This window comes from Macrotis lagotis, unplaced genomic scaffold, assembly GCF_037893015.1.
Source record: "Macrotis lagotis isolate mMagLag1 unplaced genomic scaffold, bilby.v1.9.chrom.fasta BILBYCTG006, whole genome shotgun sequence".
NCBI classification, from domain to species: Eukaryota; Metazoa; Chordata; class Mammalia; order Peramelemorphia; family Peramelidae; genus Macrotis; species Macrotis lagotis.
In genome coordinates this window covers 635,940-708,028 of record NW_027421913.1, presented here as the reverse complement: position 1 = coordinate 708,028, position 72,089 = coordinate 635,940, and the positions used below count along the sequence as shown (strand labels likewise).

The window sequence follows — 72,089 nt, the reverse complement described above, 5'->3', positions numbered from 1 at the left end:
CACCTGTAAGCCATATACCGCCAGAGCGTCAGTGACTTCCTTTAGAATCATACTAACAGTGTCACGTTGTGGTGCGGCTATCAAGATGTCATCCATATAATGGATAATAATAGCTCCTGCGTATTTACGTCTAGTAGATTCTAAAATGCTGGCTACATATATCTGGCATACGGTGGGGCTATTGGCCATTCCTTGGGGGAGGACTTTAAACTGATATCGCTGAGAGGGTTCCTGGTAGTTCACAGAAGGAACACTAAATGCAAAGTGTTTCCTATCTACTTGGCATAGGGGAATGCTATAAAAGCAGTCTTTTATATCTATTACAGCTAAAGGCCATGTCTTTGGAATCGGTACTGGGGAAGGCAGTCCTGGCTGAGTAGCTCCCATAGGTTGCAGTGTGGCGTTAACTTTTCTTAAATCTATTAACATTCTCCACTTTCCACTTTTCTTTTTTATTACGAAGACTGGAGAATTCCATGGGCTGGTGGACGGCTCTATGTGTCCAGCTACCAAGAGCCCTTGCACTATTTCCTTAAGGGCCTGCAATTTTTCCAATGTGAGGGGCCACTGATCCACCCAAACCAGAGCGTTGGTCTGCCACGTCAACGGTATAGGTTGCGGCCCTTCAGTGACCCCTAGCGGTTTAAAGCCAATTCAGTAGAGATGGTCACGCCCATGACTTGTAATATGTCTCTTCCCCATAGAGACATAGGAATGGGAAGTACCAGAGGCCGAAAAACCCCTGCGACCTCATCATTTTTCCACTTTAGGAATCTCCGGGACTTTTTTGCTTGGGTTTCCCCTGAAACCCCAGTGATATCTTGGGGACTTTCCGAGAGTTCCCAATGTGGCTGCCAATCCTTCATGGCAATGACGGAGATGTCAGCACCTGGGTCAATCAGCCCTACAATCTCCTTTCCCTCCACTGACAGTCTTAAGGTGGGCCGGCGGGCTGAAACAGCCTGGGTCCAGGCCACGAATGTATCGTGCCTCTCCGGTTCTTTCCAATCTTTATCTATCCAGGGGAGAGAAATAGCAAGCGCAATAGGCTCACCCTTATTTAATTTCACAGGATAATGGTGGGGGTTTGTGACTGATATGGCTGTTTGACCTGGACTTAGAAGTTGAGTATGGACAATAACTTGTGGGGAGTGTGCCGTCCCGATCACTAGGCGGTGGCAATCCCCAGGGAGAACCTTAATTGTAGTCGTTGTCCATGGACCCAGCTCTTCTCCCCCGGGGAGTGATATAGTGGTCGAGGGATTTACTGAGCTGTCCCCAGGGCCGGACCCCCATATTCCCGGCCCCGTTTCCCATTTCCCTGCTGCCTTCCGGTTCCCTGATTCTGGTTCCTGTGTCTTTGTCTGCAGTTTTTGGCGATATGCCCAGGTCTACCACATACGAAGCATTTTAAATTATTCTTCTGAGGGCTATGGCATTCAGACTGAAAATGACCAGATTTGCCGCAACGGTAGCAATTTCCTTTTCCTTTCCCTTTTTGGGCCTTCGTGGAGGCTTGTAAAGCTTCAACAAGGAGGTTAATAGAAGTCTGCAGTGGCTCTTGGGGAGGGGACTCATCTAGAGCCTTATCTATGATCTCTTTCACTGTAGGGTCAGCAGGCAGGGTGGCTAATAAGCCCTTGGAGTGCGTAAACCCTCCCTTTATTAATTGAATAATCAGGGGCTGGGATGCCTGCCCTGTCCCTAACTTTCCTTCCACGGTATTCTGCACTCTGCTAATAAATTCAAAAGCTGACTCCCTGGGCCTTTGCTTCAACTGCTGTAGTGGTGTAGCTGCTGCCTTGGCCAGCTTTTGTAAGGCGTTCAGGGCAGACAATTGGACTGCCTTGATGACCTGCTCGGCCAATTGTAATTGTGCATCTACCGCGGAGTAGTCACCATACCCGGTAATTTGGTTGGTAATAACATCAGAGTTGTTGGCATCAATGAGGTCTGCCTGCTGCCTAGCCTCTCTCCGCCAGTACGCGGACCAAGCAGTGTAATGAGCTGGTTCTAGCACTGCTTGCATAGTCTCATCCCAATCTGAAGGGAGCCAAGCAGCGATTTGAACGGAGGAGCTCAAGAGTCTTTTTACATAAGCCGATCCGGGCCCATAGTTTCTAACTGCCTCTCTCACATCTTTAACAAACTTATAAGGCACCGGACGACGGACCCTGACCTGTTGGCCATTTTCTACTTGCACAAACACTGGGAAGGCGGCAGACGAGGAGGCAAGATAATCTAAGTCCTCCTCGTCCACATCTTCGCCCTCCTCTAAAGCCTTGTGGATGGCCTGCTGAAGTCGAGTCCGGCAGGGACCCTGACCGGGAGTGGTCGGCCCTGGGCTTTCTTTCCCTGTTGCTGATGTCTGTCTCTGCTTCTGTTCGCTGCAACCACAAGCTGCCTGATACCCTATCTGTGTACCCCACGGCTTCCCGCCGTTACTTTCGATTTCTGCCGAGGAAAGCGGCCGATTTGTGGCAGCATCTTCAAGCCTCAACCAGGAAAGTTCTTCCCAAGGATACTTGGGAGCTGGCCCTACGGGGCTCAAAGTCTCATCTGTCCTGGTCTTCTCATATAGGGGTGGTGGCCACTCAGACTCCCCTACTAACGAGGCGCTTGTCTGAGTTTCCTCAGGGACGGCTCCCGGTGGCAGCTGGGGATCAAGGGCCGCCGCCACCACAGAATAAATCACAAAGTCGGTGTCCTTAAGGACACCGGGTCTCTCCTTGTTATAGGAGGCCATCTGAGTACCCACCACCCTCCATCTTTGCGGGTCAATCCCTGTATGGGAAACCCAAGGGGAAACTTCCAAGATCTTTCCTACCCACTCTCGGCAATCCTTAACATGAACCCTAATACCATGGGTCCTCACTAGTGCATGTACTTGACATGCTAATACTCCTGTATCCTCCGGCTGCAAATGTTTTGACATTCCTTTGCCCATGTTTCCTACCTCTAGGTGCCCCGTAAACCTAGGGTGTCCGTCTCTTCCGCCCTTAGCTGGGCGGGCTTACCTCACTTGGCGGGGTCTCCAGTGTCCCTGTTCGGGCGCCAGCTGTCCGGATCTCTTCTGTCCGGACCCCAAGTGAGCTTCTCAGCAGGCAGCTGCTTCGGGCGTCCCCGGATTCTCCCTCCCGGGGGATCAGCGAGGAGGGACTCAGACGGACACTGCTTCAGGAGGCATATGCTTTATTAGGTGCGGAGGAATCCCCCAAACAGCTCAGGGCGTTGGTTTATATAGGGAGTCAGTTCCGGGCTGTCATCCTAACCCGCCCCGAGGGCGAGACCTGCCACCCGATAGGAGCAGGTGTCATAGCCCAATCCCGGAAGGCCACAGTTCCTTCAAGAGGACCGTGTCGCTCTAGGATTGGGCCAATCTCACTCCCGGGGAGGTCCCTATCCGCCCAGGTGCCTAGGACCGACCCCCGACAGTTGTCCTCACTTCTACCAATCACAACTACTCACTACCTCATACCCATCAACCAGATCCCAAGAGCCCTTTAGGAGCACCACATGCATCCTACCCATCCAAGCTTGTGATCCATCAATGACAGTCCCCTTGATAAGAAATAGCTCTTGTGATGGCCTGGACATCTTTGCTAGCTGTCAGTCAACTGACAGGACAGACCAGTCAGTCCAGAGCAAGCAGCAAGTGATGCTGGGGAGAACAATAGGATAGACTTGATACTTCTTCCATCATCTTCCCAAGAACATGATATGGAGTGCACAGAACACTTACCCCATATACCTTGAGAAGAAGAATACATTCCTTCTGGTGCTCCCAACATTCATTTTGGTACAGAACCCTTGTGGGATGCAGCCTCCAATTCTTCAGAAATCCAGAGGGACACAGACAGCTTGGAAGGACACACAGACACAGATCCAGAAGCATGCATGGAAAGACCCAGAGGGATGCACAGTCAAGGAGAGACACTCTGACAGGCCTAGACTGACACAGTGACAGATGAGGAGGGACACACAGCCAAGTATGGATATACAAAGAGACCTGGAGGGACACACAGAAAAATTTACAGACACACAGACAGACCCAGAGGGCCACACAGATACAGAGGGACACACAGACAGACCTGTAGGGACACACAGACTCAGAGAGGCACAAGAGGATCCACAGAAGCGTGTTCTTATCCCACCAATTTTTGTCTCTTTCCCATGGGTCAACCACATTTCTAAATATAGTTTTATTTTTAGCAGAAACATTAAAGTAGAGACTTTGTTGCTCTACCCGAAGGACCATGGGATATCTCCATGAGAAGGACAGCTAAAACCACCTATTGGATTGATCCTGCACCATCCCCTTTGCAATGTAAACTCCATGATGAGAGTGTTAATCTTCCTTTCCTATTTGTTTCCTTAGTGCTGAGCCCAGTGATTTGCTCATGGAAAGGGTAAGGAACAAAGGCTTCCTTCATTGTGTCATTCATCCAATGGTTCACCCAAGTCCTCTGCCCTAGGAAAGCTTGTCATTCTCTCATGAGACCCCACACCACCCTCCACACTGGGATACAGGCTCACATTCTGTGATGGAGGAAATGGCAGCTTCATAGACGACCCTCCCCTACCTGGTCTGCGTCAAGTAATTAGGGGGTTGGCAACTCTAAGGGATCCAATTTCTAACAGCGATATAGCCTATGGCATCTGAGGAAGAGGAAGGACAGAGCCTTAAGCTGGTCAAGGGACATGGTTGTCATCTTACATTCCCAGGATGTGAGTGATAAGGGACCCAAGAGTTGCTGTAACCAAGACAAGCAACTCTGGATAAGGTGATTGGATATGAGATCTGGATACGAACTAGGCTTCTGAATATGTACTGTCACTTCATGCCTAATACCCCAGGATTTGATAGAGAAAGGGGAGTTTGTTCCCACCAGAGCATCTAAATAATAGGCCCTGAACCCCAGGTTTATCGGCTGCTCCAAAGAGTGGACAAAAATGTTTTCCGAAGGTACCCAGGAAGAGGGCTCCAGCAAACAACACTTTGGGGCTGATCTATGCCCAGCACCCCTTCCAATGTAGTCCCTGATGTTGACTGCATGGGTCCTTGTCAAGCAGGTGAGGCAGAGCTGCCACCAAACAGTGAGTGCAAGTGTAAGGGAGATGGAGTGCCCAATCTCCTGGGGTCACATCCTAAGGGAAAGTAAGTGTTCACCCTCTTGGAGATCTGGTCTAAGATCTCCTTTATTCACATTCTAAAATACAGTCATTGCTATGGCTCAGAGATTCTATGTATGATGGGGTCTTTGGGGGTATGTGGACCTCTAACGTTTTGAATCACAATTAGAGGATTGTTGTACCACAGCAGAGGTCTCATGAGATGGGACATAAATTTCCCATCTCCCTTGATGGCTCCTGCACATCTTCATCCCCCTCTTCCTCCTCCTCCTGCACCAGCCTCTCCAGGAACTCAGGGAGGCCCTGCTCACACAAACCAGCAACCACATCAGGTCCACATTTAGAATCCTTCTCTTATTAGCCCCTGGTCCCATCTCTGCATCAGTCCCTGTATCTTTGAGAACAACCAGATGGTATTGGTATCTTAGCCCTAAAGGTAGAACTAGGAATTCATGTCAGGATCCTGAGAAGGCAAGCCCCACCATGCCTCCACCAGCAACTACATACAGTCTGATCAATAGACACCAAAGCTTGGCTGCCCTCCTTTATGAATCCAGCCTCAGTCTCTCTTCTCTCCCATTCCTGCCATCCCTCCACTTTTCAAAGTAGCTCTTCACTCTACATCTGAACAATGAGGCTACACATATGGGGGGGGGACAAGGAAGGCTCCAACCCATGTCTTATCGAGGAGAATGACAATGTCTTCCCACAATTCATGATAGAGCATATTCATGAGGAATATGCAATCCAGAAAATATGATTTCTGGAGGGGTCCTCCTGGACTAAGGGTTGGCTCCAGCAAAATGCGTGTCCATGGGAAAGTGTAAAATTTAGCCCAGGAATCGAATCACATATCTCCTTTTCCAAATACAAATAGACCCACTTACCAGTTATTCCTTAAGGGGTCCTCCATGCCTCACCAATTGTTGGGAACCCAAGGGCCCTGCCTCTGAGAATGCTACAGTGAAAGGCCTTCCCCTTGCTATCTTAGAGTCTGCTGTATGAAGAGAAATAAAATACAGCAGTCTAAAGGCTAGCTTATGACTCCTTAAATGAGATGATCCAAACTGGGGCCATGTTGGACAGGAAGGATAAAGGGGTTCTTGGCCTCCATCAGGGATGGGAGCATCAGGCGCAGCAGGGAGTCTCACTGGTAGGAGATAGATTGTAGGCTCAGACTCCCTGGGGAGAGAGATGGGGGCAGAGTGGAGGGGACAGGATTTGGGGAAGTGATATATCCTGGACAGATGAGCTCAGTTCAACACAACCTTGAGAACCTGAAACATGACTGTCAGGAAGATCAGAGAAAAGACCTGATTTGAAGAAATAGAAAAAGCCTCTTGGTCTCCTCCCTCCCAACAACACATTTTAGAGAAATTCTGAATGAGGAGGGAAATCAGGGCCTTGGAGATGACCGTGATCTCGAAAGAGTGTTTATAGAAAAACTATGATAAAATTGATTCCAACTTCATTTTCTTCCCACTTTGTTTCATTTCTTTGCCTCAAAATCCTTACTCTCCTGGAATTTTCATATAAACCATTGAATATAGACAAGTGGAATGCTTTGCTTTCTATCAGTTTTAGGTTAAAATGTATAAGATGGGAAAACTTTATCGATTAGAAAAGAAAAAAAATAAAGGGTATTTTGTGTCAGGGGTGTGGACAGAGCCTCATCTTCTCCCTGGCATCCATCACAGTCCAGTGACATCAGGAATATTTCAATTGATGTCATCCATTAGGGAACAGGGGGAGGTCACAGTGATTAGGGGATACTGGGAGAGCAGGTCCTAGGGATGGCTTTCCCATTGGACATTGTGGGTTCCAGGATGTTCCAGGTCATATGCCCTGAAGTAAATTCCTCCTTTCCCTGCTTAGGTACAGGGTGATTGCTAGGGATAAGGTTCCTAGTCCCCCCTTTGAGGTTTATTCCCCAAGTGAGAGGAGTGGCTATAGCAATGGAGGGAGGTCCCAGAATGAGAACTGCTTCCTGAAGGCTTTCTCTTAGGTGAAGGTTCTCAGTAGAGCTGTGACTCTCCTTTTCATCAAAGTTTTAGAAAAGTCTAGTGAATTTAAACACTCAAGAGAGTGGAACAAATGAAGGTTATAGTAGAAGATGGGGCAAAGGAAGCAGACAAAAGGTGATGATCTAATATTTGGCAGGTGCAAGGTACAGTGAGCTTCAGGGGGTCCCTGCTGATGATGCAGGGCTGTTACAGGATAAGACCAGGTCGTGTCAGGATCTCCCTGCTCACAAATCTTTACCTCTGAGTCTGAGCAGAAACGAAGGGCAGCTTCAATATCTCCCCAACATTCAGCAATGGACCATTGAAATAACAGTTCTACAAAGGTTATTTGGTCTACAGTGATCACTGCCATCCAGGAGGGGAGAAACCTATTACTGACAGAGGCTTACCTTCCTCACCATTCAGTAGTCAGAATTCCTAAGAAACTGCCTTTCCTCACAACTGGCACTTCTTTCTCATCTCCCAGAATACTTAGGGTTCTTTTCTCAGTTAAAGAAAGATATTCTAGCATCTGGTATATTTTTTTGTTTGTTTTTAAAGAAAGTTTTTATTTATTTTGAGATTTACATTTATTCCTCTATTCTTGCTTCCCTCCCTCTGCACCCCCACAGAAGGCATTCTGGTGGTGTTTACATTGGTTCTTTATTATACATTGATTTCAGTTGAGTATGTTGACAGAAAAATCATATCCTTAAGGAAGAAAAATAAAGTATGAGATAGTAAAATTACATAATACTATAATTCTTTTTTTCCCCTAATTTGATGGTAATAGTCTTTGGTCTTTGTTCAAAGTCCATAATTCTTCCTCTGGATACAAATGGTTTTCTCCACTGCAGACAGCCCCAAATTGTCCCTGATAGTTGCACTGATGGAATGAGCGAGTCCATCAGGGTTGATCACTGCCCCCATGTTGTCGTTAGGGTGTACAAAGGTTTTGTGGTTCTGCTCATCTTGCTCATCATCAGTTCATGCAAATCTTTTCAGGCTTCCCTGAATTCCCATCGCTCCTCCTTTCTAATAGAACAATAGCATTCCATGACGTACATATACCACAGTATGGTAAGCCATTCCCCAATTGAAGGATAGTTACTTAATTTCCAATTTTTTGTCACCACAAACAGGGCTGCTATGAATATTTTTGTAGAAGTGATGTTTTTACCTTTTTTATCATCTCTTCAGGGTATATACCCAGTAGTGGTATTGCTGAGTAAAAGGGTATGGACATTGTTGTTGTCCTTTGGGCATGATCCCAAGTTGCTCTCCAGAAAGGTTGTATGAGTTTACAGCTCGACCAGCAATGTATTAGTGCCCCAGATTTCCCACATCCCTTCCAACATAGATCATTGTCCATTCTGGTCCTATTGGTCAGTCTGAGAGGTGTGAGGTGGTATCTCAGAAATGCTTTAATTTGAATTTCTCTAATAAGTAATGGTTTGGAGCAATTTTTCATATGACTCTGGATTGTTTTGATTTCCTTAGCTGTAAATTGGCTTTGCACACCTTTTGTCATTTGGGGAATGGGTTGCTTTTTTCTTTTTAGAAATGAGTCCTTTCTTAGAAACACTAGTAGCAAAAATTGTTTCCCAAATTACTACATTCCTATTGATCTTGGTTACTTTTGTCTCTGCAAAAGCTTTTTAATTTAATGTAGTTAAAATTAACTAGTTTGTTTTGAATGAGGTTCTCTATCTCTTCCTTTGTCACAAACTGTTTCTCTATTGATAGATCTGATAGGTAATCTACTCCTTGATCTTCTAGTTGGCTTATAATATTGGTTTTTATGTCTAAATCCTGTATCCATTTGGATCTTATCTTGGTATAGTGTGTGAGGGGTTGGTCTAATCTAAGTTTCTTATATACTAACTTCCAATTTTCCCAACAGTTTTTATTGAAGAGAGAGTTTTTATCCCAATAGCTGGACTCTTTATGTTTATCAAACAGTAGTTTACTATAATCATTTCCTGCTATTGCACCTAGTTTGTTTCACTGATCCATGACTCTCTTTCTTAACCAATAACAGACAGTTTTGACAACTGATACTTTATAATATAATTTTAGATCTGGTAAAGCTAAGCCACTTCCTTTTATACTTTTTTCAATGAATTCCCGGACATTCTTCACGTTTTATTTCTCCATCTAAATTTCCTTACAACTTTTTCTAACCCATTTAAGTAATTTTTTGGAATTTTGATTGGTAGGTCGCTAAATAAGTTGTTTCCTTTTGGTAGAATTGTCATTTTAATTATATAAGCTCTACCTATCCATGAGCAGTTTATGTTTATCCAGGTATTTTAAACTGATTTTATTTGCATGAGAGGAGTTTTGTAATTGTTTTCAAAAAGTTTTTGAGTCTGCAGGTAGATGCCCAGGTATTTTATTTTGTCTGAGGTTCCTTTGAATGGAATTTCTCTTTCTAGCTCTTTCTTTTGTATCTTGCTAGTCATATATAGAAATGTTGAGAATTTATGCAGGTTTATTTTATAACTTGTAACTTTGGCAAAATTGCCAATTATTTCTAGTAGTTTTTAAGATGACCTTTTTTGATTCTCTAGGTAGACTATCATGTCATGCTCAAAGAGTGAGAGTTTTGTCTCCTCCTTCCCTATTCTAATTCCTTCAGTTTCTTTTTCTTCTCTTGTTGCTGAGGCTAACATTTCTAATACAATATTGAATAGTAGTGGTGATAATAGGCATCCTTGTTTCACCCTTGATTTTACTGGGAATGCCCCAAGCCTATCCCCATTGGATATAATGCTTGTTGATGGTTTCATATACATACTGCTCATTATTCTAAGAAACAAACCATTTATTCCTTCACTCTCTAGTGTTTTTAGTAGGAATAGGTGCTGTATTTTATTAAAAACTTTTTCATTTCTGATAGGTATGTTATTGACATAATTATGCTAACAGTTCTCCTAATATTGAACCAATCCTGCAATCCTGGGATGAATCCTACTTAGTCAAAATGTATTATCTGAGTGATAACTTGTTGTAATCATTTTCCTAAGGTTTTATTCATGATTTTTGTATCTATATTCATCAGGGAGATAGGTCTAAAATTTTCTTCCTCTATTTTAACTCTTCCTGGGTTAGGTATCATCACCACATTGATGTCATAGAAAGAGTTAGACAGAGTTACATCTTCACTTAGTTTTCCAAAGAGTTTATATAAACTTGGAACCAATTGTTCCTTAAATGTTTGACAGAATTCACTTATGAATACATCTGGCCCTAATGATTCTTTCTTAGGGTGTTCAATAATGGCTTGTTGAATTTCTTTTTTCTGAGATAGGGTTATTTAGGATTTTAATTTTTTCTTCATTTAATCTGGGCAATTAATACTTTTATAAATATTCATCCATTTCACCTAGATTTTCAAATTTATTGGCATAGAGTTGGGCAAAATAATTCTGAATTATTACTTTAAATTCTTCCTCATTAGTGGTGCATTCACCTTTTTCATTTATGATACTAGCAATTTGGTTTTCTTCTTTCTTTTTTTGTAATCCAATTGACCAGAGTTCTATCAATTTTATTGGTTATTTCATAAAACCAGCACTTGATTTTATTTATTAGTTCCATGGTTTTCTTGCTTTAGATATTAATAATTTCTCCTTGAAATTTTAGAATTTCTAATTTGCTATTTAATTGGGAGTTTTTAATTTGTTCTTTCTCTAATTTTTTTAGTTGCATATTTAGTTCCTTGATTTCTTCTTTCTCTAATTTATTCATGTAAGCATTTAAAGATATAATATATCTCATGACAGCACCTTGAGTGTACCCCCATAAGGTTTTGTATGTTGTGTCATTATTGTCATTATCTAGGAAGAAATATTTAATTCTTTCAATAATTTGTTGCTTGATCCACTCATTCTTTAAAATGAGGTTATTTTGTTTCCAATTAGCTCTCGGTCTTTGTTATGAATGAATGAAAAGGAAAACCTGCTAGAGTGACAGAAAAATGTACATTTTATTCAGAAACCTTGTAATATACACCTTACAAGATATGGGGAACTCACTCCTAGGCATGAGGCACACCTTGGTCTCAGGAGTCAGGTAATTTATTGTCCTCAGAAACTCTTTCCCCTCCCTCTTGGATGTTCATAGGTTCTCAGAGTTTGAGTTAATTGGAAGAGGTCCACCCATTCCAGGACATGCCCCTCATATGATCCCCTTCCACATCATAAGATGAGTGATATGCTAATGAACCCCAATCTTCATAGGGGATGTGTGGATTAATATTCAATTACCTAATTGAGCAAACTCAGTAGCATTAGGTCAAGATCTCTAGGTCACTCTTGACCATTGGGGTTTGGTATCCCTGGAATGGGATTAGCAAGACTCTTCCATTCTTTTATTTGGCTGGGCCATTCCCTCCTTTCTAATGGATTCTCTACATCCTGTGACGACCATCACCCTATATTTCTCACAACTTCCCCTTTTGTAATGGATTCCCTAAGGCTGCCCTCCACACCCTGTGAAGACCAACACCCTACATTTCTCACAAATCCCCCTTTTCTTTTTAAAAACAACTTGGTCTTCACACTTCACCAACAGTATCTTCCTCAAATTAATTTATAATCCTCATCCTTGAAAGGACTGACTTTCCCTAACAATATCTTTACCTCTTCCTTAGTAGAACTGTACACCTGTACTAATTTGCTGATGGAATCTTGTACTATGAGTTATTAATGGGATCATACATGGGAGATGCACATGACTAATAGGATTCTCCTTAGGGCCAATAGTAAGATATCCAGTAACTGTTTTCCACCATGAATCAGTAAACCAGAGTTACTAAATGGACTTGTCCAGGTTTGGAATAGAACATGTGCCTACTTTTTAAAATCCCTGGTTATCTTCTTTACCACCTGCCCATTGTCATAGCTCTTTACGCAGCAGCTTGACAAGTTCATTTTATCACAGGCTACTCCTTCCTTGGCCAACAGGTAGTCTAAGTCTCAATCTATGTTGAATACTCGCCTCTCTTGTTTGCGTGACTTCAGTAGCCAGCAGGTCCAAGACCCTACTGTTTGATTGGAAATTATTTCAACTATAGCTTGGAGTCTTATTAAACTATTCAGGATATAAATTTGGGTTCCATAGCCCCAACTCCCATCCTGTGCCCTGGTAGTAGGCCCTTAAGTCTAGATAACTCCCTGACCAACTCTTTGGACAACTGGGTCTAGGCAGTAGTCCTACAAATCCTATAATGTCCCTCTAGTTGGTCTTCCAGGAAGTTTCCAACAAATGAATAATACTGTTCCTCCTCCTTACTTACAAGGGATCCCCTTAAATAGGCCATATAATCATGATGATAATAGGTATATTTCCAAAGTTGCTGTACCTCCTTCCACTGCAAGTTTTTATACCAATGTCTTTAGAAAGGTATTCCTGGCTCCAAAATCCAAACTAAATTCCTGATTTTGTGCCATTGGATCAACCCTAAGAATTGGTAATATACCTATTGATGTACCTTAAAACTATCTTTCTTGCAAATGGCCATTTCAGCACTTTCCTTGCAAGTCCATACTAACTCATAATCAGTTTCTCTTAACAAATGCCCCATTTTGCACATCTTTAGAAGGGATGCAGTTACCATCATTAATCTCACATGAGTCTGAGGCCCCATATCTTGTTAAGTCCTGAATATATGTGCCTTACTACTGGACATGTCCAGATATTTGCTACTCCCCAGGCAATTATCCTGTCCAGGAACTTATAAACAATAGTCACCCTGAACTGACTCAGTCACATGCCACTGGTATCTCTCTCCTCTGGATCAGAGTTCTGCACTGCAGTGCATCTCTGACCAGGAACTTAGAATCTAGGCCAGACTCAGGTGTACCCAAGGCCAATTCTCAAACTGTTGTGCACTATGGCAAGTTTAATAGTCACACTAAAAGACTGGGCATTGACTTCTGCCAGCTAGACTCTCCTCCCACCTTTACTAACACCCTGTTGTCTACATCAGAGATAGGACTCATTCCCTATGCAGACTCACATAGCTATAATAATGCCACCCAATAATCTCTCTCTTGCTTTCTCAATGGAGAAAATGTTTACCCTGCCTCCCCTCTTCCTTTCCTCTAAGGAGAAGGGCATAAGTAGGGGTGCCACACTTACAGAGTCAAGGGGAAGTTACAGATAAACAATGTACACATAGGTGAGAGATGGTGGAGATAACTGGTCCATTGTATCATCTCTCTTCTCTTCTCCCTTGGAGGCATCTAATGTCCTTCAGCAGGTTCTGAATCTCTTCCAAAAATGTCCTCTCCAGCTCTGATTCCTTGAGACCTTGTCTTCTGGTAGAGAAACTGCTTAATATCTTATTCATATCCAAACAAGTTTCCATCACAAAACACTGAGATTCTGGAGCTTATAACAATTTACATTTTGCCTTGTTGACATATTGACATGCACAATTCACTGTTAACACAAACTTCCATTAGTATTTTACCACATGAGCAAACTCACAAGCTTGAGTCAATATGATCATTTTCATTGGTAGTTTGCTCCATACATATACATTCAACAGTCATCTTTGTTCTAAGAGTATCCAACATCTGGCTTAAAATAGAACAATTTTAACCTTTGCTTTCATTACAGTAATGATTCCTTAACAACATCCTTAACCAAAATGATTGTTTTTAAAATGAAACATAGCCAATTTTATTTAAAGTCAAATTCATAATATTTCAGGTTCTTTCTAGAATTATTTTATATATTTTAAGTGGAATCTTTCAATGTGTTCCTCTCCTCTTCAAGAGTATTTTAGTAGAAACCAGAGTCTTGAGTAGCCCAGTTAGGAGCCTCTGACCTACTATTCTGATTAAGTTTTTTCTCAATATTCATAGCCAACATCTGGCTTCAGAAAGAAAGGCTTTTAGTCTTTTCAATCACTTTCTGATAGGGTGAGACTGCATTGTTACCCATAACCACATGGCCCAATTTGGAATCAATCTTAGCATCAAGTCTGGCATTTCTAATCAAATTGACAATCCATCTTTCAGCTTCTTCAGGAGTCATGTTCAATTTATCTGCCAACATGCTAATACTGATACATTGAAGGATGTGACAGAAAGTCTCAAATATGAAGAGTAGAGCATTTTCAATGAAATCATCAAGGCACGCCACCAGGAAAAAGTCATTCACAAGAACTGATTCACATTCTCTTAACTTTTTCTGGGCACCAACAAAATCAAAGTTGACATACAAGCATTCAACAAACTCGGTTATAGGATCTTTATATGTATAGGACTCCTGCTGAATAACTTTGACTACATCTTTTAATGCCTGTCTTTGTTTTCGTACATCTTTGTTTGTTATGACCGCAGTAGTCAAATAGCGGAGAATATGTGGACACATAGTTTGAATTGCATTAAGATATTGTGGCTGGTAAAGAAAGAGATCAATAATGTTGTCTCGAGCTTTTGGGTGGTTGAAGAATACAGAGACCAATGAATCAGCCATGTTCTCTGCTGAAGGGATTGGAGTGGAGAACTGACAGAATTATTATCTATGGTCTCTTTCAATCTTGTGAGGTCTTCCATGGCTGCATCCCAATTTTGCATTAAAATTTCAGCCGCAAGTTTTCCCCACAATGAACTCAAAGTATTTCTATCAGTGGAGGGGACCAACACTCTAAAATCAGAGATATTCTGCTGCTCCTGTATAGTTGCCACATTCATATTCTTGTCTAAAACCATGTTTGTCAGCCAGGTAGTCAAACAGAATGCGACTATCCCTGGTAGATTGCATTTGCCTTGCTGTTTCTTCATCTTCAAACATCTTGACAATTGATTTAGTTTCTGCTTGCAGCTGTTTTAATTGTGCAACAACAGTAGTTCTTTTGTCACGCAAAGCATAAGGAACATCATCAGAATAAAGGTTTTTATATACATCCATTGCGAAGTCCACCATGTTTGTGTCACTAAGAAGGTCCAATTTTCCTTGAAGTAATTCCTTTTCATTATATATCTCTTTGACTGAGAGAAACTCCAGCAGCGGGAAGACCAGATGGCGGTCCAAAAAGTGAGCGATGCGAGTAGTCAGGTCGTACTCTGCCATCTTGCTGGGAAAAAGGAAGGAAGTGTGCAAGCAAATGATTTTTTCCCAAATGTTCCCATATTTTCCTTTTCCTGGTATACTTATCTAATTCACACTCATTTCCTTAAACTAGAATTGATACTGGAATTATCCTAAGAATTTCCCATTCTTCTTACCTAAATATCTCCTCCAATACAAAAACTAAGGAAACATATTTCCTATCTTAGCATGTAGCTTATAGTAGGTGTCAGAGCCAAACACCTAACCCATCTCTGGCTATTAGATCTAATTCACCTGAAACGTTCCAGGACATTAAAGGAAATTTCCTTTATGAGTATTGAATGTCAGTGTCCAGGCAGAGGTCACATGTGCAAGTCAAATGTCTTAGGCCAGATTTATTTTTCCTGGTGAGACTTTATCCACATGTCATTTTGGGGAAATCAATTCAAAGGGGTCCAACTTCAGCCATACTGAGAAGATTTCCCTTCAGCTGTCCATCCCGGCTACCTGACATCCTTGGTCCATTGTCTTCCTTGGCGACAAGAACATGACATTTTCCCACTAGCATTTCTTTTTGTTGACCATGCTGGTATCTGACATAAGAGAAAATTAAAAGTCCCATGATCTAAAATAGTTGTTTTACCTAGTTAGAATATCCAGTGAATACATTTCCATAAGGTGAAATTATAATCTTAATGGAGTCCCAATTAATGAAACCTCTGAGTAAAGCTCGACTTTCCTTCCTGGGTCTTTGCCTAAAACCTGGTATTCTAACTATGACTGGCCGTACAGGCCTGGCTCCTACCTCTTACTAGAGACATCTCTTTGTCTGAAATCATATCTACTATATCACTATATAAAGATGACATACCAGATTCTCCTTGGCTAGAGAAACCTGCTTCAAGCCTGTTGTCTCTTACCTCTGTTGTCCAGGAGACTGCACAGAAAAATATCAAATTATCTTGAGTTTATCTTTCCTATATTACATAGTGCTTTTACTTCAAAGCAAAAAAAACACTGCTTTGGATTACGCATATATAGATCCAAAATATTCCCACTTAACATGCAATTGGGTTAAGTAACTTGTCCAAGGTCACACAGCTAAGCAATCACTAAGTATCTGAAGCCTGACCTGAACCCAGGTCTCCTGACTCTGGGGCTGGTGCTCTATGCACTGAGGCACCAAACTGCCCCCTAACATACAATTTACTTTACAGAATTCTTTAACACCATAAGAACATCTCAGCCTTAAATTTCCAACATGTGTTATGAATTTCATTATAACAGAACAGAAATAAGAGTAACAGAGTAACACACAAATTACTGGATTGTATAAAGCAATCCCTCTATTATTACATTATTCATGAACCCATTATTCTGTCCCAGAAAGGGTCATACTTTTCCACATTTTCCTTATTGCTGTTCAAAGCAATCACACATTAATCCCAGGCTTTTACAATACAGTATTTATATAACATTCACAAGAGGTAACTAAATATTGCAAATGTAATCTCTTTGTAGTTACAAAAGAACTTCACATAACTGTTAAACACATCATATTCATCAATAAGTTACTTTACAATAGGGCCCACTATTGCAATTTGTATTTTTTTTGTTTGTTTTTGTTTTTTAGTATTTTTTGGCAAGGCAAATGGGGTTAAGTGTCTTGCCCAAGGCCACACAGCTAGGGAATTATTAAGTGTCTGAGACCGGATTTGAACCCAGGTACTCCTGACTCCAAGGCCAGTGCTTTATCCTCTATGCCACCTGGTCGCCCCCCAAGATTGCAATTTCTTCAGAGCCCCCCATCAGCTGCCTGCAGTTACCAAGAGGGAAGTCCACAATCTTGACTTGTTTAAAATTAAACAATGTTAATATATATTAAACATTAAGATTCTTATGTAAACTTCTCATGTTTACATAATGTAGAATGTATATGCTATATTCTTTACACTTTTGTCTCTTTGCCCAAATTCTCAGAATCCAATCTCATACATGACACATTTAAAACCCCAATATAATTACAACTCAACTAACTTCCCAACAGCTTAGTTTGATAAAAACTCTACAGTACATTATACAGGGAATCCAGCACTCACATTCCAAATGCTCTATCCAAAATAAAAATACAATTGTTAGCATTATTAAACTCAACATTAAAACCAATTAGAGCTTGTCCCCAAAAGACATCAGTAAACATCCCTGGTAACCCAGGTATTTCTCTTCTTAGTAACCCAGTAGTATTTTTCTTTTACCCAAAAGTGTTACAATAGACTTTAAAATCCCACATAACTCCTTGAAAAAGATAAAATAGTGTTAAAATAGTTTAATCCCAAACTAATTTAACAATCTAGGTTATTTAATTCCTCCCATTCTGTACAAACTTTGTCAGAATATGACAACATGAGTATCCCTCTTTTAAAACCCTCAGAGTGCTTTCCAAAACTGTCCTTCAGAAAATTTAAAAACAATGCCAGTCATCACTCAGGCTACGTGGCCAGCATATATTCATTAAATGTGATTTCCTTTGCATAAAAAAATCTCTTAACCCCTGGATGTTAGATACTTTTTTTTTCTTTTCCATCACATGTCCCACCTTTGGAAGAATCTTTCCCTTTAAGACTTAAGCACTTCAGGTCTCCTGTCTCTCCCCACTTCCATCCTCCGGTGGGGGGGTACTTAAGTAGACTCAGTCTAGGGTTTAAGTCTTAAGCAGATTGTGATGGGATCAAGAACACAATGTGTCCAACCCACCATCCCTTCCTCCAACCCAGGGAGAAAGCATAAGGATAGGAAATATTTCCTCCTCTAACTTCTCACTCTTTTCGTTAAAGGTTCTTTCTTCTCTAAAAACTCTTTCCCCAAAACACAACTTGCTTTTTTTTTTCTTTTTAAGAATCCCCTGTGTGACCTTGGGCAAGCCACTTAACCCCGTTTGCCTTGCAAAACCTAAAAAAAAAAAAAAGAAATCCCCTCCCCTTTCTATAACTCTGCACCCCTAGCAGAGTACCCCAGTAGCACCGGGTGAGGGAATGGCTGATTTCCACGTGGGGGATGCTGCACTACCACTTCCTTCTCCTCTTAGAATGATTTGCAAGCCACTTTACAAAGTTCCTTAAATCCAGGGAGAAAGCATGGGATCCTTCCCAGACACACATAAGGATAAAAAATCTTCCCTCCTAGAACTTCCCCAAACTTCCCTCCTCTTAAACTCTTCTAACCTCTCCCCAAACCACAGCTTTTTCTCTTTACGAATCCCCCTCCCTTCCCTTAACTGTACACACCATGCACAACTACCACCGGCTCAGTGAGGGAAGGGCTGATTTCCACATGGGGGCCACTGCACACTACTTCCTTCTCCTCCACCTTCTGAAACTCCTGGGCCCAACTCCCAGCTTTCCTTCTTCTAAAACTTAAGCTGGATCCTCAGACCCAGAGATGCCTAAAAGAGACATATACACAAGACAGGATAAAACAAATACACACACTCCCGCGGGAACGTTCAAACTCACTCACACACCATTGGATCCAATCGGCTTCCTTAATTTAGAAAGCATTTCTTTCCTCTCTCCAGACTTTCTGTTTCCTCTTGTGCCCCACTGTTAGCCTCCTCTCTAGGAGCAACCAGAGGACCCCACCTATGTTTTTTACCTTTTCCTAACTTAGACATAATTTGGCATCCCCAATTATCCAGCATGCTGCATATTCCACCTCCTCTTTATTTAAAGGTACCTTATGGTTTACTGTTCATCAGACCCAAGCCTTGGCCACCAGACAAACTTGTCTTTGGATGGGCATTCGTGGCCATTCAGAATAGCAGTATCACATGAACTTGCTTTTCTCTTTACCGTGGACAGCATCCTCACTGTTCCAGCTAGCTCATTTCCTACCCAAAGGCCTCTCCTTGGGTAATGGATTGGGGGGTTCCTATTCCTCCCTGCCCTTAGGCATCTTTTCAAACCCTGGCCTCCCATCTAGGACTTCCTTTCCTGGAACTGTCTAGAATCAGCCTCAAAAGATAAAACCCAAAGATTCCCTAACCTTTCTGGGTTTTTTCCCACAATTTTCCATCATTCTCCCCATCAATGACAGGGTTTCAGGTCCAATCAGAGATCCACTAGAGGGAACTCGGGAAAAGAAACAATGATCTGGCTTAAAATAAAGCTATGAGGCTTCCTTGAGGTGTTCTGAAGATTGAGGACACGCCCCCAAATTATTATTGTTATAAATGAATGAAAAGATAAACCACCTAGAGTGAGAGAAAATTGTACATTTTATTCATGAACCTTACAATATACACCTTACAAGATAGGGTACCTCACTCCCAGGCGTGGGCACTCCTTAGTCTCAGGAGTCAGGTAATCTATTGTCCTCAGAAACTCTTTCCCCTCCCTCTTGCATGTTCATAGGCTCTCAGAGTTTGAGTTACAATCTAAAAGGTTTGCCCATTCCATGATATGCCCCTAATATGATCCCCCCACATCATCCAAGGCATGATATGCTAATGAACCCCAATTCTCACAGGGAGTGTGTGTGGGTTAATATACAATTACCTCATTGTGCAAACTCAGTAGCATTAGGTCAAGATCTCTAGGTTTCTCTGGGGTTGGGGTTTGGTATCCCTGGAATCAGATTAGGAAGATTCTCCCAGTCTTGTGATTGGCTGGGCCATTCCCCTTTGTAATGGATTGCCTAAGGCTCCCCTCCACACCCTGTAAAGACCAACACCCTACATTTCTCACAACCCTTGAAAAAGCTCAAAGGAGGCTCCAATAAATCCAACTGGAGATTTTTTTTTGCTGGAAATAGCACAAGGGAGCAAAGTTTTTTTTTTTTTTTCATAAAGATGCCAAAGAACTTCAATAGGCCTCTTATTTCCTGTTCAGGTCTTTTGACACCTAAGTTTTAGATCAAACTTGACATCTCCCAAATAGTGGCGAATCATGAAAGCCAGTACTGGTTCCTGGCATCTGCTTCCATCTTTATAAAAACCCAGGACAAAGTTTTGGGAACTGTGACCACGCGGTCCTGTTTTGCAGTGTGTTGCAAAAGTCTTAGGGGTACTTTTGAACCATTTAACAAAAGGCTTTGTGGGTGGCTAGACTGGCACAGTGGATAGAGCATGGGCCCTGGAGCAAGGAGGACCTGAGTTCAAATATGGCCTCAGACACTGAATAAGTGGCTAGCTCTGTGACCCTGGGAAAGTCACTTCACCTGCTTCTTGCCCAAAAAAGGGTTTACAGCTGCAATTAGACTTTTAGGACATTGGGTATGTATAATATTGCACTGTATGTGGGTGTGCAGACCCCGACAATTGTGTACTGTGTGTAAGTAGCCTGCAGCATATTAACCATGATGACTTTGAGCACCAGATGTGTAAAAGATAACAAGTGATAGATGAATGATGGGGGAAAGGAAACTGGGTCAATTTAGCTTCACAAATGACCCAATTTGACGACTCAGCAGAGCAGCCCCCAGGAAGGATTTTTGGAGGGACTAGAACAGAAACATTGGATTAGGGAAGCTAGAAGAGTTCTATATGAGGACATCCTAGGCTGGGCCTTCCCAAGCTTTGGTGGGTGGACCATAGAGTCACTTGTAGCTGTCAGTTGTCTAAGGAAGACTATAGCCTTGTTTGAAGAGAGGTTCAATCAACAAGGTTGAACTCAGGGTGGGGAAATTTTAAAAGCCAAACTTCTTTTGTGGGAGCTGGGGAATGGGTTTAAGTGAATTGTCCAAGGGCACACAGATAATAAGCATCAAGTGTTTGAAGGCAGATTTGAAATCAGGTCCTCCTGACCCCTGTGCCTGTGATCTATCCACTGAGTCACCTAGCTACTCCCTGGGTTCAGTAATATTCGAAGACCATTTTCTCTACTAAGGGGCTGCAATTTGCCATGGTGGAGGGAGAATCCATGCAAAGAAAATCACAGAAAATAATAGCTAGAGTTTTCCAGAGCACTTTAAAGTTTACAGAGCACTTTACAATACAGTAACTAATTTGATCCCCGCAAGGACCCTATGAAGTAGGTGTTATAATCCCTCATTTTAGAGAGGCAGAAACTAGGCAGAGAGGTTAAGAAATCTGCCCAGGTTCTGTTCCACAACTAGAAAAAGTCTGAGGCAGAATTCATACTCAGGTCTTCCTGCCTGTAAATGTTGTGTTTCACCTGTAGTAGCTTCCTAAATGAAAAGAAAAGAATAATCTTTGTTATTGACAATGATGATATGCAGTGTGTCCCCAAAGTCTTAGTTTTCAGTTTCCATGCCTTCAGTCCTGTCCATAGCTTTACCAATGATTTTGGTAAAGCTATGGAACAATGATTTTCTCCTTCTTTTACCTGCCTTGGTCCTGGGGACTATCCCATGAAGAGGAGGGTTATTATTAGCCTCTCCACTATAGGGGGAAATTTAATGCCTCATTTTATAGGCTCTATTGTTTTTTTGTGTACTTATGAATGCTTTTTCTGCTTCTTGTTCCGCCCCCCCTTTTATTTGTTCCTTTTTACCTGTTCTAGGAAATCTGCTAACTAAAACTGTTAGAATTATGTACAAAGTAAGAGTAAATGGGCTGGGTTTGAGCACATGAGGAACAAGAAAATGTTATATAAGCTTCGGAGACTTCTGACTTCTCTTGACTGATTACAGATATTGGAGGCATTCTTGCTTCTGGGACGTGTTTTCTTGGGAGGTGAAGTTGCCCTATTGGAGAGAGTATTTTTAGGAACAAAAATATCCAGAAATAAACAATAATGTCTATGTCTGTAGGATTTTAAAGTTTTGAAAGCACTTCCTTAATATGGCTCTGTGAGTTTGGTAGTGCATAGCTTTTTATCCCCATTTCACATATGGGGAAACTGAAACTAAGTGGTAAAAAGTGAACTGACCTGAAAAGAAAAAGAAAGGATGATGACGACCCTGCATTGCAGCCTCTGGATAGTTGAAATATTTAAAGATAAAATTTAAATGTTGACCCTACTACTTTGGGGTCTGGATTTTTTTCCAATTTAGACATTTTAAAAAAATTGTCTTTATTTTCAGCATTTACCTAGCAGCTAAGATACACAGTTAAGTGAAAAGCAGTGGGCCACTTTCTCCTCCAAGCTTCACTTCCTCTCCTGGAGGAAGGTGGTGCATCACCTGGGGGGGGGGCGGGGTACTGGACCTTGAATTTGAGATTCAAAGCACTGCTTTTTAGCCTATCAAATTCGGATTATAATCATGGTGTCTTCTCTCTCTCCCCCCCTTCTGTGTCCTTGATTTCTTGAGTTCTTTTCCTGAGTTCCTCCTCTGGGTTCCATGCCCCTCCATTTGCATGGCACCCCCAATCTACAACTTGATTTAAAACAACATCCATATTTTCAGAGACCAAGTTTAACTGAAAGGTTTAAAGAAATAGTTTGGGAAGAAAATCCAAGTTCATTAAGGGAAACTTGGTCTCTCCTGCTCCCAGATCCAGAATTTTAATTAGCATATAATTTAAACCATCAGGGGGTTTTCAGATACTTCTGAAAAGTTAGCAAAAGCTCATGAATTCAAATTGCTTTATTGGATTAAGACTTTTCCTTTTTCCTTGAGTCCAAGTTCCTGAGTGTATGTTTATAGTCTTGCCTGAGGAATGTGGCAATTTTTCGTATTATGAAATTGGAAAACTGAATTTCACCTTTCCACTTCTAAGGAATTGGAACCTGTGGGGCCTCATTTCCCCACTGTCTTTCACTTTAGAAATAGGACTAGAACCCAAGGGTTCCTTATTCGTTGGTATTTAATAAATATTTATGATCAGTAATGTTGTTTACTTTAGCTAACAAATCTTCTCTTTCTAGTCATATTAATTCTAATTTTTCTTTCTTATTGAATAGCGCTCTTCCTCTACACTCACATTCATGTCTCACAATTTTTTGTTGCTGTTTGGTTTTCTGTTGTCTTCGATTCTTGACCCCATTTGGTATTTTCTTGGCAGAGATACTGGAGTGGCTTGCTGTTCTCCTTCTCCAACTCATTTGACAGATGAGGAATCTGAGGCAAGTAGAGTGACTTATTCATGGTCACACACCTAGGAAGTGTCTGCGGCTAAATTTGAACTCAGACTAGGAATCTTCCTGACTACAGATCTTGTGCTTTATCCAATGTAGCTTAGACCTTGATGCCTACAATTTATTTAGCTATTCCTTACTTCAACGTATTTTGATAGATAGTGGAGTACAGAAGGAGGAAATGACTGTACCAGAACTATCATCAGGCACTGATGCACCCCTACTTCTGTTTTTTTCTAGGTCTTTTCTAAGAGAAGAAATGTGGCAATGTGGAAATTCTGTGAGAGCAGAATTTGTCTCTTTGCTATTCTTTGGACCCTCTAGTGCTTAATAACCGTTTATGGCCTGCCTCCTTGCTTAGATGAGGTATTTTTTTTTCGTCTCCTTGACTTCTCTGGTGCATCTGCCCAGCAGTTGTGATCCCAAGGGTAGTCCTCTCCTATGGGTTAGCAATGGGTATAGTGACTCCAATGAGAAAGGTGTTGTACCAGTTGTTAGAGATATAGATTCAAAAAAAAGATGGCTCCTGGCCTCAGCCACTTGTTTGCCAGATTTTGATATCTTCTTGTTGTATTAATACTAACATTTTTACAACTACTAATCAAAACATATATTTACAAAAATTTTAACTGTGATTGTCTAAGATCCTGCCTGATTTACATAAATAGAAATCAGAATTTCTGAATTTTATCATGTTTTTTAACTTTGGACTATTATCAATCACACAGGATATTCTAGATTGTCATAATATACTAAACATTATTCATTTTGAATTAATTAAAATTATGATTTCTGTGATCTAATTTTTTGGAAAGAATGACAAAAAAATTCATTATTAAGGGTGGTAACGCAGTTCCTGCCCTCAAAGAGTATTTTTCCTTGTGGGAGATTCTACTACAAAGGTGTGTGTCTTTCGGCCCCCTGGGCTGGGTCTGGTGCTTTCACTTGGATCATCCCCTTCCTTACCCCATTTGGTGCCCTCTGGGCTAAGATTCCTTCTCCAACTCATTTTATAGATGAAAAAATTGAAGCAAACAGGGTCAAGTGACTTGACCAGGTTCACACAGCTAAGTGATTTTTTTTTAATTTCTGTCTGTTGTTGAAATCAATTTATTTCTATTTTGTGATTCAACTGAGAATACTTCTCTTGGTGTTACTGTTTACATTGTCACCTCCTGATCTTGTTCTTGAAAATTTCAGAAAAACGACTCTCTTTTCCACTGAAACCTCCTACTAAGCCCTGCAGATCTGAAAAGGAAATTGATTCTGAAAAGGAAGAGAAAATGGCAGGGGCTTGTTCCTGACTCTGTCTATGATTCATTTGGTTCATGTTTGTCTTAGTAGTGTAAGGGAGCAGAATAAAAGTGTAAGATGAGAGGAGAACCAAAGAATTTCCCAGGAACACTAAGGTCCCTTGCGGCTCCAAACTTATTTGGTTCTACATTCTTTACCAATGCTGTTCTATCCCCCAAAAAGCAGCTCCTCGGTTTTCTACTTGAGGATAGTAAAATAAAAATTATGCCTTGCTTCCTATGTCTCTTTTCTAAGACCCCATTTAACTTCACACATTGGACCTCACTGTAGTAACATTAAATCATAATAGCTAGGGTTTTCAAGCATTTTCAGACCTCTTTACCTGGGGGATCTCTTCCTGAGCCCCATAGTAATCCTTCAGGGTAGCTGCTATTATTATTAGCACTACTTTAAAGCTGAGGAAACTGAGACATTCCCAGATCACTTTTTGGTGTATTTTTTGTGAATGAATTATATGATTTATATTAAGTTGGAAGAAATATCATGGGCTAGGTGAGTTATGTCCCTAGGGAAAGGTAACTTTCTTTGTTTTCCACATTTCTGAGATTACATTTTGATTTTCATGTATTAGAATCCATTGGGGGAGGGGGACATCAATTTTGACTAGTTTCTCATCTGAAGCTCCCAGGGTTGCTGTGAGGATCAGAGGGCACTTACATTGTAAGGACTTAATAAATGTTAACTATTATTATTATTATTTTCTCTGGGATCATTGAATTTCACCTTTTGGGGGAGAGAGAGGTTGTTAAATAAAAACATTGGTTTGGAAAGTTAGAAGAGTGTTGAAAGAGGTTGACAAAGACAAGAGACACTAAGAGCGTGAAAGAGACTGAGAGACAAATTTAGAAAAAGAGACTGAGAGAGTATAGACCCTGAATGAGACAAGAGAGATTGAAATGTTGATAGATACTGATTGAGAGAGATTTAGAAAAAGGGACTGAGAGAGTAGAGAGATTAAAGGAGACTATAGTGATTGAGAGGTTGTGAAGTACTATATTAATGTTTGTGAAATTCCTGTATAGAAAGGGGTCCCTGACATCCTTCTGGGCCCTAAAAAATTCCTTAGAAATATAACTTTGGCTAGGCACCTTTGAGTCTGAATATAGTCTGATAGGACACAAGGGGTTATGGATATACCATAAAATTATCGAAAGATTTACAAAGCACCCTTGTTAACCTAATTGTCTTGCTCTATCTGTTAAATTACAGGACAGCCACCCTCTTCTCCTGATGTGGCTGGAACCATAAGATAGTAAATTCCTGACTCCCTCCATCTCAGAAAACATGTTCAATCATTACACAAAGACCCTGACCCCTTCTCACCCCTATCTATATGGAACCCTATGTTTACATATATATGTCAACCTAATATATTTAACTGCTGTCTTTGCTTTTTTTTGTATCTTGCTTGCTCTCAGTACCCCCTCAAAACACTATAAAAACCCTATCCCCTGAATACTTAGGGACTGTCTGATTTGGGTACTCAATCCCCAGACAGTCCCCAGGCATAAAGATCTCCAACCTTATCAAATTCTGGTCAGTGTCTCACTCTTTGGGTACAACATTTGGAGGCCCTAGCAAAATCTTGTTATTTTGTGTCACCAGAGGAGACCATGGGAGCCTTGAGTTTAGGTAAACTTGTTCTGGTTCTTGGTCTAGACATTTGTTGGCAGGGGAATTCTTTATCAGACATGATGTACAGGTCCCCTTTTTGAGTGCTCCTTGCAATAGTGGGGACATATTTGGACGGGCTTTGGTAGGGAGAGATTGTTGATTTTGACACTGAAATCTGCCCTCACGGCATTCCTGAGACGTCAGGAATTTACCATTGGCCTGTGTTTGTGGATATGTGTTGAAATTGTCAGTTTGGAAAATTCTGTTGCATTTGTGTGATCTGTGCTTGTGCCTCATCTGTCTTTATGTGTTTAGATTGTCTATTTACATGTTTGGGTTCTTCTATCGATTTTTTAGATGGGGAGAAAAGTTCCCCTAAAATTGACCGTGGATTGCCTCATTTAAATTGTTGCTCTTTGTTCTTTTGGGCACCTAGATTTTTAGGCATCTAATGCCCTCACTGGCTCCCACCTTGAGCCTGCTTTCTGCCTGTTTTACAGTGGGTAATCTGTTCCCACCCTCCTCACCTCTGCTTTGTCTCTTGAGCAATTCCAAGAGGGATTAATTTAATTTTTATTTATAAAAGGAATGGATTTTGGTGTTAAATTGACTGAGGCCAAACTTCTCACCCTGTTATTTTACTATTATGAAAAGTCCTCCACGCAATTCCTTGTTTATGTTCCTTTCTCTTTCCCGTTCTCCTTGATTCTGTGCTGCCAATGTTTCCCCCCTCCCCCTTTCAGGTGAGAAAGCTACTTCAGGAAGAATTAGTAAAGTAAGTGTTCAAAAGGACTTTATTTTGAAGTTAAAGATACAGCAAATATTACCAAATATGTTAAACCAAAAAAATCATAGAAAGCAATGCTATTTTAATTTGAAAATAGGGAAAATCAATTTCAGAAAGACAAGAGAGTCAGGTTAATCCTAAAGTCTATAATGTGGTTACCAAGATGCAAATATAGGGGAAGCTAAATAGTTCATCTTTTTTCAGAGTGATATCAATATATATTCAGATATTGTTAGTTATTACAGAAAATTATGGGACATGTAAGGGTTGAAGAATAGAACACCAATGCCCCCAGAAAGAATCTAGAATAGTCTTTATGAAAGCTGTTCAGTTTACTCTATTTGAAGAAGGGGGGCAGAGAATATTCTAATTAGGGTAAGGAATTTTTGAATGACTTCCTTCTCCAGGATTTTAGCAGTTGTAATCGAAAAATCTTAAATATTAAAACCTTGTAAAGAAAAATGCATTGTGAAAAGTGGAATCACACTGTAGTTTATATAGCTGTATAAACTGTGTGACTCTAGTACAGAATAGTATGAATTAAAGTGAAGAAGAGCTAAGGAGAAGGAATGGTGGAAAATGTGAGTAGTAATGTGAGTAGTATAGTTTGAGTAAGAGATTCTGAAAGTACTGGAAAGAAAATCCAGACATAGGGACAATTGGAGTTTCTTTTGAACCATTTGTTAAGAATGGGAAGTGGTAAAAGTATGTAGACAGAAGGTTTGAGCAGGGCTGACTTGGTACAACCAAGGATGGATTTTGGGAACATTGGAAAATGATTTACAGATCATTGTAAGAAAAGAAGACAGTATAGAACAGTAAGTCTATAGGGAGATATGTGTTTATATGAGGTTGGGGTGATTTAAAATTGCATTAAAATTGGTACTTTTAGAAATGTTGGGAAATGAATTGATTAGAAAAATAATAAAACCCATAAAGTGAAAAGTTTGTTATGAAAGCAATTGCTAGGTAAATGTTAATTTTATTATGTTATTATTGATCCTATAATGTGCTAATCTAAAGATACATGTAAATTGAATTAAGGGGTTTGTACAGAATGTGTTTGAGTTTGTATTCTCATATTTTATGGCCCCTCTAGAATCATGGGAGATAGGACAGCCTTGTGAGTTACGTGTTCTTAAGCTTTAGAATAAATAAACAAGGGGAATTTTATGCTGATTGGGATGCAGTTCATGTCTTTGGGAAAAATATGGAGTGAGTGAGAAATGACAAACAGTAAAGGTAAAGAATTAGTGCATATTGTAACGTGCAACTGAGCACCTACTTCTGCCTTGAGAATGAGCCTAGCCGCGGGCTTACCTCTCTCCGAGGTCTTTGGGTGCACTCCGGCTTCCGACCTGGGGGATGGGAAGGAAGTTCACAGCCACACACGAGCCTGGTTTACAGCAGAACCGTCTTTATCGAAGAACAGCAGCAGAAAATGCCCCCCCCCCCCAGCTTTTGAGCAACACTCTTTTATACAGCATCCCTTTCTTCCCCGGGGTATATGCTCCTCCCAAGTTCCAACCCATGGGCGGAGCCACATCCTGTTAGTGAAGCAGTCCCAGTACCCTATAAGATTACCTTATAAGGCAGGTTCAGACTTCCAGGGGTCTCAAGGCTTAGGTCATATGACCCTCATGGGTGGCCTAGGTCCAGAGCTTCCCCTTACACATATCACTTTGATATCTCAAACTGTGGGGAGTATCTAATTCCCAGAATACAGAATGTTCCAAAATTAAGAAACATTGGTCAGTGAGAATAGAAAGTTCTTAAAAGTGAGAGCATTGAGAAGTTAGAATTGCACTGATGAAGACAAGAACAATTTGCAAACTTTTTAGGCTTTTAGAAAGAAAATGATTTAAAACTAATTTGAATATGACTTTTGGAATTTAAGAGAAGTATGAAGAAAATCTTGTAGTCATAAGAAGGGATTTTTTGGCAACAATTGGTCTTAAGAATTCTTTGAATTTTAAGGTTTTAGGGAGTAAAGAAAACATACGTGTATTTGAAATATGCTGTGTATGATTAGTGAACTTTACATAAGAACAATTTAAGCTATAATTTTTGAGATTTTAAAATTGTTTTATAATAACAAATGAATTGAAGTTTCACCAATCACATTTGTAAAGATTTTGTTATCAAAAAAACAAACTAGAGAATACATTGCCAATGGGATATAATTCTCAAAGTCTTTTTGGCCCAGAAAATTTGTGAAAGGTTTTGTTTTTCACCTCATGTTTAGGAAAGGGAATATTGATATGTGAGATCAGTGTAGTTTATTATCTGTTAAAAAGAGGAAATTATACATATAATTGTAACACTGTCATAGGTAATAAGTTTACATTGGGCTTTTGAAATTATTGTGAAAAACTAACAATGAAAGAGGATCTTATTTTTTAAATCATTTTTTATTAAAGATATTATTTGAGTTTTACAATTTTCCCCCCAATCTTACTTCCCTACCCCACCCCCCACGGAAAGCAATCTGTCAGTCTTTACTTTGTTTCCATGTTGTACCTTGATCCAAATTGGGTGTGATGAGAGAGAAATCATAGAGGATCTTGTTTTCTTTGAAAATAGAAGTGTATATGAAAGAAGAGATAAAATAATTTATAAAGCAAAAATTCAGAAGAGGTTTGTTTGTAAAAGACATATAATCATAAGGTTAACTTTAAGAGAACCAGTTGTTTTCTGTTGCTTAAAAATAATGAGATGTCCGCATATTGTTTCATGCAGGTGAAGAATTTAGTGTTTACATCATATCTTAACTTCCAGATACCCTTTTCAATGATATTGAATGAATGTGAGGGGCTTTGGAAAATGATTAGGAAATTAAAAATTATGTAACCCTAATTAGATGACTTTTCAGTAAGTAAGAAAGAAGGGTATTCTCAAACGTGTCATCTGCTTTTGGAAATATAAACTATTTCACTGTAATGATGTCAAAGCTGGAATTAATGATTGTTAATGAGGGAAATTATCAAAGCATGACCCTCTGAGTTCCCTGAAAATTTTAAATGATGTGTTGAACCTTGCCCTAGATCTGTAGGTCCAGGTATAAATGTAATAATGGAAAGATCATTTTGTGAAATCCAGTTCTTAATGTGTTGCACTCATTACTGTTTTGTTAAATTTACAGACCTCATCCCTTGAATTTCCAAACCCCATCTCCCCACCCCTGTCACCAGATCCTGTCTGTTCCCCCGTGGAAGATTCCTATGCTAGCTCAAAAGTGGGGAACACAAGAGTAGGGAAGGTAATGAACATTCCTAGACCTGGCTCCCCTTCCCACTGCACCAGCCTACTCCTCTCTTGGAAGATTCCTTCGCTGAATAAAAAGGGGAGAAGAGGGTAGCAGGAGGATGTTGGGGAACTGGGAGAAAAAGTCTTATCTCAAAAACAATAGAAAGAGAGACAGGAAAACTCAAGTGCATAAGCCTTAAAGGGAAAGACCCCTCCACAGGTGGGATGTGTGATTGGGAAAGAAAAAAATCTAAGATCCAGGGGTTAAGAGACTCATTTATTGAAAGAAAATCATGTTTAATGATTATCTGCTGGCCATGTGGCCTGAGTGATGACTCTCATTGTTTGTAAAGTTTCTGAACTAGAGTTTAGGGAAGCACACTAAGGGTTTTAAAAGAGGGATACTAGTGTTGTGACATTCTGACAAAGATTTTACAGAATGGGAGGAATTAAATAACCTATATTGTTAAATTAGTTTGGGATTAAACTATTTTAATACTATTGTAACTTTTGCAAGGAGTTATGTGGTTTGGGATTTTAAGCAATTTTAACACCTTTGGTTAAAGAAAAGTGGTATTGGGTTACTAAGAAGAGAAACACCTAGGTTATCAGGGATGTTTACTGATGTCTTTTGGGGAAAAGCTCTAATTGGTTTTAATGTTGAGTTTAATAATGCTAACAATTGTATTTTTATTTTGGATAGAGCTTTTGGAATGTGAGTGCTGGATTCTCTATATAAGGTACTCTAAAGTTTTTTTATGAAACTAAGCTGGTGGGAAGTTAGTTGAATTGTAATTATATTGGGGATTTAAATGTGTCATGTATGAGATTGGATTCTGAGCATTTGGATAGAGACAAAAATATAAAGAACATGGGATATTCATTTTGCTTTTGTTCTAAGGTAAGTGAGATGTTTAAATAAGAATCTTAATGTTTAATGTATATTAATAACGCATGTTTAAAGAAATCAAGAATACGGACTTCACTCTTGCTAACTGCAGACAGCTGATGGGGGCTCTGAAAAAATTACAATTGTGGGCCCTATTGTAAGGTAACTTATTGATGAATAACATGTTTTTATCAGTTATGTGATGTTCTTTTGTAACTGTAAAGAGATAATATTTACAATATTTAGCTATCTCTTGTGAATATGTTTTTTTAAATACTGTATTGTTAAAGCCTGGGATTAATGTTATTGCTTTGAAAAGCATTAAGCAAAATATGAAAAAAGTATGACCCTTTCTGGGATAAATCTGTGGGTTCATGAATAATGTAATAATGGAAGAATTGCTTTGTACAATCTAGTAATTTGCGTGTTACTCTTTTACTCACAGAAATTAATAACGCATGTTGGAAATGTAAGGCTACCTAAGACGTTTTAATGGTTTTAAAGAATTCTGAAAAGTAAATTGTATGTTAGGGGATGGCTAGGTGGCTCAGTGGATAGAGCAATGGCCCCAGAGTCAGGAGACTTGGGTTCAGGTCAGGCTTCAGATACTTAGTGATTGCTTAGCTGTGTGACCTTGGACAAGTCACTTAACCCAATTGCCTTGGGAAAAATAGCCATTTGTATGTTGCAGATGGAATGCAGGTTGACAAGTTTTTATATAGAAGATTCTAGCTATGTATGTGAGTTGGGAATCTTTTGGATCTATATATGCACATTCCAAAGCAGTAGTTGTTTGCTTTGAAGTAAAAACACTATAAAATATAGGAAAGCTAAACACAAGATAATTTGATATTTCTCCGTGCAATCTCCTGGACAGTGGATGTAAGATACAACAGGATAGAATGAGGTTTCTCCAGCCAAGGGGGTTCTGATATAACATCTTTATATACAGATAGAGTAGATATGATTTCAGACAAAGGGATGTCTCTAGTAAGATGTAGGAGATAGCCCTGTAGGGCCAGTCATAGTTAGAATACCAGGTTTTAGGCAAAGACCCAGGAAGGATAATCTGAGCTGTAGGTAGGGGTTTCTTTAATTGGGACTCCATTAAGATTATAACTGAAATTTAATGAATTGTATTCGCTGGAAGTTCTAACTAGGTAAAACAGCCATTTTAGATCACGGGACTTTTATTTGATTTTCTCTTATGTCAGATACCAGGATGGTCAATAAAAAGGAAATGCCACTGAGTAAATGTCATGTTCTTGCAGCCAAGGAAGCCAAGATGTCAGGTGACTGGGACTGGCAGTCAAAGGGGCGATTTCTCTGTATGGCTGAGGTTGGACCCCTTTGACTTGATTTCCCCAAAATGACATTTGGATAATATCTTACCTGGAAGAATAAATCTGGCCTAAGATATTTGACTTACTCATGTGACCTCTGCCTGGACACTGATATGCAATACCTATATCTATAAAGGAATTTTCCTTTAAGGTATGAATGGGAAATTCTTAGGATAATTATAGTTTTAAGTCCTAGCTTAAGGAAAGGAATGTGAGTCACATAAGTATATCAGGAAAAGGAAAATCAATGGGATATTTGAGAATATTTTGGAAAATTTCATTTTGGTTAAGGATGTTTGAGACATTATTGTTATAAGAGCAAAGGCTAAGACTGTTTTATTTTTAAACCATATGCTGGGTAATCTGAACTATGATGATTGTTGAATGTATGTTACAAACTTCTCATTGGGAATTTACCCATATAGTAAAACATGAATGAAAGCTTATTGTGTTAAAATTAAGTATGTGCATCAATATGGCAATGAGGCAAAATGTGAATTGCAATAAGCCCCAAGATCTCATTGTCTTGTGAAGAAAACATGTGTTTTGATCTAAGTAAAATGTTAAGCAGATTCTCTACCAGAAAACAAAGTTTCAACTAGTCACCTGAGCTGAAGAGGACTTTTTGGGATAGATTCAGAAGATGGAGGACATTGGAGGTCTCCAGGAGAGAAGAGAAGAAAGGAGAGACACTGGATCAGTTCATCTCTACCATTTCTCACCAATGTTTACATTGTATAGTCAAGGGATCTGTTTTTGTAACCTCCCCTTAATAATGTAAGTGTGACACTCCTACTTATGCCCTTCTCCCTATGAAAGGGAGGAGAGGCATGGTGCAGATGTTCTCCAGTGTAAGAAAAGAAGGAAGACTATTGGGTGGTATGTTTATATCCTATGTAAGGAGAGTCTTAACTCTAATGCAGCTTGCCTGTACAACTTAAAGAGATATGTGGATTGAAATGTAATGATGATACCTGGATCCTTTGTAAAGATATTTGTAGTTCATGCTTATTCAGGTTATGAAGATGATAACTCAAGGATTTGAGTTATTTGGAAAAACAATGGGGAATGAAGTACAATATCAATGTTTGTGAAATTCCCTTATAGAGAGGGGTCCCTGAAATCCTTCTGGGCCCTGAGAAATTTCATAGAAATATAACTTCGGCTAGGCATCTTTCAGTCTGAAGATAGTCCGATAGTACCCAAGGGGTCATGGATATACCATAAAATTGTCTAAAGATTTACAAAGCACCCTTGTTAGCCTAATAATCTTGCTATATCTGTTAAATTCCAGGACGGCCTCCCCCTTCCCCAGATGTGGCTGGAACCCTAAGATAGTAAATCCTGACTCCCTCCAGGTCAGACAATCATTACAAAAAGACCCTAACCCCTTCTCACCCCTATCTATACTGAGCCTTAGGTTCATATGTTTGTATTAGTGAAACAAGATAATATATCTAACTGCTGACTTTACTTCTGTATCTTGCTTGTTTTCTGTAGGCCCCCCTCCAAACACTATAATATCCTTGTCCCCTGAACATTTAGGTACTGTCTTATTTGAGTACACAATCCCCCAGACAGTCCCCAAGAATATTAAAGATCGCCAACCTTATCAAACTCTGGTCTCTGTCTCACTCTTTGGGTACAAAAAGACCAACCCAGCAGGGGGTCTGCCTAGACCCAGACACACTCCAGACTCAATACAGATTCCTGGAGTGGACTGTTGGGGAAAGAGGGAACCCATGGGTAGGAGACCTGACTGAACTCAGCTCTCCCTTGTAAGCCCTAGAACATTCTGCCCCTATGCAGAAGCCAGATCAGCTTTGGAGAAAAGGGAAGTTGTTCTCAGCCTGGTCCAAGGACTGCATTATTCCTTAAAATATAGGGTGGGTGAGCTTCACACGTTTATGGAAGAAAGCTCTGGATATTAGGGGGATTACAGTCAAAGTCTAGTTAAATTGTTCTGGTTGTTCAATTGTGTCCAGGTCTTTGTGACATGATTTTCGACTTTCTTACAAAGATACTGGAGTAGATTGTCATTTTCTTATTTTATAGTTCATTTCCCAGTTGAGGAAACAGAGGCATACAGGGCTTATATCTATCCCAGGCTCACACAGACAGTAAGTGTGTTAGGCCTTATTGGAACTCAAAATTCTTTCTGAATCTTCCTCTCTCTGTCCACAAGCTGTAGTTGTTGGTTCACCCTTGTGTCCCTACTTAAATAGATTCCAACAATCATATTTTTCTTTGATTTTATTTGGATTGGGCTCCATTTCAGTTTGCATGGTGAACAGTGAGCTACCCCAAGCCGGTGGGCCTGCTGGAATCTTCCTCTCTGGGTTCTCCTGCAAACTCCCTTTGGTACTGGTTGGACCATTCAGAGGATATGGACAACCACCTGTTACTGGGTCCTCTTGGATACCTCACCCTAGGAGAATGATTCCTGGGATTCCTTCTGGGGCTGTGGATGCCCTCCTTATAGGCTGCTGTGACTCCAGTGCTTAGGAGAAGATCTTTCAGAAAAAGACACTGAGTAATGTCTGCAGATCCCAGCTCTCCCATTTCTTCCACGTGCAACGGTGGTTAATGGATCGTAATAATATTCCAGAGTGATTAAAATGGCTTTTATAGAATCTTTTTTCAAAGAAGGGCCCTCTCTCCATATGAAGGAAGGCTGTGAATTATGATAAAATTCAGTTTTCTATGCAATTTGAAAGGTCTCAGCCTCCCCTTTATGAGTATCACCATTCAAGATCACAATCTTTTATTTATTTATTTGTTTGTTTGTTTGTTTGTTGTTTGTTTGTTCATTCATTCATTCATTCATTCATTTATTTATTTATTTATTTTAGATTTTTCAAAGCAGTGGGGTTAAGTGGCTTTCCCAAGTCCACAGGCTAGGTAATTATTAAATGTCTGAGGTCTGATTTGAACCCAGGTACTCCTGATTCCAAGGCCAGTGCACTATCCACTGTGAAACCTAGCCACCCCCAAGATCTCAATGTAACTGATGCGTTCACCCCATGTGCTTCTCCCAACATGGTCATACTAATGAGCACAGAGGGCTGAATAGTAACATACATGAACCTCCTTGGACAGGCACAAAGGACAAGACGCAGGCCCTAGGTCAGCCCCTGACTAGTTGACTAGTTTGTCAACTTCCCCGAGTAAGGAAACTTGGTGTCTTGCTTGGCGACTTCAGAATTGGTCAAAGTTATTTCTTTAATCCCAGTTCCTTTGGTCTGCTTTTGCCCTTCCTGTAAACAGGTTGTCATTGTTTGGCTTAGACAAAGACCAGCCATCTTGGCTTTAGTGAGGTATTATTCTTACAGATGAGATTCTTGCACTATCCTCTCTCATCCTTCTGGAAAACATAGTACTCAGGTCTTTGTCACAAAACTAATTACAGGATCTGCTCCCCAGTCTCTAGAGCAGCAGGGACAGGAGAGAGGCTTTCCTCTCATAACCTCCACTTCCTCCTTCTTCCACCAAGTTGAATATCCATTTCTCATAAGGAGAATGGAAGTGTTGCCACTGATTTGTTTCCTATGTTCACTTCTGCCCTGAGAGGAATCACGACCCAGACTTGGGAATGCAGGTTTTGGAAAGAAAATAGGAATTTCTTAAAGGAAGTTACAGCATATTCAGAAAGGGATAGAGAAGAGAGAGAGTTTTAAAGGATGACCATGTGGAGTGCTAGCTCGCCAGCATTTAGCAGTAGACTGGAAGGTCAAAGAGATCTGTGAGTGACCCAAGTCCCTCACTGGAAATTTTGCCTTTTGAGGAGGGTTCTCTCAGCAATGCACTCCAAGTTTAAGGTCAGACCCTCAGGTGTGGCCTAAATTAGTTGACAAGTGAAGGAAAATTCCCTTTACAATGCAAACAAAAGACTGACAAAGTTTGTCTCCAACTGATCTCATCACGCCCTATGTCCATATTTGTCTGCATCAGAAGGCCAGCCTTGCCCCCTCTCCATTAGGCCTTAAAGGCCACAAACTAGGAAAGAGAGGGGAGATATGGGCAGGTGGTTGTGAAACTTGATGGAGGGAAGCTGAAGAATCATTTCCTGGTTTTTTTTTCCTGTTTCTGTTCAGCTGCCCCTTCAGACTGGCACCTACTTGCCCAAGTGTGGCTGAATGGTAATACCTTCTTCTTGCCTGAGATAGCTGGTCATGCCAGTTAGCCTAGATCTGGTGGGCACCAAGGTATTTCCACCTGCTCCCAGGTCATGCCTGTGCTCTAAGGGCTTGCAGGCCATGACACTGCAAGGTCAAGGAACAACTAAACCCGGGTTTGTGATGATGGGGAGGGGTGGGAGGATGGGTGTTTGAGCAAGGAAGGTTCAGGCTCATTCCTCCACTGGTATCTCCATCTCCTGGGCCATTCTGCTCTTCCTATCTTGCCCCTCCATTGCACCTCCACCTCAAGACACAGGTTCAGAAACAACAACGGTCCCCCGGACATTGCGTTCCTATCCCCCTCCTCCTCCCTAAATATTACTCCCTGGCCACCCCATCTCCTCTCAGAGTTGTTTCCTCCTACTGCCAGGCAGTGGATCTGCCCTGCAGGTGCTCATGGTGAGTCAAGGGGATCCACCCCCTCTGCCATGGGACACAAGGAAGCCTTCCCAGAATTCCTGATGGAATGAATCCAAGAGGAGACAAAAGCTGGATTCTGCTCTCCAATCCATTCTGTCAGGAATTAATTTTGAGAAAAATTTGGGGTTCCTCTGCTGGTGAGACTTGGGGAGACATGCTGGCTCCCCATTTGTGAATCTGCCCCAGAGAGAAGATTTATTTCAGGAGGAGGGGAAGGAAGGGCAGATGTGAGCTAGAGGGGAGGGGTGGACCATGGGTAGGATTACAGGGCAGGGAATCTTAGTTGGGGTCAGTCAGTCTGAAGGGACTAGAGGAGATCCTTGGGGAGATTTTATATTTGGGGGAGGTCAGGAGAGCAGACTAATCAAGAAGAGATGGATGGAGGCAGGAAGTGGGAGAGAGGGAGGCAGTGAGCATGAAGGGAGCAGGATCAAGTTTTTTCCCTGGGCAGCCTCTGCCAGGCTTCTCACCTGTTGCTACAAGTTCAGGTAAGGTCCAGCTTTGACCGTGTGGTGCCCTGCCCAGCAACCAGTGAGACCATCAGCCTGCATTGGGCACATAGATGCCAGGTATACCCAGAGAGAAACAGAGGGACACACATACAAGGAGGAACACAGAGACAGACATATGGAGGAACACGCAGTCAGACCAAGAGGGACATACAGACATACAGAGGGACACAGAGAGACACCCAGAGAGAGGGTGCGCAAAGTCTGACAGTAAACTGCATATCATAGGACAAGATGATTCAAATATTTTCTTTCTTCTAATATCTTCCCTTTTCCCTATAATTTGAGCAATTTCTACAAAAATTATCTTTCTCTGGACTTTTCTTAGCCATGAAAGGAGAAACAAAATCCCTTGGATTCCTCTTGTAAGGGGTTAAAAACTCCTTATCGAACTTGTTCCCCCTTCTTTACCAGAGATGATACAAATGATAAAACTGGGTCAAAACCCAATTTCTGGTTGCATTAAGGACAAATTCTTCAATAAACTTCCCATCTCCTCTCCTTTCAGACTGACACCTCTCTAGTGATTTCATGGATGTGTGTCAAGGGAGGGCTAGTGTTGGGATGGAGGGAGATGTAGGCAGGGGACCTGCAATCAAGGCTGCAGATTTCCACCCTCTGAAAGCATTCCATGATCCCTTGGACTTAGGAAACTGTCCTAGGGATGGCTTCTTTCTTTAAGATCTCCAGGAGGTACCTGTTCAATCTTTTTGGTGAAACACCCCCCCCGCACCTCAAACCATCCTTCATGCTTAGGCCTCTAATGAAGCGAGGGGCTATTTCCAGGGAGGTGTTTGATCAGACTTGTCTGAAATCCCTCCTTCTTCTGCATCCACATCCTCCTCCTCCTCAGACACCACATAGGTGTCTGCTCTCACATAGGGCAGACCAGTGGCCACATCTGGCCTACTCTAGGTATCCTTCCCTGGTTGCAGTCTGAGTTTGGTCCATCCATGAGGACAGTCAGGTGACATTGCCACTATCTCACCCCTAGAGAGAGTGATGTCAGAGGTCAGAGGTCAGAGAAGCCTCTATTTCCTCAAATGCCTAATTTCCAAACTCCCTTTAGGTTCTTTTTTATCTTCAGAAAACCAAGCTTGTAATGACAATTGAGATGAATGTGCTCTCTTAGATCTCACCTACAACTGCGCTTTAGGGGCCTCCGTGATGAGTGGAGGGCAGGCTACGACATTCCTCCAAATCAGACATTTCTGCTGATCTTCCAGCAAGTTCAATCCTCATTTCTCAAATGCAGAAAGTCAAGAGTCCTCTCCCTCATCCCCAAGCCCCAAAATGGGACTTTCCCTGGCTGGGCACAGTGTGTCCTTTGGGCTGCATGTTGATGATGATGGTCCAGAGTCATTCCCTGCCTTCATGGTTCTGCTCAGTCCCCACCTTCCTGAAGCAGAACGCCTGCCTATTTGGCCCTGGGTTGGTAGGGTCTTTTCCTCTGAGAGAAATATTCGTCTCCTCTTTCCAGATCAGTTGTGATTCCATGTATCCTTCCTTCCCTCCCATTAAGTGAAGAGTCACCTTAGGGTAAATGTGATTCTAGGTTTCTGGGTATCTTGGTCTGACTGCTTCCAAGTTAAGGTACCTCCAAGTCAAGGATGGATGGTATAACGGGTTAAGGAGGATAGAAATGAGATGGTGACCTGGAAATATGAGAGGGAAGATGGATTCCTCCTTCCATCTTCTCCACTGCCTCCACCTCCTCCACCCCATAGAGTTCATGCCTCCTGACCCCATGGAACCCATGGACCCCCAGGCCCATATAACACCTGTTGTATCTGCTCGTCCATCACCCTGAACCAAAGTAGTGGTCACCACTTCCTTTGTGAATCCTGTATGTGCCCCACCCATCTCTGCCATCTCTCTACTGCGCTTGGTCCCTCATTTGCTGAAGCATCCATTTAATCTTGTGGACTCCCATGGCTGGGGTGAGAAATACCCAGAATCTTCACTGGGGAGGAGCAAAGGCTTCTCTGAGCTCATGACAGAATGAATTAATCCAGTAAAACCCCAATTCTGAGGGCCACAAACCATTGTCTCTGAAGTTAAACCAGTGGGTAGATTCTGAACAATGAGCATCCATGTGACAGTCAAAGGTAGAGCACCAGGCAGGTGGTCCAGGTCTCTCTTTCCCTCCCTAGCTGTCCTCCTTGATGGTCCCCCCTACACTCCCCAACTGCAGGGACAGTAAACTGAGTGGCCAGAGACCTTTTTCTGCTTCTTTTTAATTTATATTTCTTTTATTTTTTATGAATGCTTTTTTTAATACATTATAAAAATATTCTTGTTTAAGAGTAAACATAATAACCCTCCCCCAAAAAACTAAAGACCCTCATGAGCAATAAAGTAAAGTAAAGAGGAAAAAATTAAAATTAAATAATGATAACAATAATAATAGATGCAGCTAAGTGGCACACCGGACAGAGCACCGATCTGGGAATCAGGAGCACCTGAGCCCAAATCCGGCCACAGAAACGCAACAATCACCCAGTTGTGTGACCCTGGGCAAGCTACCCCAACCCCACTGCCCTGCACAAACCAAAAACAACCCAAGAGCAAATAAAATGATAATAATAATAATAATAATGATGATGATGATGATGATAAAGATAATAGGGGAAGCCAGGTGGCCAGAGACTTCTTAAATCCCAGGCCTTCCCCCAACTCTCCTAGTCGAGACTGTATAAGAAACAAAGAATCCCAGAGGCCGGCTACTCACCAGCCAAAGAAGCAGCAGCAAAATTAGGATCAGGCTGGACAGGTAACATTAAATGTTGGGTGAAAGTGGGGGTAGCATCTTCTCCATCAGAGAAGGGAGCTTTCAAACCGTGGGACAGGAGATGCTGATTGTAAGGTGACAAATCATAGTATCTATGCAGATGTCCCAGGGGCAGGGATAAGGGTAATGTTGTGTTGGGGGGAGGGGGTGAATACATGGAGGACATGTTCAACCCATCTCTGAGACCTCCAGAGCAAATTGCTTTCTCTCACATTAGGAGTGTTTGCTTTGATCCAATGAGAACGCCTTCCCATGCAGACACCCAAAGAGAAATTTGTTAAAATTTAGTGAACAATGTTTTGGGTTGATAATCTCTAGATCATGCTTATTAGAGGAAAACACTGTTAAAATAATTCTCAATTTTTTATATTTTCTTTCCATTTTGTTTCATTTGTTTCCCTAAAAATCCTTGTTCTTCCGGACCTTTTATCTGATACCAGTGAATGTAGGAAAATGAAATGTCTTGAATTCTTCCTACCTTGGGTTCAAAGTAAAAAACAAATATTGGAATTTATTATTTTAGCAAAGAAGTCAAAGAGGTAGTTTTGTTGTAAGGATTTACCCAAGGAGAAAACGAATATCAGGGATGTTTAGGGTGATAGCAGCTTCCACTGCTGGTCAGGGAGCAGGTCACAAGGTCACAAGGACGGAGTGACACCTGGAGAGCAGTTCCTAGGGATGGCTTCCCCGTTGGACTCAAGAATCTAGGATGTCCCTGATGACATGGCCTCAGAGAACAAGGAGCTCCCTCTGCTTTGTTCTGGGGGACTGAAATTTGACAAGGACTCATTTTGAGGCTTGTTCCCCAGTTCAGAGGAGTGACAGTAGGAGTGGAGGAAGACCACAGAATCAGAAGTGCTGTCTGAAAGATTTTTCTATTGGTCAAATATTCACTAGACTCTAGAAATGATGACTCTTATTTTCAGATTTTCTGGAAAATTCACAGAATGGCCAAATAAATGAGAATGTATCAAACAAGATTTCCCACTGTGTGAACAATAGCAGGAGACAGCTTAAAAGCCAAAGGCTACCTGTTTTTCTCTGTGGCCTGGCAGCTGTGTGGGAGAGAGGGATCTAAGGGGTTTCTTGCTGATGGTGTGGGGGACCAGGCCAGGTTCTAATTCCCCCTTTTACCATCATCGTTCCATTCCTCACACCAAGTGATGCTACAGATAGGAGAGGGACTAAGTATTTCTGGTTTTCCTGGCTGTACAAGAGCCTAGCACAGTGACAGGTACAAGCTGGGAAGCCAGTGCAGGCTGATAGTCTCACTGGATACAGGGTGTGGAAACTCATGGTCAAAGATGGACCTTACCTGAAATTGTGGAAGCAGGTGAGGAGACTGGCACAGGAGGCAAGTGGGCAAGATGTATTCCAGTGTACTTTAACCTCACTGCCTCCACCTCCCCACCCCCACAACCCCAAACCTCCCTGACAATTCTGATCTCCCTACCCTGCATGCCCACACCTCCATCATACCTCCCCCAAGCAACTCCTCCAGCACCTTCAGGCTGACCAATACAAAGGAAGGCTTTCCCCAGCTCTAGCATTCTGAATCCTGATGTTCTCAGCCTCTACCTGCCACCTTACCTCTGATCTTGCTCTTCCACATTCCAAAGGAGTCATTCACATGGACCATGAGACCACACTGCAGCTGTAACACAGGGAACAAGTAAGGCCCCCTCCTCACATCTCCCCTCCCAAAGGAACCACAAAGTCTTCCCTAAATTGCTGACAATGAATTCAAGGAAAGAATAGAATCCAGTAACTATTCCCCATTACCTTCACTTGTAAGGGGTCCTTGCAAAAGGGTGTGCATGGGGTAGAGGCATCATTGCCCCTTTTTCAGTATTCATATCAGGGGGTCCATGCTCACCTACCAGCTGTCCTGTAGGCTTCCCCAATTCTCCTGTCCCCTACTGTAGGAACATGACACTGAGGGTCCAGATGCTGAACTGCTTCAACCTCAGCTCTTCCATTTCTTCTCTTAACTTTCTTGTTCAGTTACTCAGCAGTGTCAGACACTTCCTGAACTTGTGGACAATAACTCCTCCTCCTGGAGGCAACCAGCAGCCCCAGAGATTTCTTTTTCCCCTTTTTAGAGGGTCTATAAAAGTTAAAGAATGAATTAAAATATTTTTGTCTCTGGGACCTGCCTGCCATCCCCCAAAGGATTAGTGCCCTAAACAGCCAGGCTGGCAGGACAGATTCAAGGGAGAGCAGTGTCCCCAACAAGGCAGCTCCTTGCTCAGTACAGGGCTTGCTGGACAGCAACAAGCTCCAGGCTCACTCAGAACAGCCATTAGCAGGGAGTTCATGGCTAGCAAAACCAGGGCAGATGACCCATTCAACTTTCTGTAAGAGTTCACGAATGACCTGGTTTAGTTAAAAGAGAAACTGATATTCTCCTAACCAACTACACACTGGTAGAATCCTTATAAGATGAAGTGGAGGGCAGACCTTGGGGATGACAATGGTCCTTAAATCATGGATACCATAGACAAAGTCTGGTAAAATATGCTGTAACTCTGCTGTCTTTCTCTTTACAGTTCTTTCCTTGACGAATTTGCATCTTTTGGCATTTTGTAAAGATAAAATGGAAAGAAGACAAAGACAAGTTCATGGGCTCTTTCTGACTGATTTCTAATTGTCTAAAAATGCTTTAATAGGGTTTAAAAACATTTACAAATTGAATCCCCTATTTTACATAGAAATCTAAGCTAACTTTGGTTTTGTGTGTGTGTTTGTTTTTGTCTCTGTTTTTAAATAATTCATTAAACTGAATTGTGGTGTTGATGTTGCTTCCATCTCTTTGTAATCCCATGGACCACAGTTCAGGGAATTTACTTGAGAAAGATACCGAAATGGTTTTCTATTTCCTTCTCCAGTGAACTGAGGCAGAAGGAAGTTAAATGACAATTTTCATTCAAGGTCAAACAACTAGGAATGGTCTGAGGATGGATTTGGATTCAGGTCTTCCTGACCCCAGGCATAGTGTTTTCTCCACTGAACCGTTCAACTGTCTTTCAACTAATTGGCTCATCCTTTTTGCTCTGGCATCATAAACAATGGATTCCATGGATTTTGAGTTAGTCAGGTGCAATGTCAGATAGAGGTAGGTCCCAATGAGTGAGGATGATCTAGAGAGGAGGCTGGAGGCCATTGTTAGTTGAATTCTGGACACTGCCAAGCCATGAAGTCAGGGCTGCAGGCCTCCAGGCTCTGCAAGCACCTGTAGACCAGTGTCTTCTAGAAGCCTGAGGCCCTTAAGATGGAATCCATATCTTAAAATCATGGCTCCAAGTTATTTCAGGCAAATTACCTTGGATAAAAATGGATAACCGTGTGCTGTGCTGCTCCGGGGTCGATTTAGGGTTGTAGAAACTTGACCGTCCTGGCACCTACTGGCCCCACTTACTGTCCCACCCAGGGATTCGTGCCCTTTCAGCTGGACTGGCTTTTTCCCTGACCTCTACATGACAGTTGGTGGGGACAGCTGGACCCTGCTCTATTTCCTTGAATGAAGAGTGAGGACTGCTAGGAAAGCAGGACTTGTGTTCTGGGGTTGTGGGTCTACTGCCAGTCCCACAGGTTTTTACTCTATGCTTGTTGGCAGGTAGGCAGGATGTGATGATGACGGTGGTGGTGAGGAATGTGGACACCATCTCTCATCATGTCTGTCCTTAATGAAAGCTTTGGTAGGATGACCTGGAAGTTGCATGAGAATATCAATGTCTCTGTCTCTCTCTCTCTCTCTGTCTTTCTGTCTCCCTCTTTCTCTCTTCTCTTCTCCCATCTATTCTTACCAGGGATATACATAGAGAAATTGCTTCATTCATTCAAAGGATCAAGTTAATTTCTCTAGGAACCCTTTCTCTTTTTCAGATAGAACCCACTTTAGGCCTTACCCAGGTCCCTGTCCCAGAACAGAAGCTCACATTTCAGGATGGAGGAAATGGCGGCCTCTTAGGTCATGCTACTAAACTGGTTCCACTATTATTTCTTGTCCTTATTTTAGGCACAAGGGGACTCTAGGGAACCTATTTTATAAAATAATTTGAAGGTTGACCCGCTGATTCTGGAGACCCCTTTCCAAATGTTCCACCTAGATGGCAGAATGTCTTCTGGTTCTGTTGCCAGATCCTGGAACCTGTTGCTGGAGCCGGAGCCAGAGCCGGAGTGTTCCCTGGAGCCTGAGCCTCGGAGTCCAGCTCCAGGATCGCTTTAAATTTGGGGGCATTCTGGAGACAATTGATTAGAGTTCGAGCCAAGCCCAGCTGGCATTTTAGTCGAACCATGGAAGAACCTGTTTGTGATCTCCTCTCAGCCCTAGATGAAAGTTTGCAACAAACCAAAGGAGGATTAGCCAACCCAGGAGATCACTCCCGAAGTATGACTTGCCCACCAAAAAGCCCCACAAGTAAAAGGAAGAGGAGAATATGGTGATCAGATAATGCTCATCCTCCTTGGGAGACAGGCCCCTGTTTAAGTGATGGTTCTGATTCTACTTTAGAGGAATTGGGCAAGGAGTTTGGAGAGAGCCAGAAGAAGAAGATGCAGTGGATGAAGAAGAAGAAGAGGGAAAAGAAAGATCACAGTGACTCTGATGACTACATGTTCATAGAAAAACGGAGATCATCATTCAGGCTAGATAGTATTACAGGTCAACTCTCTGGCATGAATCACAGCTTGCTGTAGATAATTTAGCTAAAAGAGCTCATCATAGAAGAAGAAAGGTAAACTGCATGGAAGTAGATCCACCACTGGAAATATCTAACCCACTGACACTGACTCAACAACCTGAAGATGGAGAACAAGAAATGGGCCTTGACTAGAGATCTTACCTACACCAGGAGTTCAGTAACAACAAACTGAAAAGAAAATTAAATGTCTCTAGACCAAGACTGAAAATCCAAGATGGTACAATTGTTTGCAAAAGGGAAGACTTGGTTCCAGTCAATCAGGATACCATGGAATATGAGGAACAAAAAGGTTAAGATGACATCTTGAGTGACGGTGACCTGAGCAGCCTCAGCAGCACTGATGATGGTTTGTTTACCAGGGTTGAGGGAAGACAAGGTGATGATGAGCAGACTTACTGGTTCTATAAAACCAAGTCAGGTGGGGCATATAGCAACACAGGAGCCATCCCTGGGGGGGGGGCAGTCAGAAGAGTCTATGGAACTAGGAGAAGAATTACTGGATGCTGTCTTTCAAAGTATGTCAAGTGGCTCTTTTGCTCTCATGCCACCTTCAGACAAAAGAGGTTTCCACGATAGACTCAGACATCTCAATGGAATGCCTTCAAAGAGTATCACAAAGTCTGCAGGAATTTCTTCTACAATGGTTGCTATGGCTGGCCCAGTAAGTAACAAGAGAATGGGTCCCTTTTCTCCCCAATCCCCTCACCATGATCATTAGTTTAGCCCTGGGACCAGGACAGAGCCTAGCCAGGTTCTGATCCTGAGCAATAACCAATCAGAATGAGGGAACAAGAATTCTGTGAAAACTGTAAGCAGAAGATAACAGTAGTTTACCAGTCAATAAGCCAAGAATTATTCCTTGGTCCACCTTAAATGGAAGAAAATGAAAGAGATCGTGCTTCCATGTGGAGAGAAAAAAGGCATAAGAGCAGGAGAAAACTTGACTAGAAAAGATATATCCTCTAGAAGTATATATAGTATCTAAGACTGTGTGTGTCTATGTAAGTATGTATATTGGCATATGCTTCTCTGCTTCTGCTTTCTTCACAATAGTGTTTTATTTGAAGCCATATGTGTTTCTATTTCTTCTTTTTACCCTTTTCAATACCATAATAATATGAGGCTGACTTCCTTTTACCATGCAGCAGTCCAGTCATCTGACTGGCATTCACACTTCCTTCTCCTTTCCATCCTTGTTTCTGAATCGATCACATGCATCACTTGAGCCACGACTCTCCTCACCATAAGCCTGGCCCTTGCACTCTTTTATGGCCCTTCATCGATTGTCTACTCCTTAAGGGAAGTAACTGTCTTGTTTCTTGTATTTGTGGCTCTGGCACATAGCCTGCTAGCACATAATAAGTACTCAATAAAGGGTTTTCCACTCAGAACAGATTGCTCAATCATTCCTCCACCATTTCAAATATAAATTCTTTCCAGTTGTTCATTAGCAAAGATAAGCAATTAAAATAGTATTGCACAGATAGACCTTTATATGTTTGCCCAATTCTTTGATAATGGGATCTTAGGTTAAAGGATAGAATCAGTTTTCTAACTCTTACTGAGTGCCCTCTAAAAAGATGCCAACTTTATTCACCTTTATAAATCTACTCTCAAAGTAAGCAAATAAATCATGACATAAAAGAATTGGAAAACAGTCATTTTCCATTTGGAGATACAGATAGCAATTTTTTCTTAATCCAAGCAAGAGATAGAGACAATTATAAAAGCAAGGAAAACATTTTATGTCTCATATTTCTGATAAAGATTTGATACGCAAGGTAGCTAACCAACTAACAGAAGTGTAGAACAGAAAGCCATTTTCTCAGTGCATCAGTGGTCAAAAATATGAATAAGTCTCAAAGGAACTGCAAAATATTAACAACCACATGAAAAAATTCTTCCAAATCACAAATAAGAGAAATGCAAGTAAAACAAATCTGAGATTTTACCCGATACCTAACAAATTGTCAAAGATGATTAAAAAATGAGACTAGCTGGGAAACTGGAAAATGGTTTAATGAAATTGGATTCTATGAATGTGATATAAAATTATTTTCCTCTAAAAAACATAAGTATGATGAACATAGAGAAAAATTTATAAACCATTACAGCTTCCAAGCTCTCCATTCCCCCCTTAGCTGTTTTATTGTCACTCCCTCCCACACCCCAACCCCACTTTCTCTTGCCTCCCTTTTATCTCCTTTTTGGATAGTATCCTTCATTCTTTTGGTTTCAATTATCATCTTTTCAAGAATTATTTCCAAATCTTTATCACTTTTTCCTTTTAGGAAAAAAATACTATTCACAGTTATGCCCTGTATGACCTGCAAGCACCTGAAAAGTCAAAATGTTCCAATCTATTTTATCGTTCCATCAAAACATTCTTTGCTTTTCAGTTCACTAGTTGTCAGGGGTACCCTACCCCTCTACAAGATTTTGGTCACAACCATTTTGTCATTATGTTTGTAAATATTATTTATGATGTTGATAAGGTAAAATATTAATATGCACCATTAGTAGATTGCCATAGGCTATTTTGGTCTCTATAAAAGCAACACAGTGTAGAATCATTGCCAATCTCTGTTGTTAATGGGTGTTTCCTTACTCAGAGTTCCTTTCACCAAAGACATCACAGGCCTTTATTTGTGTTTGTGTGTGTGTGTCTATGTGAGTGTATATGAAATGGTCTTGTCACTGCTTGAAATGATATTTTTCTTTTCATGAATTCTTCAGTGGCAATATAGAAAAATACAGATTATTTAGGTGATATTACATATTCTATTTTATATCTTTATCATTCCCCTGTTTTTTGGGGGGGAGGCTGGTCAGCACTTTTTGGATTTTCTTGCAACACATATTATCCTCTGCAAAGGTAAGTGATACTAGTGATGATTCAATCTGAGTGATCATTCTTTTACTGTTTCTATCATACCATAAATAGCATTTCTATAATTATTTCAAATAGAATGAAAAGTGGACAATCTCCTTTTGTAGTTTGTTAAAGTTAGAATGTTTGATATGCTTATTCATTGCAAAAAATGTTGACTGTTGGTTTCAAAATTTCTATCCCTTTGCTTTTTTAATTCTTTATCATGAATGATTGTATTTTTATTTAACGTAGACAAAGAAACACGATTGAATTTGAGAGCCAAATCTCTCTATAAATGTAATACCACATTTGTTTTTAATCTCTCTTTGTAGGTTTATGTCTCTTACATTAAAATGCCATGTGACTTTTAAAAACAATAGATTCTACCATTTGATCAAAGGGAAAGGCAGGGACATCAGAAGATCCAGGGATTTGACAGACCCTCTATGGGGGCTGGTCACCATAGACCACAGGGTGGTTAGGAGGACAGTAAGGACCTAGTGATGTGAGGAGAGAAGATCTGACTCTCCAATGGCATCCCAGAATGTTGTAGGGTCAGGCCAATTGTTGGGTGATTGACTGAGGGAGATATAAAGAGGAAGGCAGCCTAGGCCAGGCTCACTCCCAGCCTGGACTCCAATAGGAGCAGATATCAAAGTTTTCAACTGTTCTCTCATGACTATAATCCCAGCATCATCTACATTCCTGGAAAGTCCCTGGGAATAGAGAGCTCTCTTCAGAGCAAGTCTGGTCATTGTCCAGCTCAGGTATGAATCGTCCCCCTGCCTCTGCGTAGCCTCTTCTTGGTAATATTAGAGCCAGGTTCCTTGTTCAGCCATTCACTTTCTCCCTTTCCTTGTAGTCCGGAGTCAAGTCAGCCTATGAGGAAGGCTGCCACAGAACCAGAAGTAGAGCAAATGAAATCAGTGTTAAAGGGACCATTGCCTGGAGGAGAGGGTCAGAGAACCATCGTAAGTTCCTGCCTAGTACAAGTAGTGGCAAAGAGGATCCAGGGAGGAGAAAAAAGGCCTGGTTCAGAGATTTCTGGGAGCTGTCATAGGAGTGTGGTGAGCTGCCCCTGGGGGCCAGGTGGAACTAGCCAATGGCCCAAATAACCATCAGGTTCCTTGGCCTTTCTTTCAGTAATGTTCTTCCTCCAGATGATCCTCATCTGATGATGACCAAATAAAAATGACTTTCCAGTGTTTCTGCCTTTGTGTTTGTGTGTGTGTGTGTGTGTGTGTGTGTGTGTGTGTATTTGTGTGTGTGTCTTTACTGAATGAATGAAGGAATAACTAAAGGGGGTCAATAGGAGGAGTCCTGGGCCAGGCCATAGGGTGGCAGAAGTCACTGTTCTGGCCCCAAAGAATCAGAAATTCTCACTGAGAATAAGTAGGGGCAATGACAGCTACAGTTCCAGGGTAGCTCCTGGGGTCCGAAGGAGAGGCCTCTTCTACTGTCAAGTGTCATCTCTCTTGGTAAAATATACCCAGGGCAGAGGGGGGTCCATATCACACGGTTAGACTTTGAGTCTAAAACCTTCCTTCTCTGGGTCTTCAGTAGCTGTTTGGAGCCAGGCTGCTTCTCCACCTCTCCCACAAATCCCCTCGCCCACCACTACCTCCCAGGGAGTCTGTGCTAAGCTTGGATTGGATTGATGTTTTTTGAGTCCATCTGCAGAGTTGGGATTCACACCCCTTATGGAGGAAGCAAGCCCCTCTTAGTCCAATCTGTCCAGTCTGGGTCCAATTTAGGTTTTTTCCTTGAGATGATGGAGGAAAGCCCCAAGGATTCTTTTCTTTTGCCCTTCCATTTTGTCTTTCATTTCTCCCTTTTTCTTTTTTTTTCCATTATCTTTCTCCTCCTTTATTATCTTTTAGTCCCCTTGCTAATGTTCTTCTGTCTTTCCAAACTCCCTTTTTTCTTTTTTTATATACCCATATACCATACAGAAAGTAGTAGCACTTGAGGAAATAGAGATTACAAGAGTTTCTGCCCTTGAGATTCAACTCTCTATCCCTCTTCTGGAAGTGATCATCAGGGACACAAGTGTGGTTAGGAGCCAGGCTGAGACCCCCTTCAGTGAGGAGGAATGTTCTACCTAGAGTTTCTAGAGCTTTTCCTGACCCTTCTGCAATAACTTCCTCATGTATATATGCCTTCATTTAAAGGGGGGTGCAGATGGGGGTGTCCCTCCAGGATCCTGGTTTTTCTCCTCTTGAATTCATTCCATCAGGTATTCTGGGAAGGTTTTGCTGTTGTACTTGTGGGTTGGGAAAGACATAGGAATAGATCATCCTGTACCTCCTAAGAGCACTTGAGGAGTAGCCCAGGCTTCCAATACGACTAGCCTCCAGCGCCATCTCTAGATCTCCCTCAGTCATTGTGACCTGCCCCCTAGCTAGCATCTCACCTGGATGGCCAAAAATCCATGAAATGTGTGCTTGGTCATGCTAGAGCATAAGGGTGAGGCTAAAATAAAAGGCAAGTTATTCAGTGTAAAGCAGGTGATGAAGAGAACACAAGGCTGCACTCATGAAGACCTGAGTTCACATCCATCCTCAGACACTTTCTAGCTTTCTGACCTGAGCAGCATTCAATTATTTTTACCCCAATCCACAGTGTCAGAAATTGCAACATTTTCTCTATTAGTTTATTGAATGACATGCCAAAAACAACTACCTTTGGTTTATTTTATGTAAAACAATTGACTTGTTTTTGAAATGTTTTTTAAACTTTTTCATATGGAACAGAAAGTATCCAAGAAATTTTTTGTCTCTATTCCCAAAATGGCAACAGAAAGAAAATTTGTTAAAGAGCTGGAAAGTGAAATATAAGGGAGTTGAATTGAAGTCTACTTTGCCAGATGTTGTCCATAGTAGCCATGAGCACAAGACCCTTGGCAGCCTCAGGTCAGTCTTCAACAGCTCCTGTAATGATTTCTCCAGTTGGTAGTTATGTGGCTAAGAAGGCTTTCCCTTGTAATCAAGCCAAGTCTTTCATCTGCTTTTGCAGGAAGATTTACAGATCATCTGCCCACAAACAGAATTCCCCTCTCTACCCCTTTCATAAATGGGTCATGAATACTTAGTCCTGAGTGATTACTATGTTTTTTTATTAAGATATTTTTATAAAATGGCACACCTCCCTCTTGGTGGGAGAGGGGCGGGGAAATCCCAGGTGTAAGATCTTTTATGCACTTGGAAAGGCTTTGTTCAGGCCCCCTCATGCCACTCATAGGCTGGGGTCCCAATCTCAATTTGATACGTGGCTTCCTATACACCCCCCCACCCTGCTCATTACACTAATGAGCAAGATCAGCTACATCTCCTTGAGCATGCCCAAAGGAGAAGGCCAAGACTAGACTGACTTACTAGGGGCAATGGCCATCCTTGTTGGACTCGCTCATCTCATCAGTGCAACAACCAGGGACAATTTGGGGCTGTCTGCCATGGAGAATTCCATCTGTATCCAGAGAAAGAGCCATGGCATTGACCAAAGACCACAGCATATTGCCCTAAATTTAAAAAAGTGATCTTATTAGGGAATTTGGCTAGCTCTTATACTCTGTTTTTCTTCCTTAAGGATCTGATTTCTCTCTCATCACATGGAAACAGTGTAAGGACTGGCAGACTGCCTTCTGTGGGGGGAGGGGCGAGGGAAGTGACATTGGGGGAAGAATTGTAAAGCTCAAGATAAAGAAAATCTTTCTAAAGAAAAGAAAGACTAGGCTGACTCAGAAACAGGTGGTGTAAGCTCATCAGTTTTTGGTGAGATGGAGGTTAAATCTTTTACTTCAGCATCTGCCCACAGACTATAATATAGGCAGACCCTAGTCTTTGTAATGTAGACTACCAATTCTCCCTTCACATTCTTGTGGAATGCAAACCCCCACATATTCTTCACAGACCCCCCCAGTCCAAGATGTTACACTTTTTTTCTCACTGTCAGGTGATCTCAGAACCTTTTAGATGATTTGTGAGGGGAGAGGGGTCACCCAATGACTGAGGGAAAGCTCCAGGGACTGGTGGCTAGGCTTCTTCATAACCTGGACGCTGATAAGTCCAGAAACCAAGTCAGCCACTCTTTGGCCTCTGCAAGCCCCCCCAGGACTGTCCTCTTGAAGAAGAATAACTTGAGATGTCATGGCTCCTACCAAGTGCTGACTGAGGTCTGAGGCCTTTAGAACGATTATCTCATTTCATCTTCACAAGAGCCCAAGGAAGAAGGTGCTATTTTAATTCCCAATTTACAGCGGAGGGAAGTGAAGGTGAATGACTTGTTCAGGGTCACACATCTGGTAAGTTTCTGACACTTGAATTAAAATCAACCTTGCAGAGCTCCAGGACCAGTACTCTGTCTACGGCATCAAGGACTGTCATAGGCTGTGGACCATGGTCATTTGAATTCCTCAGAGATTCTCCTAAACCATAGGTTATTTTTGTTGCAAGGATTTGCACCAGAAACCAGTGATATCTGGGATGTTTGAATGGATAGCATCCATTGTTGCTTAGGGAGCATGTCACAATGCCAAAGGGACACTAGGAGAGTGGATCTTAGGGACAGCTTCCCCATTGGACACTCAGGGATCCAAGATGTCCCGGATCACACATCCTGGGTGGACAGTGAGCACCTTCTGCTTTGTTCTAGGTGACAGAATAGGACGAGGATTCTTTTGGGGGCTTGTTCCCCAGTTCAGAGGAGTGGCAATAGGAGTAGAGAAGGTCACAGAAACTTTCTCTAGGGGTTGAGTGTCCACTAGACTCTAGAAATAATGGCTCTTATTTCCAGGTTTTCTGGAACATCCACAGAATGGTCACATTAAAGAGGAATATAACAAAAAGAGTTCCCACTATGTAGGCAATACCAGGAGGCAACCCAAAAGCCCCAGTCTCCATGTTCCTGTCTATGGCCTGGCAGATGCTGGGGAGAGGGGGACCCAAGGTATTTCTTGCTGATGGTGATACAGGGCTGTAGGTAACCAGTCCAGGTTCCTTCATATCCCCCCAGGCCGATTTATATTTAATCATCATTTCTCTTTTCCTCACATCAAGTGACGCAATCCCAGAGGATAGGGACCAAGTGTTTCTAGTTTTCCTGGCTTCACCGGAGCCTAGCACAGCAACTGGCACAACCTGGGAGCCCAGTGCAGGCTGATGGTCTCATTGGTTGCAGGACTTGGGACCTCATGGTCACAGATGGCCCATATCTAGAAGTGAGGAAGCAGGTAAGTAGATTGGCAGACTCCTTGTTTTCTGGAAGATCAGAAGTCCAAAGAAGTCACAATTACAATTCTCTCAATCTGCCCTCCCTCATGGCACCCAAGCATCACCACATACTACAGAAGTGTTTAATGTGAGTTGGGCTGCATGATGTTGATGAAGCTACAGACTCATTCAGGGACTTCATGTTCCTGCTCAGGCACCGCCTACATGGTGCTAGATGACTGCCCACGTGTCCCTGCATATTAGCACCTCCCTCACACCTGAGGCAGCCTTTCATACCATTTTGGTTAGACTAATTTTTCACTCCAGAATTTATAATTTATCACCCCCTCCATACCCTCCCAAGAAAGTGACAAGTTCCTGGTTATCTGGGCCACCTTATTACGCATCTCAGAGACTAGCAGATCCTGAGAATCCAAGTCCTGCTGGGGTCCCACTGGTTGCAGGACAATGTACCTCATAATCAAAGATTGGCCTTGCCTGGATTTGTGGCTGCAGAGGAATAGAATTGCACAGGAGGCAGGCTGGCAAGATGTAGGCCCCTGTCCATTCTCCCTGACTCAGCTTCCCCCACCCTTACCATTCCAACCCTCCTTGCCCATTCTGCTCTCCTGTCCCTGCCTGCCCACACCTCCATGATACCTACTCCGGCAGCCTCCTCCAGAACTTTCAGGCTGACCAGTCCAAACAAGGCTTTCCCCAATGCCTGGAACCCCCACCCCTCTCTGCCATCTTACCTCTGTGCTTACTCTTTCACTTTCCATTCATACTTGGGCAGGTCCATGAGACCATTCTGCAGTTGCATCACAGTGAACAAGGAAGGCCCCCTCCCCACAGCTCTCTCTCAGGAAAACAACAACATCTACCTACAATTGCTGACAGACTGAATTGAAGAGGAGTGAAGTGTCCTGCCAAGAGGGTGTATATGGTATAGAGGCAAATGAAAAACCCAGCAATCATCAGGCAGAAGTACAAGGTCTGTTTTTCAGTACTTATGTCAGTGGCTCTTTGCCTACCTACCAGCTGTTCTGCAGGGTTCCCCAACCCCACTCACCCCTACTGTAGGGACAGTAAGCTGAGGGTCCCCATCCTGACCCTGCTTCAACCTCAGCCCTTCCCTTTCCTTTCTTACAGTTATTCTGTTGCCCTGTTGTGTCAGATTTTTAAAAATTCTTTTTTGCAAGACAATGAGGTTAAGTGGCTTACCAAAGGCCACACAGCTAGGTAATTTTTAAGTGTCTGAGGCTGGATGTGAACTCAGGCCCTCCTGACTCCAGGGCCGGAGCTCTAGCCTCTGCACCACATAGCTGCCACTTGTGTCAGACTCTTCTTGAGCTTGTGGACCAAACCTCCTCCTCCTCCTGAAGTCTATCAATAACCCCAGAGATTTCCTTTTCCTCTTCTACTAAAGGATCTATAAAATGCCAAGGATTAAAGGGACCATGTCCTGCCAGCAGAGACCACAGGCAGTCACTGTCTGCCCACCACGAGCCACTCCAGCAAAGGCAGGAAAGCTTGGACTCTGAATCCTGGAAGCTCAGAGACTAAAGAAGAGAGAACTAATTACATGGTGATGGAGGGGAAAGATGAACAGAATTGTGAATGTAAGGAAGAAAATTGGGTGGAAATGTACATTGACTACCACCGCTTCCTGAGATTGGCTAGGAGAGAATGAGGATTGTAACAGAAACAATTTGTAAGCTTAAAGGCTGCTCAAATTGGGTGGAGATCTCATTACCATTGATTCATTGTTTCATGTAAAATTTGTGTCCTGATCTCCTTAGGCTTTACCCTCTACCTAATTCCTGGTCCAGTAAAGAAAGGGAGTTCCCCTCTTGCCTCTCAGAGCCACAGCCTTCTCTACTAACCCGTGGCCCAGCCAGTGCTGCTTGGCTGTCCTTTTATCTCTCTCCCCCATCTCCAATTCGTTTTACATATTGTAACTCCTTTTTAACAAATTTTTGTTTCAAGTAAAGCCTAACAGAATGTTTTATGTGGGGCGGGGAAGAAAGCAAGAATGGGGGAAAAATTGTAAAACTCAAAATAAAATCTTTTTTTTTTAAAAAACTAAATAATTTTGTTTTATTTCCCCCCTCACTTTCCCAAGTCTGAAAAATGATTCCTCATAGAAAGAGCTGAACAGAAGTAGCCAGCACAGAGGGCAAAAGACCCTAGTACCCAAGGTCAACTGGCAGTGCTCATACTTCTAGAAGGATGGGCAGGACCTGGAATATGAAGTCAGGGAATGAGTCTGCTCTTTCCTCCATCCTCATCATCCTGCAGTCCAACCCCCTTATGTTCCCCAAACCCACCCTCCAACTCTACCAAAGCCTTCCCCCTGATACTCTGGGGGCTGATCGGCAGCTGTAAACACTGTGTTTTCTACTTGTGAAGTGAACTTTCCAATTCCTCAGGGAGGCGAATGGGATAGTAAGGAATTCCCCCCTTTACTACAATCTGCCTGGACTCAGTCCTCTTTAATGGACTTATGGAGGGAAATGTGAAAAAAAGTATCTAGGGAGACAGACCCAGAGGGTCTGTAAGATTAGAAAGTTTGGCAAAGAGTAGAAATCACAAAGGGAAAAGATCAACTGCCATAGTCTCTTCATCTCGCTGGTCCATCTTGAGAAGGTAAGACTTGGGAGAGTCACAGCAAGATCTAACAGGGAACTCAATATCATGGGTCTGCTTCAAACATTTTCATCCTTCAAATATCTTTTTCACTTCACTTTGACCAGTTTCTACAAAAATTCTCTTTCTCTGGCCTTTTTGTGTATTACATGAAAGGAAAACCCAAAGTCCTTGCATTCCTCTTGTAAAGGGTAAAAGACCCCCAAACAAACTTGTCCCCCTTTTCTAGAAATAATACAAAAGATAATAAAACTATATAAAACCCAATTTCTGGTTTGTGTTATGGAAAATTCCTTCAATAAACTTCCCATCGCGTCTATCAGAGTGACATCTCTCTAGTGATTTCTTGGAGCTGTGACAAGTCAGATCTAGTGTTATGTTGGATACGGTCAAAAATTGCTGAGATATATCTGGAGAGGAGACCAGTAATCAGGTTTGCAGACCTCTACCCTCTGAAAGCATCCCATGATCCTTTGGCCTTGGGATTCAGAGTCCTAGGGATAGCTTCTGTCTTTACACTAAGAGCTCCAGGTGGTATTTGATCCTTTTTGGTGAAAGACCCACCTCTAAAATCAAACTCAATGTTCCAAACCTCAAGAGAGGGGCTGTTTCCAGGGAGGAGTCTGTTTGGACTTGTGTGAAATCCCTCCCTTTTCTGATCCACTCCCTCAGCCTCCTCCTGTGCCTCACAGGTGACATGCTCTCCACAGGCCAGACCAGTGGCCATATCAAGAGTACATTGTGTTTCCTTCTTATTGCAACATGAGTTTAGTCCATCCTATCTTTGAGGTTGGTCAGGTGACATTGCCATCATCCAATCCTCATAGATAATTGCATTTCAGTGAATCCACTAGTTTTTTCAAATGTCTAGTTTCAAAACTCAAAAGATTCTGATGAATTTTTTCCAGGAAAATAAGCTTGGAATAAAATCTGGAGATTTTATCCTACATGCTATCTGCAACCCAACCTTAGGGGTCTCCATGATGCCTGGTGGGTGAAGGGCAGAAAGGTAATAGTCCTTGGTCTTTGTTCAAACTCCACAGTTCTATCTCTGGATACAGATGGTATTCTCCATTGAAGACAGACCCAAATTGTCCCTGATTGTTGCACTAATGGAATGAGCATGTCCATCAAGGTTGATCATTGCCCTTATGTTACTGTTAGGGTGTACAGAGTTTTTCTGGTTCTACTCATCTCACTCAGCATCAGTTCATGCAAATCCATCCAGGCTTCTCTGAATTCCCATCCCTCCTGGTTTCTAATAGAACAATAGTGTTCCATGACATACATATACTATAGTTTGCTAAGCCATTCCTCAATTGAAGGACATTTACTTGATTTCCAATTCTTTGGTGCCACAAACAGGGCTGCTATGAATATTTTTGTGCAAGCGATGATTTTAGCCTTTTTTCATCATCTCTTCGGGGTATAGACCCAGTAGTGGCATTGCTGGTTCAAAGGGTATGCTCATTTTTGTTGCCCTTTGGGTGTAGTTCCCAATTGCTCTCCAGAAAGGTTGGATGAGTTCACAGCTTGACCAACATTGTAATACTATGACTACACAATTTTGATCTATATCAAATAACTTGCTGGACAGTCCAGGCCCTCAAGGAACTCACAATCTCATGGAAAGGGAAGATTTTCAAAGATAATTTTCTAAAAAATCCATCATATTAAACAAAATTGATGACAACAACCACATATCACAAAGTCTCTATGAGCCACAGATTTTTACCACACATTCTCAAGCCTCTCAGCATGGATTAGCTTGGATTACTCTTCATTACATTGTAAGCCTAGTGACTTGGTCTTGGTTCTCACTGTTCTTACCTGCCTTCTAGAGTTGGACCAATGAGAATTTGACAAAAATGCATACAAATGCCTTCTAGTCATCCTGTTTTAATTAGATATAAACTTATTTATATTGAATTTGTCTCCCTGTGAGTATGTAAGCACATTGAAGGCAGAGCCAATGTGAATGTTATCTTTAAATCCCCAAATCTCACACAGGAACTTGACACGTAAGTGCTTCACAGATACTCAGTGATGTTCCTAAATTGAAATGGTATAAGAGTAGCATGCTAGGTATCAAGAGAACTAGGGTAGAAGAATGTCATAGAAAGCCAGCATCTAGAATAATGCCTGGATTTATATATGCTTATAGAACTGATTCAGCTTCTTCATTTTACAAATAAGTAAACTAAGGCACACAGAGAATGCCTGAACACAAATCACAATGTATGTATTGCAGCTAGAATTTAAATCCTTCCAACTCCAAATCAATGCCTTTGTCTCCATGCCATGATCCCTTTTTACCTTTTGGTCATACAATAAACCTGCTCTATAAAGAAGCTAAGAGTCTTTAGCACAGGTATGAGTTGAGATCTACATCAATGGAGGAAATTCTAACATTGGTGACATCACAAGTCCCTTAAAGAACTGAGCAATCTACTAAAGTAGAGGTTCTGTACCTGTTGGGGGTCCTGGACCCCTGGGGAGTCTGGTGAGAATAATGGAGCCCTTCTCAGCATCACGGTTATGTGGGTAAAATCTAATACTTGGGATTGTAAAGGAAGTCAATTGTACTAAAATGGAGCTATCAACCTATGTTTTAAAAGTCAAATTCACAGTCTCCAGGTTAAGCCTCCTCTCTAGCATGAGATACTAAACTGAGATTTCAGTTTCTTTTGCATTTTGTGATCAGGATTCTATAGCTATCGTTTAGTACATTTCTCTTACATAATACTGATTTGAGAAGAGATGGATTTTTTAATCCAGCAAATAACAAGCATCTAGATATGGGTCAATACTAATCAGTAGACCATTCCCAACCTTCCTTTGGTATCAGAGAGGACCATACCACCCAACCCAGTGATTGGGGGCACGACGTTCACAATTGTTTATTATAATGAGGGGGATTCTGTGCAAAGGATCCTACTCACTTGACTTTACAGAATCATTCTGATTGCATGGATGCATGATAGGAAACAGGCCGTAAAGGTTTTTTAATGTTCTTCTATGTGGCAGACACAGTGCCAAGTGCTGAGGATAAAGTTATTCCTTGCCCTTGAGGAGCTTACAGTCAAATAAGGAAAGACATTACCCAAAAGGATGCTGAAAGGGATGGGAGCAATGAAGGTAAGAGAAGCTACTGCCAGAGGTTCCTTGATATTCCTGGAGTAGGCTCCACCCTGCAGCCCTCTAATTTGAGGGGAGAGGTAACTGAGGATTCTGAGGAGGTAAGGAGTTTATCTGGAGGGAGGCATCTAAACAAGGGAACAGCTGATGACGAATGACTCATCATTCACATGAGCTTCCTATGCGATTTCTAAAAGGGCCATAGGCAGGAAATACCTACAGTTCCTCCTTTCTGATCATATGATATAAGGAGTTTGTTATAGAAGCTAAAGAATCCGCTTTGGAATATGGTACATCTCGGGGTAATGTGACTTTGGCCCAGCCTGACTCTGCAACTCCACACAAGTCATGGCACCTCTCCAAGAGCTAAACTGATCATGTATAAGGATATTACATACAATTTGATGATCGAAAACCTTAAGGAAAGTTTCCCTGCAGGGAGCTGCCTGTAGGGATATAATCACTGGTTTAAATCACTCCCATTTCCTTATTTTTGGGAACATTAAAAAAATGAAAAGATAAAGTTGGAAAAGTTATGGCAGAATGATTCGCTAGCATGTCCATGGTAGACGTTCTCTCTTCAATATTAGCACTGAACCTTTGCCGTGTATTAGAATATCGGTGGAGGATGTTGTTCTAGTTGGTGTTCACCTGTAAGATTAGGAGGTCAGATCGGATGACCTCCAAATCTTTCACTTTGACGTGTGAGGAGAAAGACTGTAAGAGAGGAAATAGTCTGTTGAAGAGCCTGGTTTTGAAGCTTTTCCTTTGTGGGCTCCCAAGGCCTATAGTCTTCCCACAATACTTTGCTGAAGTCTATGTAATTGGCAGAGGGACCCTAACAGTGGCTAGAAAGTGACATGGCTGTGCTCCGCGTTACTTTGGAAAACCTAATGCTGTGAATGGTTGAGGAGAACATGGACCTGCCTTCTGAAGGAATGCCAGAGGGGGCAGATCTGGAATGTGAGAATAAGGAGGGATTGCTCCCTTTACAGGAGGAGCAGGCGCACTTGGAGCCCACCTAGAGGCAACTGAAACCCTAAAGCTCATCAGTACAAGCAGTTTAGCAAAGCTCAGTGCTGCCTCTCAGGGCAGATTGTGATCACTTCTGGGGATGAGAGATCTCCTCCGAAGCCGAGAGGCTGAGTGCATGGCCCCCACTGCCAATGAGGATTAAGTATCCGAGGACGAATTTGAACTCAGGACCTGCAGACTCTGGGTCGGGGGCTGTATTCACTGCAGCGCCCCCTAACTGCCCCTTCATGGCCCTTAGTGAAATTCTCTTTGACTCATCAGATAACAAAATAGAGTAAGTTATTGACTCCGCCCCCAGCCCCGGCTCCGCCCCCGGAATCCCGGCCCAGCTTTTCCCCCCCAGAGCCTGAGTCACAGCTCGCCTCCCCTGTCCCAGCACCTGCTTGCACCCCGAGCACTACCCCTCCCCCCAAGCGCTTGCTTGCACGCCGAGCACCACCCCTTCCCCAAGCCCCTGTTTTCCCCCGAGCACCACCCCTAACCCAGAGCCCCGGCTCCACCCCCGCGGCCCTACTGGCTCCCTTGAGCCCCGACTCGCCCCTCGAGCCCCATCTCGCCCCGCCCCCCGAGCCGGGGCTCCCCTTGCCCTGTGGCTAGAAGCAATTGGAGCTTCTGAAACCTCCTTGGGGCCCAACTCCTGAGACAGGCTTCTTTGACCTCCTGAGTCAGTTTCAGAGCACCCACATGGATGACCAGGCTGTCCCCCGGAAGAGGGTCAGGTCTAGCAGCCGGGGCGAACCCCCCAAATCCCACCCTGGAGGAAAGAATATCTCAGTCATCCCTGATGGCTTCTGCTCAGACATAGGAGTTCTTTGACCTCATTGCCAGCTCCCAGAGGCACCGCGGGCAGCCTGTCAAGCCATCGGATCACCCATAACAACTTGGGCCACCTTTGTGGGGACGGGGAGGCTCAGGAGCCTTGAGATGAATTCTTCAACATACTAAGTAAGTGCCAGTCCTCCAGAATAGACGAGCAGTGCTGTGCCCCACACAGTGCCCCATGGTCCAATCATGGCAGATGAAGATTTCTTCAGCTTCATCCAGAGGGGACAAGCAAAGCAGATGGACAAATAGTGAATGGATCTGACCTCAGGCTAGGAGGATGAGGAAGCAACAGCCAACATGCTGTCTGGTGCCATACAATAATGCCAACTCAGTGTCATCTAAGGCCCCTCCCCTGAAGGGCACCCCCAGACAGGTGCAGCTGGAACACACTTAGGCATCCCTGAAGCCTCACCTAGTATCTGAGGAAAGAGACTTTCTTACCTTCTTCCACCTGTCTCCAGGCACTAGGGGAAACCATCAACCATGTGCAGATCCTCATGCCCCAGGATAGACCAAGAAACCCCAGTGAACATATGACTGAGTTTGATAAGGTCCTGTCTAGTCACTGGAATCCCAAATAGATGTGAACAGCTTGGGCTGTCTTACTGTTGTCTCAGAGGTGATTCTCTGAGGTCAAGGGGAGATGTCTGGGGACATAGTACATGCCAGAATCTCAAAAGGGAGGGAATGGTCCTCACCTTCACCAGCCCAAGTGTGGTAAAGGATGGATCTCCTCCTGTGCAGATGGCCTCATCCCTTGCTCTTTTCCTGACCTGGTGCATGAGTATTAGTAAGAGGTACGCAGCAGCTGGGGGATGGAATGGGGGTGGCTACTTTTCTTGATGATGATAGTTGCAGGTAGCTTATGCATCCTGGTCTCCTTTGGGTAACTCTTCTTCTTGGTGCCCTAAGGAAACATTCTTGCCCCCGTCATTGCAACAGCCAGCCCAGTGTTCTAGGCCTCCTTTTTTGAGCTTTGTCGAGAACCTAGTGGAAGTAAATGGTTGACCAAAGGGAGCTCAGAAGGTGGACTTTTATCCAATGTGGCAGGGCTGGTTCCCATGGGGGGGGCACACTGGAACTTGTAAATCATCTTAAGTCCCTTGGGCTTCAAGGTTCCAGCAGGAGTAGAGAGAAGCTGGGAGGGTGGAGTCCTGCAGCTCTGACTCCTCAGGTGGTATCTGATCAGGCCCAAGTCAGGTTTGGCTTAGAGTCTCCATGGGGCTGGCTCACTGAAGCACAATGATGTCATTGGTCCAGGATGTCAGCTCCAGGGATGGGACTTTTAAAGTAATATTCACCAGAGATTTCTGCTGCTGTGAAATTTTTTGTTTGTTTCTTTGTCTAAAATGTTTTTTAACACAACCAGGAAGACCTCAATAAATTTTATTTTTTCCATTATTTTTTTATTGTTCAAAAAAACACCAGAAAATATTTTAGGAAAAGGAATGAAGCAAAAAGGAAAGGAAATAAATTTTAAAACCATGTATTACTAGATTTTATTTATGGTAAACACACTTTTGACATCATTTTCGTCTCAGTTCATGACCTCAACTCCTTCTTCTCAAGTCACTGGAGAAGATTTGTGAGGTGACACTTAAGCTCCACATCTTTCTGAACTTCGGAAAGTATAAGGTGCATGAGCTTTAGATTGTTCTCTAGACTGAGGTCATTCAGGTCAACTGCCCAGAAAGTATCCCCCTCTCCACATTCCCTTCTCACCCACCATCTGGCTCATGGAGTTTACATTAAAGAGGATGTCTTTTTCCATGGTGACCCCTTGCTGTACCAGACACTGTCTGTACAGTGGAGAAAATGGCCACCTCTTAGGCAACACTACCAGGTTTGGTCTCAGTTAAATGGTTCTTAAACTTGGGGTGATGCTAACTGAGCCCCAGGGAATTTCTAGTGTTACTGTTGCTTTTAGATTATAGCCTCTGTTTGAAGAGAAACCCTAAGTATAGAGATTCAAGCATGTTCAGGGTCCTTCCTAGCTTCTTATTCCTGGGGATAGAAAGGGGGGATCATGATAGACCCCAGGGAGTCCAAGAGTAGGGCAGGAACCCAGTGAGATGGAGTGGACAGGAGAGACTGTGAAATTCTACTTGGTGATTTTTGGGAAGCTTGGTGTTTCTCTTATGGGCATGTTCCTATGTCCCACCTCTAGTTCACAAAGTGGCTATGTGGTCCTCAGTATTGTTCTCTCCCGTCTACTTTAATGTGCCAATGACTTTGAAAACATTTTGTGATCTCCATGGATGGGGAGGCAGAGGCTAGGGGCAGCACTGACCCTCCTCCATATTCAGCAGTAGAGCAGTGTTCTAAACGGAGTGGCAAAGATGATTCCAGACAATCTGCCTTCCTGATTCACTCTCTGCCTCTGTCTCTCTCCCCATTGCCTCCCTAAAAGTACCTGCGTAAAGAGGAGGTAGGACAGTTATTGCAGTGCAGAACAAGTACTTGCAGGGCAAACTGAGCTGGGAAGTCCTTCCTCAACTATCCCCGAGGACTCCAGGGCTGAACATCTTTGCAGCAATTTGGAGAGCAGAGGTGGATGGCTATGCCTAGCTCCTGCCCCTCTCATCAGGTGCAGAAGTAATAACTGTCTGGGGGACTCCACATATGAAGAGATACACTGAATCCTGTAAATTAACATGAAATGGAGACAACTCAGGATAAGACCAAGGACAGAGGACATTGGTGCTACTGGGACCACTCGAATAAGGGGCAGTTGTCCAAAAGATTCTGCCCCTCACTAGCTCCCAGCTTACACTGTGCTGATGACAACAGTGATTCACACTTGAGCCTCCCAGCCTTATATGTCCCCACTGCAGGTGACCCAGCAGGTCCAAAACTGGTCGCTGTAACTTAGGCAATGACATGGAACAACCTACAGCTCTGGGGTGATGACAGTGACCAGCAACTTCCCCAGCATTTCATTCTTAGGGCAGGGATCTCAGACAGAGTCTGGAGCCCTGGCCCTCAGACAGCCTTCAAGCACAGCTCAGACACTGTTCTAGAGCTCTTGAAATCATGACCTTCCCGGAGGAATTGGATAAAAAGTTTTCTCAAAGAAGGGTCAAAAAGGAGGCTTTCAGGGGTGGGGGGGGGGTGTAAAGGGAAATCAGGATAAATGGGCCTTCTTGTGAACTGTCACTTGACCATCTCTTCTTCCACAAGGACAGGAATGGAATGGGACCTGGTGCTGCTTAGAGGTGCCCTGGACCAGACAAGAGTTTGTTGTGTGTCAGTGAAGGATAATTGAAGGATGCAGAGCAAACTGGATCTAGGGGCTAGTCTGACTTCCTGCAGGAGGTGGGGAGAGGGGGGAGCTCAGGAGATGATGGTGGTGATAATAAAGCAGGAAGGATAGGAAATTTTTAACCGGACAGATCAGACCCCTGCTCAGGAGTAAAACTGTTCAGATCAGGTTTTATACAGATCACAGTTCATCCTGACATTCCCTGAAGAAATCCTTTCATTTTAATCTATTTTCTGATGATGATGATACTCAAATATGACAAGCTTGATATTGTGTTCATTTGGTCTTCACACCTCCATCCTTTTAAGCATTTGTCTAAGCTCTAAGGACTTGGGATCAGTGGTTTTCCCCCTTTCCCCAAACCTGAACCTTTTTCTGCTTTTCTACAAATTGAAACAGGCTCTAGGACTTGAAGGGCATGACACTTAGTCAGATCATTGGCTGAGGAATTGCCCTCTTCCCAAATGCCCTTCCTACCCTTCATCTCTCCCTAGGGGGTCTGTGTTCAGTTGGGACTATGTTAGGTTCCGGGGAGACCCCCTCCTGTCCTGGAAACTGACCGTCCCCACACAGAGGCAAACGGCCCCCTCTGAGTCTACCCTATCCAGCACAGTTCCAATTCTTTTTCATCTTCCTGAAATAGTGACAACTGCTCCTCCATGATGTTTTGTATTATTTTGTTTGTATAAAAGAGTCATGACCCTCAGCTTTCTCTGCCTAGGATGGGGTCCAGCATCAGGGGCATCCTGAGCTGTTTAGAAAACATGGATCCTTGAACTTGTCCCTGGTGGTCCCAAGGGTGACCTCTTTCCAGTATATAGGCACTAGTCCATGTATAGACTGCTTGAGTTAAGTAGAGTGGGGTGCAGGGTATCCCTCCATGATTTGTGTTTTCTTTTTGTTATTTCATCCATAATCTTGGAAAGTATTGTTGTTTCCCTGAGTGGGGAGCCAGAGGTAAGGGTCTAATGGAGGGTGGTCAGTGGGAGAGTGGAGGTGCCTCTTCTATTCCCCATTTGCTCCACACTGGGTGAGCACCAGAGAGACTCATGAGGGGAGTTATGGGGGTAGGAGTGCGATGGAAGGATCCATGGGTCTTCTGTCTCTATCCCTGTCTTTCTCTCTCCCTCTTGCCTCCTCAAATGTCATTGTTAAAGAGTAAGTGGGACAGTTATTGCCGAGAAGAACAAGAATGTGCTGGGCAGCATGAATTTGGAAGTCCTTCCTCCTTCAGCACTAAGGACTCCTGGGGTTTGCAGAAATTTGGAGAGCAGAGGGGGATGGCAATCCCTAGCTCCTACCTCTCTCTTCAGAGCAGAATTAATAACCATCTGGGGAATGAACATATGTAAAAAATAGATGAAATAGAAAAAAATAGCATAAGAGCAGGACCTATGCATATTCTGCTGCCCTAAAAAGTAGCTACAGGCTACATGACCAAGGAGCATATGTTCCAAAGGCTCCACCCCTCACTAGCCCCCAGAAGACGCTTTACTGAAGAAAACTCCTGGTCCATCACCTTGTATATCTCCCTACAGGTGGCCCAGCAAATCCAAGGCTGATCACTATACTTTGGGCATTGGTGAAGGGTGATGCCATGGACCACTCTATGGCCTAATGATGGTAGAGGTAAACAGAGCCCTCCCTACCCCCTCAGGCTTGTCTCAGTGATTTCAGGGAGTCTGGCCCCAAGGACTTTAAGACAATCTCCAAGCTGAGTTCTTAAGCCTTTCTAGAGGGTTCTGCAATTGTGGTTTTCAAGAGGATATGGAGTAAATGATACGATACTTCTGAGAAGGACCAGATGCGTGTGTGTGTGTGTGTGTGTGTGTGTGTGTGTGTGTGTGTGTGAAGCCAGGATAATCTGGGCTCCAAGTGAACATGACTTGAATGTCTGTGCTCCCACAGGCAAAGGATGAGAATGGGACCTGGTGGTGCTCAGAGCTATATGGACCAGGGAAGAGTTTATCCTGTGTCATTGATGGAGAATAGAAAGACTCTGTGGGAAAACAGTATCCAGGGGCAACTCTAACTTCTGGTAGCAGGTGGGGGGAGGAGGGAGCTCAGGAGATGATAGTGGTGGTGGTGATCAGGCAGGAGGGTTTGGGAATCTTAACAGGACAGTGTAGACTTCACTCTAGTAACAAATTCTTCCTTCCTTGTAATCCTTAGTAGTATTGATGGTGATAGAGGGAAGCCTTGGGACTACTGGGGAGAAGACACCAGGAATGATTGCACTCTTTCAGTCCCTTTACTTGTTGGTGTCAAGGTGATGCATTATAGGATTACTTGGTGGCAAGCAGGAAAGGTGATGTTTCCGCTTGCTTCAGCCTGTATCCCTAGGATGACTGTGTGTATAACTCTCGTTCCCTCAGAAGCATGGGGTCTGGAGCATCTCTGAAGAGGTAAAATGACAATTGTCCTCAGCTGTGCCAGGAGAGAGTCCTGTAAGACCTGATTTTAAATTAAGTATCAGTCACCTACCCTCTGTGTGATCCTGGGTAAGTCACTAAGTCCTGTTTGACTCAATTTTATCATTGGTAACATTAAGAAATTGAGGGCCAGTTGCCTATCTTTGCCAGGAAAACCACATATGGCATCACAAAGAATTGACACACAACTGAACAACCATAAACATTTAAACTTTGACCATAATCAGCATAATCTCAAGGTCATTGTCATCTACAAACCTGTGACTCTCAATCCCCCATTAATAAATAGTAGAGTCCCTGGTAGGGTGGACTAAGAGCACTTTCACTTTTCCCCAATGTGGTCTTGGCTTCTGTCTTTCCAGAAAGGGCAGAAGGGCTCATCTCAGTCAGGTCCCCGGCCCAGGGGTTGCCCTGTCCTCAATCCTCCCCTCCCCCAGGAGTCTATGTTGAGCTGAAGTGTGTCTGGGTCCAGCAGACCCCCTGCTGTGCTGGACATTCCCTTTCCTGATGGAGAACATGCCTTTTCTGAGTCCATCGTGTCCAGTGGGTTCCCAGTTCTGACTCTTGGCCTTGGGATGATGGGAGGTAGACCCAAAGGAGGCATTCTCACAAAAACACAAGAATGGGGAGAAGAGGAAGAGGAAGGACAGAGACTGAATCAAAGAAATTTCTGTACTTAAGTGGGGATCTTTAGGGACATAATGGCTTCTGAGAAGGGGTACATAGATACACAGATAATGTTTTTAGTTAGGAGGCCTGCAACTTCTCCCTGAATATTTCTGGACTAATTGGACTATGGAACACAAGCAGCCACTGACTAATCCCCAGAAGTCCAGAAGGGCTGCTGGGAACATCCTGAGACACTTCCTCCATCTCACTGTGGAGTTTCCAGTCCCATCTAGAGAAACTAGGCCCTGGACACACCTTCCCTCCATTGTGGGTCTCTGAATTTTCTGGGTTGTAGGAGGACTTACAGACATCTGTGGAGAGAAGACCTAGACCCAGAATGTCCTCAGAACCTCCATTAAATATAAAATCTGTGGAAGTTTGGAAGAAAGTCCTGACAAGGAAAGCAAGTCCATATGGAAAAGACCCCTTATCCTACTCATAGTTTTAACCCCTAAATAGGAAATGGGGCTTGAGGGTAGGAGGGGGAGATGACAGGGATCTCCCTGTCATGGAGTAGCTTCAAATATTCTAACACTTAATTCTGGTTGCTTTTTTACTTTTTAAATCATTTTCCTAAAAATCCTTTTTGCTGCACTTTATTACATTTGGTTCTAGATGTTTGGGTTGTAGTTTTTTCTACTGGTGAAAATTCATCAATGAATGAATTCGGAAAAAATCTCTTTGATCTGCCTGGCATCATTCTCCATTTGCAGCAGGGATCGGTGGCAGGTCGGTCCTATTGATGGATAGGGGCAAGTTACTATTACTGAGGGAGATAGAGAGGGGAGCCTGGAGCCAGCCTCAGAATGTCTGCAATCCTCCAATTCAACAGATCCCAGGGATGAACATCTCCTTGCCTCTGCTTTGACTCTTCTACACTGTACTAGGAGACTGCCTAGATCCTGTGGCTACTCCAACTAGTGGTAAAGAGGGTTTGCTGCAGGACCAAGGAATGGAGATTCAGCAACTTCTCTTTTAGGGGACTCGGTGCTCACTACACCTTCTTAGATGGGGCCTGATCCAAAGGCTTCTGGGTATTGTCCCTGTGGTGTGGTGAACAGTCCTTGGTGAGCAGCTGGTAGAGCGAGCAGCTGCCTCAGTAAACTTTGGGTCACTTGCTGAGAGCAGGCAATGGCATTTCTGGATCACTCATCATCTTCCAGTTCTGTCAGAGTGTCTTTGAACACCATATTTGATCATCAAATAAATTGATCCAAACTTTTCACTGTACCTGTGTGTGCCTTTAGTGAATAGATTAATAAAATCTTGATTACTGCCTCCCGCTGTATATAGAAGTGTGTGATAATAACTCAGGGTACAGAAGGGAAAGTCAGTCGACTTGGCTCTCAAAAATTTAATTTTCCTTAGAGAGATGACACTAACATATGGCTTTAGTTTCAGATAAAGAGGTCTAATAGTCCTTAGGATACAGCAGAAAAGGTAATATTGTTTCTTAAAAGTCATTTCTACTGCTTTTATTCATTTGTTCTGAGTTGCTAACCATTTGATACTGCTTAAGATTGTGGTGCTACGAATTTCCTTTACTGTGCCATTAGTATCTAGGTCTGAACCTCCTACAAGAGCTGTGTCCAAGCTACTTCTCCACAGGGCTGACTTGCTATGATGACATTTAAGACTTCTATGGGGAGATGGTTTTCAATGTGTTATTGGTAGTCTGACTTCTTGGGCTCGGCTCCACCAGGGTGATTGCCTGTCTCATCTGGCATAGCATCTTCTCTGTCCTGCAAGTGGCAGTTGGTGGGTATGGAAGAACTTCTCTTCATGGGAATTGTTTCTCCAGAAGATGACTATCATGTCTGATCTAGAAGCTTGATCGGTCGGCTGGGAAACTGCTGCCAATCTAGAGTTTTTCACTTTGTGTGTGTGTTGGTGGCAGCTTGTTAGTAGTTTTAACTGGTGATGGTGAAGAAGATCAGTTCTCCCTCGATGTTGCTAGGCAGGAGAGCGGGTGGCCTAGAAACATTCAGTCTGTGTGTCTGTCTCTCCTCACTGGGATAGGAGTGGGAGAATCACCAGGGATACAGGGGTGGCTAGAAGACAGGCAGGGACAGTTGTGTTTCTGGATTTGGTCTCCTCTGGAATTCATTCAGTTGGGAATTCTGGCAAGGCTTTGGAGGGTTTGGAAAGCAGCAGGAAGGGAGGGTGGGGCAGACTTTCAGATACCCATGAACATCTACATAGAGAGCTGACCTGGAGCCTGACTCTAGTGGGAATAATTTCCATAAGAGGTCTGGGGTGGCATGCCCAGGAGGGAGATGTGGGATTTAGTGGGGGTAAAGTAATGGAGGGCGTGGTCATTGTAAAGGTACCCCTTAAAGGGGGACAGGTGAAATGGAAGGAGTAGCAAAGGCAGGGCAGAATGGCCACAGAGAGCAGGGGATGAATGCAGTGAAGAGAAGGCAGCCCAGGCCAATCATCTACCCAAACTCTGCCTACAGAGGCCTAGCCAGTGGTAACCATTTGGTGGCTTGAAGAGTAAGCTTGGGGTGGGGGGAGGGGATGATTGTTTTCTCAGTCTGAAAGAAGAGCATTAAATATGCAGAAAGTGTTGATGATAAAAAAGAAATCTCTCCCAATCATTCAATGAACTGTGGATGTTCTTAAGGGATGAATACAAAGGGATTAACCTTTGACATGTGTTTTCCCAGATCATTTTCTGATGAAAAAATTTCTTATTAAAACCTGACAGATATAAACTTGACAAACATCTCTGATCCCATAGAAGTTGCTGTCCTCAAAGATTCAGGAGACACAAAGGAGTTTGGACACCAGCTGGTTAAAAATGGAAGTCATCCTCATATAAACCTAAAGACATTGATCTCCCTTGTATGATCATGTGGGCATGTTTGGGATTTTGGACAGGTCCCATTTGGTAAGTCTCCTAGAACTTCCCTGAGACCCTAAGTATATACTGATTGCTTAAGGGATACATCTTCTCTTTCATTGACAATAAAGACACACTCCCAATCTCCTCAGGCTTTTGGTCACTTCATATTCATTGGTCTGATGACCGCTGGCCCTATGACAGGGTTGTGGGATGATGAACAATAAAGGATTTCATAGGCCTAAATGTTTCATCTTCTGCCACATGGCTGATGGTCACTTTGTCTCTCTTCCTCCTGTTACCTCTCATTGAGAGACAGATCTGTTTCATAACTACCACAGTTGCCAGTAGCTTATCCATCCAGGCCTCTGTTCTGGAATACTTCTTCTTGAGTGGTTCAAGAAAATGGCATTTCACCAGAGCTTGCACCAGCCAAACAGCCTGGAGATTGAGATACCCTTTGTGGAAGCTCTGATGAGAATTAAATTCACCCAAAGAGATAGCCATGTGGATCCCTCTTACTATATCTCTCAGGGATGCCCTTCAGGCCTACTGAGGGATCACACTTCTTGTTATCATCTGGCACAGGACCAGTCTATACACCACCTATAGGAGAAAGCTATTGACCTATAATCTGCCATGTCTCTGTATTGGGAGACAATGATCCCAGATGAACCAAGGGAACTGAACAAGAATTACAGTAGAGGAAGGAGGATTTTCATCCAGAGTCAGGGTGGAACTACCTGTAACCCTCCTTACAAAAGCAGACAACAGGTTCTGTGGGGTGTGGAGTGGGTGGAGGCTTGTAATCCTGATTTCTGTGTTCAGGACTGACTCAAGTTTGGAGTCTTAGTGCAAATCTCTCTCAAGAACTGTGACCTATGCCCCTCTATGGTAATGGATCTAACTTGCTGAAAGCCCATGACAACATTGGCCCGGATATCAGCTCCAGGGATGAAACTTTAAATAAAAATCTCACTTTGGGGGCAGCTAGGTGACACAGTGGATAGAGCACCAGCCCTGGAGTCAGAAGGACCTGAGTTCAAATATGACCTCAGATACTTCAGAATTACCTAGCTGTGTGACCTTGGGCAAGTCATGCAACTACCCATTGTCTTACAAAAACCAAAAAAAATTTTTTTAATTACTTTTGATTTCTTTTGGTGCAAAATAGTTGCTTTTTTAAAAATCTTCATTTGTCTCTATGTTGAGTTATTGTTTAACAATATGCCTGCATAATATGTTACCTGAAACAGAAGCGGAAAGAAAACTTTTCTGGAAACATCTGAAGCCAAAATACAATGAACTAGAATTTAGATGTTCTTATTTTAGTAGCCTTTGATGGTCTCCATATCATTGGGATCCTCTGCCTTCTGACGTCTACTCCACTCTACCATTTTCTTAAGTCCAGGGCAGTTGGAAGTGAGAGACGTTCTATTTTCCCCAAACCACCAAATCATATCTGTTTTCTGCCCTCCCCGAAAGTATAATGTATAATTTATAAATAATGTAGAAAGTATAATGTAGCTTCCAGCCGAGCAGGGGGTCAGTATGGTGGTGGTAACTTCACCCTCTTGTCATATACTGTAATTCTTTCTCCCTACAGGGGATCTTGATCTTTCTCATGCTCTGGCTTCTTCTCAGTCCTGAGTGGCAGCTGGTAGGGATGGCTGGACTCCTTTCACTGGGTGGAATTTCTCTAAAAGTTGACCACAGATCAGATGTCTTCCAAAGAACAAATTTATAAATCTTTCTTAAACTTAGCATTAGTGATAGCACTGAGAGGCATGTTTTATTTTCACCAGCAATAAAGATACAAATCTTTAAACCCTTTCTGTCTCTTTAGTTGATGATGTGAAGGCTCCATTATTAGGTAACTGTAGGATAACAAGGAATAGAGGTCCACTTTTGACATGGTTCAGCAAGTGTACTAGAATGATGGTCCCTAGGATGAAGCATGCTTGGTCAGGAGCATCTCTGGTGTGTCAAAATAGCATTTACCTCTAGTTTATGAAAGTTGGGTAGTGCAGTAGTTTGATCATTTAGTCTTGAGTCCAGATCACCTGAATTTCATTCGAGTCTCAAACTTAACAGCCATATGATTCTGGACAAGACATTT

The 72,089-nt window shown here is 42.5% G+C and overlaps 2 pseudogenes; one reads left to right on the top strand and one right to left on the bottom strand.

The window, feature by feature from the left end:
• Positions 1-13,818: 13,818 nt before the first annotated feature.
• LOC141503991 (eukaryotic translation initiation factor 3 subunit E pseudogene) lies at positions 13,819-15,236 on the bottom strand (annotated as a pseudogene).
• Positions 15,237-41,970: 26,734 nt separating this feature from the next.
• LOC141504000 (G patch domain-containing protein 2 pseudogene) lies at positions 41,971-45,859 on the top strand (annotated as a pseudogene).
• The last annotated feature ends 26,230 nt before the right edge of the window (positions 45,860-72,089 follow it).